The 69936-nt window shown below is 39.6% G+C and overlaps 8 protein-coding genes across 13 annotated transcripts; 1 reads left to right on the plus strand and 7 right to left on the minus strand.

Moving 5' to 3' along the window:
• Positions 1–1878: 1878 nt before the first annotated feature.
• LOC122034982 (MOB kinase activator-like 1A) lies at positions 1879–10347 on the minus strand. Of its 2 annotated transcripts, XM_042594336.1 has the most exons (11): positions 9865–10347; positions 9691–9793; positions 9548–9621; positions 9326–9457; positions 6167–6346; positions 5437–5485; positions 4206–4314; positions 3937–4030; positions 2580–2713; positions 2307–2470; positions 1879–2141 (listed from the first exon to the last, which is right to left on the minus strand). In XM_042594336.1, exons 5-11 carry the CDS (start codon positions 6187–6189, stop codon positions 2067–2069), a joined length of 648 nt encoding a protein of 215 aa, XP_042450270.1. In that variant the 5' UTR covers positions 6190–6346; positions 9326–9457; positions 9548–9621; positions 9691–9793; positions 9865–10347; the 3' UTR covers positions 1879–2066. The 2 variants fall into 2 exon arrangements, with proteins under 2 accessions (XP_042450270.1, XP_042450272.1); XM_042594338.1 differs by lacking the exons at positions 3937–4030; positions 4206–4314; positions 5437–5485; ... (3 more) ...; positions 9691–9793; positions 9865–10347 and adding an exon at positions 3005–3055 and having other exon boundaries at positions 2580–2727.
• An 828-nt stretch (positions 10348–11175) lies between these two features.
• LOC122034981 lies at positions 11176–13060 on the minus strand. Its single transcript, XM_042594335.1, has one exon. It carries the CDS (start codon positions 12748–12750, stop codon positions 11314–11316), a length of 1437 nt encoding a protein of 478 aa, XP_042450269.1. The 5' UTR covers positions 12751–13060; the 3' UTR covers positions 11176–11313.
• Positions 13061–14706: 1646 nt separating this feature from the next.
• On the minus strand, positions 14707–17971 carry LOC122035198. Of its 3 annotated transcripts, none has more exons than XM_042594606.1 (4): positions 17824–17967; positions 17620–17736; positions 15155–15255; positions 14707–15071 (listed from the first exon to the last, which is right to left on the minus strand). In XM_042594606.1, exons 3-4 carry the CDS (start codon positions 15246–15248, stop codon positions 14926–14928), a joined length of 240 nt encoding a protein of 79 aa, XP_042450540.1. In that variant the 5' UTR covers positions 15249–15255; positions 17620–17736; positions 17824–17967; the 3' UTR covers positions 14707–14925. The 3 variants fall into 3 exon arrangements, with proteins under 3 accessions (XP_042450540.1, XP_042450538.1, XP_042450539.1); XM_042594604.1 differs by having other exon boundaries at positions 17620–17648; positions 17824–17963; XM_042594605.1 differs by lacking the exon at positions 17620–17736 and having other exon boundaries at positions 17824–17971.
• Positions 17972–20562: 2591 nt separating this feature from the next.
• LOC122033736 lies at positions 20563–22234 on the minus strand. Its single transcript, XM_042592900.1, has one exon. The coding sequence runs from the start codon at positions 21922–21924 to the stop codon at positions 20563–20565; it is 1362 nt and encodes a 453-aa protein (XP_042448834.1). The 5' UTR covers positions 21925–22234.
• A 1647-nt stretch (positions 22235–23881) lies between these two features.
• On the minus strand, positions 23882–27146 carry LOC122035156. 3 transcript variants are annotated; one of them, XM_042594552.1, is made up of 4 exons: positions 26998–27141; positions 26794–26910; positions 24330–24430; positions 23882–24246 (listed from the first exon to the last, which is right to left on the minus strand). In XM_042594552.1, the coding sequence occupies exons 3-4, from the start codon at positions 24421–24423 to the stop codon at positions 24101–24103; spliced, it is 240 nt and encodes a 79-aa protein (XP_042450486.1). In that variant the 5' UTR covers positions 24424–24430; positions 26794–26910; positions 26998–27141; the 3' UTR covers positions 23882–24100. The 3 variants fall into 3 exon arrangements, with proteins under 3 accessions (XP_042450486.1, XP_042450484.1, XP_042450485.1); XM_042594550.1 differs by having other exon boundaries at positions 26794–26822; positions 26998–27137; XM_042594551.1 differs by lacking the exon at positions 26794–26910 and having other exon boundaries at positions 26998–27146.
• Positions 27147–30483: 3337 nt separating this feature from the next.
• Positions 30484–37082, minus strand: LOC122034552 (ADP-ribosylation factor-like). The gene is made up of 6 exons (XM_042593847.1): positions 36858–37082; positions 36085–36175; positions 32512–32627; positions 31728–31787; positions 31573–31638; positions 30484–30885 (listed from the first exon to the last, which is right to left on the minus strand). The coding sequence occupies exons 1-6, from the start codon at positions 36912–36914 to the stop codon at positions 30709–30711; spliced, it is 567 nt and encodes a 188-aa protein (XP_042449781.1). The 5' UTR covers positions 36915–37082; the 3' UTR covers positions 30484–30708.
• Positions 37083–38740: 1658 nt separating this feature from the next.
• LOC122033689 (ERAD-associated E3 ubiquitin-protein ligase HRD1-like) lies at positions 38741–46182 on the minus strand. The gene is made up of 8 exons (XM_042592808.1): positions 46011–46182; positions 44653–45195; positions 43297–43473; positions 43045–43194; positions 42753–42961; positions 40370–40520; positions 39379–39571; positions 38741–39187 (listed from the first exon to the last, which is right to left on the minus strand). The coding sequence occupies exons 2-8, from the start codon at positions 45183–45185 to the stop codon at positions 39047–39049; spliced, it is 1554 nt and encodes a 517-aa protein (XP_042448742.1). The 5' UTR covers positions 45186–45195; positions 46011–46182; the 3' UTR covers positions 38741–39046.
• A 386-nt stretch (positions 46183–46568) lies between these two features.
• On the plus strand, positions 46569–50222 carry LOC122034724 (dnaJ homolog subfamily B member 4-like). The gene is made up of 3 exons (XM_042594061.1): positions 46569–47080; positions 48657–49075; positions 49497–50222. Exons 1-3 carry the CDS (start codon positions 46916–46918, stop codon positions 49933–49935), a joined length of 1023 nt encoding a protein of 340 aa, XP_042449995.1. The 5' UTR covers positions 46569–46915; the 3' UTR covers positions 49936–50222.
• The last annotated feature ends 19714 nt before the right edge of the window (positions 50223–69936 follow it).

Below are 69936 nucleotides of genomic sequence, written 5' to 3' on the forward strand. Positions count from 1 at the left end.
TTTTAACCTAACTAAAGTCACAGTAATAAAAATTTACCTCTTCAGATGAGACTCGATCGAACAAATCCCTCACCTTATTAATATATGAAGGAATATTTCTCCACTTATTTATTCTTGCTCCTTATATTTTGTATGATTTTTGGATTGGAACGTGCTCCAAAATCATGCCTGATTCACCATCGCAAGTATTAAATATTCATACATATCCGCAAAGTATTGTTAAATTTAACATCATTTATAACCTTACTACCAAAAGACCAGCAAAACCCTTTAGGTAAGGGAGCTTGGTGTTAGAATGTAATATCCGATTTGATGAAAATATGTCCACAATCTTAGGTAATTATGGAGCCATAAATTCATGGATAGCTTCAACCCAATTGAATCTAGCAAGATTCTCAAAATCATCTACTATATCTATAAGACATAACGGGACTTTATATGTACTAGAAGAAAATAAGACACAAACAAATATATACAAAATATAGAATTTGCAAAATAATAAACATCATCTTCTCCTTCAACGCGATTGCCATAAAATTTAAGCAACTCCTCCATTCTTGATTTAGTAGCTTCTTTTTTATTTGAGAAGTATGTTAGAAAGAGTTCACCGGATGCTTTATTTGAATTGATCGGAATCGAAACTCCTCGGTCTGCAATACCAAGCAGCAATGAAACGTCTCTTCTTGTGAAGACAACTGGAACACCTGACCAAGTTAAATGATTAGTTGACATCTACGAGCATATACATAAGTATTGGGCACACCGTGGGCCTGATATGATATCATATCAGGCCTAACGTAAGCTTGATATGATATCGCATCAGGCCCTCGTTTTCCATAGGACCCCATTATCAGTGCCATTAGCTGACTAAATTATTCACCTTTGCAAAATATTTTATTTTACTATACAACTACTTCGTGATTAAATTACAAAATTATAAATTGTACCTGAGAATCTAAAGGTTTGAATACTTGAATCCCAATTTTGAAATATATTGGCCAATATACCACGGATATGCTGCATATCTTGTATGTCCAAAAATATACTAAAGGGTGGTTGTTTGATCAATGCTATGTGTTGGTTATGTAAAATAACAAATCCATGATGCTTCCTTTCTTTGTGGATGCTTGAAAAAAAACTTTTAAAGTGACCTAAAACACTGTTCCAATGCAATTTCTGTCCAACATCAACTGAACCTTACAATTTATAAAATTTAAAATTTTTTATTCATACTCGTTGAGCTTTTCAATATCACATAGTTTTAAAATCAAAGAGTTTAAGGTGATACTTTTACAGATATTTGAAGAGGATGATACATCCGATTCACTTCTTTGCGCCGTTATGAAAGAAGATTATTGACGGAAACCCTAAAATCCTTCATCGGAGCTTCACGAACGCTGTGGATTTTTAGGTCTATATGCTTGATGCCGCTAGAGAGAGACACGAAGACATTACGTAGGGTTTCACTACTGGGACGATTTTGCCACAAAATTAGATCTGCAATCGAAGAATTACGAAATGTACCCAGGCATACACGAGTTGATAAAGGGAAGGAGAAAAATGATCGCATATTTATTTTTAAATCAAATTACTTCAAAATGTGATTCAGATGTCTGAGAGATTACGACTAGAGAGAGGATGTTGACGGAAGGATTAAAATGAAAATTACACATCACTTAACTGCACCCTTTGATAAATACATAACTACGATACATCTTTTGATAAATTTCTTATTCTGTGTACGTCTTTTGATAAATTACCGTAGAATATTTGACTACTTTGTATACAAATTTACAAAAAAGATAAATAACTAAATAAATATTAATATTTCTTTTATAGTAGTTCTTTAAATAATTTCCCCATGGTAAATGTTGCTAAGAACATCAAAAATTCAGCTAAATTGAGGTTGTCTCAGCCAAATGTGTTACAAAATCATATTAGTGTTCATTAATGTTTGTAATAGGCTCACAATATACCATCAACAAACTTCACTTAAGGGAAACTTAGCAGGGAAATTAAGATTACAAGAAGATTTATTTATGTAGGTGTTTAAGATTAGCAGCAAATTAATATGGAACAATGATGGACTCAATTAGCTCCTGCAGCGGGGCGAGTTCCTTCTTGTCGATCAATCCAAACTCCTGGGTCACGGTAACACAAACACATCAGCCTGCGCAACCTTCTTTGCTTGCGCAAACAAAAAAGACAACCAACAAATTTTTCCGAAAACGGTGACACAACTTATTTATCACAAAAGTAAATGACGAGAAAATGCATGATGGAAATAGTGATGGACGCGAACTTACATAAGTGAAGAGAATGAAATGCTTGAAGCAGGTGTTGAGATGTGCCTCTTCCTTGAGGCTGACAATCTTCTGAAAATGTGAATGGTAAATGTGGGCATAAACACGGAACAACCGCTTGAATATTGTCTTGACAACGTCTTTAAAGTTTGGAGGGAAAGGTGTTCCTACGAAAAGACAGCAGACGATAAACAACAGCGGTCCCTTAGTTGCTGTTGTACATGAAAAATGATAGAGATAAAAAAAAAAGGAGCTGTTTGGATTGGCAGAATCTACCAAGCTTTTGAGGAAAAATAGATTCATCATCGAGCTGAACTTCAATCCATTCCATCAGGTACTCAACATACTTTGGGGCTGAGACTTCAATAGGTTTCTTTATTTGGACACCATCCGCCCATCGATATTCATACCTACAAATACAAATCTGCAAATAAACATATGATTTACACAAACACAACTAATTTCACGATCACAAAAGTAAATTATCAGCTTAAAAATAGAATACTGTATTTTAATTTGAGATGATGATATGGAACCAAATACTCAGTGCCGACATGGAGGTGCCAACACAATCTATTTGGTAAAAAAATAATCAGGAGATTGAATGTCATGGGAAGTTTCCTTGTCTAAGAAACAAAAAAACAAAATTTAAAAGAACTTGTTTCCTTAAGGAATGGTGCATTCAAAGAATAAAAACTCACACGCACGGTCGATGACCAGGAATAACAACTGCACATATGTATCAGTTTTCTCACTGCTAGTGCTAATTCCTAATGGAGGTCAAGTCTTAGCAGCTTTCAATCTCCTCGTGACAAAATGAAAGATTTATAATGTTAGACTTACTGAAACTTGTATCTTGCAGTAATTGGCCCATCAATGGAATATATTCAAAACATGAGAATATGCAACTGAAAACATATGAATCATGAAATTATGCAACCCATGGTTTATAAAGAGGTCTTACCTTTCATGGTTTAGTATGAAGGGAACCTCTTAATGTTAAAATAACCGTAAAAGAAATCTGGAACAATCAATAGTTAAGCAAAACTAGACCAACAAAGCATCATACAGACTGCCCGAGATCAACTGCACCCTAAATCTTATCCCATCATTGAGCACTACTTAATACCCTGTAGGTAATATAGTTAGTATATCACAAGCAATATATTTCTGTTGGGTTATCGAACAGATCTAACCAATGAACCATATGTAAGTTTACATAATTAGTATTACATAATACGCACCATGGATTGTCTAGGCCTTTGACACTCAGAAGGCCACCACCTTTACCCTTCCACTGAATACAAAACATGCAGCAAAGAATAACTCTTGTGACACTTTCCACAAGATGCATTTGGAAGGACAGGTACCGCAATATCTTTGAGAAATCAAATGTCTTTTCCAAGAAATCGTTTACTATTTTCATTTTATGTGGTTTTGTCTTTCCTCTGGGAGACTTCCCAGTCCTTATTGTTAAACACTAACCCTTAATTAAGTGATTCTTTTTGGGCTATTGAACAATCAACTTGGTCAAACGAATCAAACATTCAATACTTCATCTTAAACAAACCACTTGACCGTATTGCACAATGTAATATTCAAGAACGGGAATGAAGTTTTTTATCTAGCGTACTTTGGCCCTGCAGTCATTGTCGGACAATTCTCTGGTGTACAGAATTCTGTCAGTGTGCCATAAAGCAAATTCACTTGATTGAAGAAATCGACAGCTGAAACGACAAAAACAGAGCATTTAGTTTCACTTCCCACCAACTGAAGAAACTTTTTCTGAGATATATCGAAACAACTTTCTAGGATCATATGATGAATATGAACATACAATATCAGAGAATCACAAAAACAACTCGAGTAAAATATTAATTTGAAAAATATGAAGAATATTACTGTTGACAGCTAGCCACTCGTTTAAGTCTTCACCAGGTGGAAGCTTCACTGCTTCCCTTAGGTTCCCACTACCTAATGTTGCATCAATATGCTTCCTGAGTTGGGCCCCCTACAAATAAAAGGGACAGAAAATGACTTAGGAATGCTCATTCTTTAATTTATAGGTCTAATAACACACAGCATTAGTGAGAACTTATTCAAGATATCATAAGATAAAATTGCATATGTAACTAGGTGTATGTAACCAGGGGAGGAGTAAATATTAGCAAAGGAAATGGTCCCATGGATCCTCACTGATATATGACCATGGGCAACCATAATTATTAAGAAAAACAAACATCCAAGTGTAATCTCATATCCGGGGAAAGTTTAAACAACCATTTCCATCCTCTCTTGCCTATATAAATGGTTTTTATCTTGCATTGTGATGAAATTTCTTTCCATTAAGCAATATCACTTGGGTATGAATTTCACATTTAAACAATGGAAAATACAGCTGCCAAGTAAAAAAAGACAAAGTTCATGTTGCATAAAAAAGACAAAAGACATGTGAGCCAGCATTGAAATGAAATCTCTCTCCATCAGGCAATGTCACTTGGATATGAATTTGACATCTAAACAGGAAAAAACAAAACTACCAAGAAAAGAAAAAGGAGAAGGGACAAAACACATGTGAGCCAGACAAGAAACAACAATTGAAACAACAAAATGGAATCAATTGTCAATAAAAAGCAGGTTAGCATAAAGCACATGGACCACATCTCATTACATGTTGAGGAATAGCTAACTTTTGACCAAAACACGGATCAGATGAATCAGCACTCATTTTAAATATCTATTAGCCCCATTTCTTCTCCCACATAAACAAGGGCATTTTCAAAAGAAGATAATCCATGGCAATTGATACTGCCTCAAACATTTACTTAAAAAGGATTAAGTACTTCTGTCTTCAACAAGCAATATGAATTCTTATGGTTGAACCAAACACATAACCAGTATGATTTACAGAAATAATACCGAGTGAACTGGCTAGATAAATAAAAGGTTCATTTCTATAGAACTACTGATCTGTAGCATATGCTTTTCCTTCACTAATTGAAGTTAGAATAGAAAATTACTTTTAATGAAAAAATGTCATAAGAATAACCTAAACATCTTATCTACTCCTATAAAAAGTGTTGTTGGTAGTCACTAATTTATGCATGAATAAGAAAGCATATGGAGTCATTACCTTACTCCCAGAAGGGGCACTCTTCTTTGGTCGAAAAGTCCGCTGGTTCCTGGAAGAATATGTGCACGTAAGCAGAAGAACATTTGATGAATTCGTTGAAAAAGTTCCTTGTGCTTCGAATGGAGATAGCCCTCAATCTATGGAACTATACACGTCTAGATCACTGTTTAAGTTTGCTGCAGTAACTTGCGCAAACAAATACAGAGAAGATCACGTAGCCAATTGAACCAATTTTGAGTTGCATGAGAACTTTATGCCGAATTTTTACAAAATCCAAGAAGTTGATCCCTAGTTCTACCAACCAACCAGTCTAATTCGAAGCGGCATCTATGCGACTAAAATGTAATACCATGCACCTCAAACGGGAAAAAGTAGGAAATTTTCATTCTGCAACCTAAACATCAACGCGATCCCAGTACCAAATTGTGGACACACTTAACAAACAATGGATAGCTCTTGATAAGGGATCAACCGATAATTGCAACACATCCCATCCGTGAAAGACGAATCGCGTGGCTCCCAGACTGAAGAATTATCGAGATGGACCGAGGAAACGATGAAAACGAAAGAAGAAAACAAACCCTCAAAACGCAAAAGTCCCATCCGTGATTTCAATCAATTTGGGAATACATCAGCTCAGGAATCCACTTGCAGCCGCAAAATCGACGAGATTGGATCGATGAAAGCGAAACGATTCAAAGAACTAGATCGAAATCGAGGAAGAGGGTACCGTCCGAGACCGAAGAGACTCATGGTCGGTCGGATCTGATCGCGAGAGCTGGATCACGTTCCTCTTCGTTCCTCCCGGTCGTCGATGGCGCGGAGAGAGCTCGGAGCTTCTGCGGCCCGGAGAGATATAAAAAGGACGAGGAACTCGGCGTCTCGCGTCCTGCCGCTCGGTTTCTGGTCCCTGAAAATACGGAGGCAGGCAACAGCCTTGGTGTCGGCATAAGAAAACCAATAGTGATCTGACAGGTAATAAAACAAGATTATTAGTCGGAAAGCCTGTTCTGTGTTTGTTTGCATTGACGTCTTATTCAATCGCCTGGCTGGATCGCACCACCAGACACGAAATTCTTTTTATTCTCAATCATGAGAAGATGATTGGACAAAGTTAGAGGTGCCGAACCGAACCGAACCGCTCCGCCCCGCCAATGGTTTGATCTGATCGCCATACCTGATATAATTCGGTCTTTATTTTGGAGCATGCCAAGTGAGGCCTGACCTACTCTGGGTCGGGTTGGATCGGATCGGGAGATCGATACGACGACAAGACATTGTTGAATAAATATAATGCACATTTTTAGGATGCGTTTCATTTAAATTATCATAATTATATAATTTTAGTTATATAATACGAATTATTTGATTTAACCTAACAAAATTTACATGTTTTATATTTTTTTTACTTTTCTTTTTTACAGTTTTCTTTTTTTTTTAAATTTTTTACGTTTCTTTTTATTTTTTTTCCATTGTTTTTCTTTTTTTACAATTATTTACTTCATTTTACGTTTTTCTAATTTTTTTTTCCTTTTTTGTTTTACTATTTTTTACGTCTTTTTCTCTTTTTTATACATTTTTTAAAATTTTTTACGTTTTTGAAATTTTTTTATGCTTTTTTACTTTTTTTTTTTTAAGTTTTTTTATATTTTTTATTTACATTTTTCTCTCATCAGAAAATATTTTTGATAAAAAAAATTCATTAATCTCAAAATCAAGAAAAATCTCAATTTTTTAAAATCTTCGAATTCCATATTCCATGCCCTCTTTTACTGAAATATCAGGTGATACGGAGGCGTTAAGGGGGCCCAACTACCCAAGGTAATTAGGGAAAAGGGCATGGACATTTTTGTCATTCCACTATTTAGGACAAGAAAAAAAAAATTTCGAGATTTTTCGATTTTATATTCCATGTCCCTTTTACTAACATGTCAGGTGATACGGAGACATTAAGGGGGCCCAAGGTAATTAGGGAGAAGGGCATGAACATTTTTGTCATTCGACTATTTAGGACTTTAAATGCACACTGTTCAAGGAAAAAGGGAGCTTCTTGGTGTCTGCTCCACCGGCTCACACAAGGGGAGTTTGGGTTTTGTGTCCATCGTTGGCATCGCCTCCCTCTCCACGCCAGCAGCCCACGCACTGCCTCCCCATCTCTTTTCTAGCATCCGCCAACGCTCATCGGCGACCTCTCCACCATAGTGGATTGCCACCAGAGTTCTCCTGTCGCTTTCCTCCCCTCTTCCCTATCCGTGCCAACATCGCCTTCAACGCCTCCATCGCTCATCGGGCCGCCGCCCTTCAGGGGCCGCCGCCCTTCAGGGGCCGCCTCACGCGGTCGGACCCTCCTTCCTCTTTCTCTCACAAGGGGGTTCCTTCCTTCGTGTCTTCTCCGTCGCACAATCGGCCCAGGACACCTTCGACGTCACCTGTCGTGGCCTCCACTTGAGCTCACCAATATGCCGACAGCCCACTGCCCTCCTTGTCGCTCGCTCGACCATCTCTGTTGTCAGTAGTCCCTTTTCTTCTTCCTCTCCACTCCGACGCTACCGCGCCACGAGAGCCTCTCACGCATGCCACTCACCACGTCGCTGGCAGCCGGCAACGACATCTCCTCTTGTCTTTTCTCTCCTGCAAGCAACCTCCTTCGCTAGCCTTGCCTTCGCTGCCCCTTTCTTTTCCCCTTACAAAGACGTCGTTAGGCTCGACCTCACGCACGCTACCGCCCCTCGCACATGTTGCCATCTCCCAGGCACATTACCGCCTCCTTAGCACACCGCCTCCTCCTCCCTCGCTGCCCAGGCCGCCGCGCCGCTAATGCAGGCACCCGCTAGGTCAGATCCTACCAGTCAGCACCCCACCATTGAATCGACTTATCTACGCTCCTGCCTTCAGACTCGATATCTATTCGTGTTTTGCACAGCCCGATGTTTGATCCGACAATCCAGCATTCTGCTTGACATCGCCGATCGGACCCGTCTTCGGCTTCTGAGCCCCCGCAGCTATCGCCATTCGGCTCTATTGCCTTGCTATATTCCAACATTGTAGCCATCCGACTTGTGTGTCGTTCTTGTGTTTCGACCTTTGTGTCGTTGTTATATTCCGGCCTACGTGTTGATATCCTATCCCGGCTTGTGTGACGATGTCCAATCTCGGCCTGCGTGCCGAGTCATATCCCGGCCTGCGTGTCGAGGTCATATCCCGACCTACGTGCCGATGTCATATCCTGATCTACATGTTGCTGCTAGATCCCGGCCTGCATATCATCTTCCGAACTCAGATCGCGCTTGACTAGGTGTCGTCAGATCTAGCTCTTCATCTTGCTCGGAGTCATCTACTCTTCTGGGTCACGACAACTCGAGCAGCGCCCCAACCAGCTCACCGATCCATTGGAGAGTGCCCCCTTGGGCCAGAGTACCTTCTCCATTTTTATTCTATACGCATTTCATTACTCTACTATTGGTTTTGTTCCTTATATATTCGTTGGATCTGCCTCGAGCATCAGGGTACCAGGGTAACCTGATCATTGACTGCAGGTAGCATTGACAAGAGGACTTCTGACAACTTGGTCAACATAAAAAACAGCTCAGTATACCCTCCCCCCCTCCAGGCTATAGCGATTCGATCAACATTTTAGCCACATCACCCCTACGGTCCGTCTGACTCAGCTTCCGGACGGGATCATCAAGCATGGAACATTACTCGAGAATCATTGATTACCTAAACCAAACAGGATTTTCGTTGATATCCTTAGATGGATAACCAAAGTTATCAAGGATAATCCCCAACCAAACATACCCTTAGAGTACTCAATATATAGACCAGGTTACGAGCATCGAATTGGCAATTGAAAGTTAAGCATATGTTGTCGGCTAGATCTTTGAAGTACCTGATCTGGGTCAGGGGTCGGGGAGTCAGGTAGAGGTGGCTCGTCTTACAGGTTCTACAACAGCATCTCCATATGCATCGGTCAACTACTTGTTATCGGAATCGAATCCGAGTAACGCATTGCAAGTATACTCTAGTATATAGACAACGTTACAAGTTTAGAATTGGCAATTGAAGTATATGCTTTAGACTAGATCTTCGAAAGTGCCAAATATAAATGTACCTGGTCACAACTACTTATTGCTTGTTCGAGCCTTTCAGACCTTTGAAGCTTGGTAACCGTGCTTCGATAAATTTCTACAATCGAAAGAAGTCATCACAAAGCATGATCGATCCAAGAAATACTCATAAGAAATTCATGTGTACCTGAAAGAACAATACTGTTTTCAGCCAACAATTTGAGGTTTGGATACAGCTTGTTCGAGCCTTTTAGACCTTTGAAGCATGATAACTGTGCTATGATAAACTTCTACAATCGAAAGTAGTAATCACAAAGCACGATCGATCGAACAAATACTCTCATAAGAAATTCATGTGTACCTGAAAGAACAATACAGTTTCCGGCAACAATTTGAGGTTTGGATATAGCTTGTTTGGGGCTTTTCCGACCTTTGAAGCATGGTAACCATGCTACGATAAATTTCTACAATCACAAGTAATCATCACAAAGCATGATCCTTCAAAGAAATACTCTCGTACGAAATTCATCCGTCCCTGAAAGAACAAAACAGTTTCCGGCAAACAATTCGAGGTTTCGATATAGCTTGTTTGAGCCTTTCAAACCTTTGAAGCATGGTAACTGTGCTACGACAAATTTCTACAATCTAAGTAGTGATCACAAAGCATTCATAAGTGGCCATCACACTGAACAATCGATCAAGGAAAACTTCATGTACTAGTCAAACCGAAACTGTGTGCAAATAATAAACTGAAATTGTACACAAAAGAATGAACTTCTAAGCAGTCACAAATAGAAGGTTAGTTCAAAATCTGAGTTGTTTCAGTTTTTGAAGTTTTATCATTTCTTAGCCAACTTCAATTTCCATGACTCCAACTAATCGATGTTCAGAATCTCAATCTTGTGCCTACCTTGGTCCATCCTTGGACCTGTACATACTGTATATCATACCAATACTTGATAAAGTACAAATGCCAGTGAGTCATAGATCTAAACTCAATAGGATACGAATGGAACAATAAATACTTGCATGTTTTCCTTCCCTTAATCGCTTCATATCAACTAGACATCAACACAAGATATGAAACTAGCGGTTTCACCAAATAATATGCTTTCGCATTAACATGCTAGACTAGTGCAAGTGAAGCCAAAATTTTCAAATATCTCCCCTCCAACTGCTTGATAGTCAATAGTACATTCCTCGCATAGTTGGGCAAGTATTATCGAAAGATTTAGCTTAGGCAAACTCTTAGTAGGATATGGAGCTTAGCTCATGTGATTTCCATATGTCCTCGAAAGAAGTTGCAAATTTAACTGAACAATTCACAGTCGCACACATTTGAGTCTTGACTGTTTTTTATTGACTGTTTGGTTAAATATCAAGGGGTGTTTGGTTAAATGATAGGAATGACTATGGGTATGGGTTTGATAGTAGGGTGGAATGGGAATAGGAATGGAAATGAAACTCATCAAGTTATATGGGTTTGGTTGATTCCCATAAATCTGGTAATCATTCCCAAAATGTGATTCTCAAACTCACAATCCAAACACTATCTTTTACAATCATTTCATTCCCTCATTCCCAAACCCATCAACCAAACACCCCCTCAGTCTCTTACCGCCGATCTATCCCAAGCCTTTTGGTAATTTCACCTGTACATGAACAAATAAGATTTCGTTCTACCAAAACACATCTGTATTCATCATAATTCTGTGACTTAATTAAAACTTAGAATAAGACAAGCGATTTCAAAACAAAATAAGAGGGGAAAGGGTCACTGAAATTGTTCACCATATAATTTGAAGGTAATTTAGTGCATCCTTCTAGCACGGGTACGACGACTTCCACCTACATTGGAAAAAGCCAAGTCTGGGGGGTTCCCTCTCGAAGCCGATGCTTGGTCTGCAGCAACTACTGACCCAGCACTATCCCTATGTTGTAGTAGAGGCTCAAGACTATTAGACAACGATGATAGTCCAGCTTGTTGAAATGGAACAACTCCGCCATGGAAGACCAGAGGTGGAATAATTGGGTAGCTCAATGACTCATCCCCACGCAAGCCGATTCCAGTAGAGTTTGAACCCCTCCCCTCCTCCCGTTGCATTCTTCGAACCGGCCTTCTCCTCACCGCAGTTCGTGCAGCACTAGACCTTTCCTGTCTCCTAGATGAGCGAGGTCCTGTTCTGTGCTCATCATGTGTGTCTTCATTCATAGAATTCCTCCATGAGTTTGCTATTCCTTCTTCCAGTCTCTGCCGCAATTGTGGCCTCAAATTTTCAATTCTGTTAGCTGAGGGCCGGGGAGGAATCTTCAAACCTGATTCCTCATCGCCGTTGTCTTGCTTAAGATCTTTCGTTTCGTCTCCTCCGCGACCATAAATAGGAGTTACATTAACTTCAAGTACCTGCCCTTTGCAGACAGGGCATTCAGAATTGACAGAATGAGCATGAAGCCACTGATACAAACAAGACCAACAATAGAGATGACCACAAGGAGTAACCACTGGTGCCTTGGCGAGCTCATAACAAATGTTGCACTCGAAATTAGCTGCGGAACTATCATCTTTTTTGTTCTCCACATCTCCCGACTTCTCGCTTTCGGTGGCCTTCTTGGCATCCTCCATTGCCCTATGAGATTGCATAATGTCATGCATCAACCTTTCAGGGTTTGTCAAGGGATTGGGAACAGCATCGAGCCCCTGCACTTCGGTGGTGATCGACCTACGAATTCGCAGCAATTCTAGCAACCTCTGGAAACGGTACTCTGGGTGTTGGAGGAGCTGATGCTGAGCAGAGAGAGTGTTGCCACGAGCAGTGAGCTCGCTCAGGCGAACATGGGCATAGGCCGTCTCAACTCGATCATGCCCAGCTCTCAGGGAAGGCTGAGAAGGCGATGGAACGGCGATTTGGGCATCAACATCGCGGCGCACCAGGCGCAGCGGCTCTCGAGCTAACGGTTCATTCCCATCGACTCCCGGCGACTCTGAAGTAGAAGAAGTAACATCGTGCTCATCGTACAACAGAAGGAGCTCGGAGGAGGAAGGGTAAACGCTGTCAGCGGCGTGGGCGGGATCGGCAGGCAGCACATCCGGCGTCGACAGCACGTTGGACGGAGAGTAGGGCGCGTGGGCGGAGGGCGACCACGGCGATCCAAGATCGCGACTTTCCGGTGGAGGTAGGGAAGGAAGACTGTTATAAAGACACGGATCCATGAGGTAGCCGCTTACCTCACCTCGCTCCCCGGCCATACTATTCCCGGAGAATCTTTACCTGCGAGACAGCTCCCTCGATCTCCCACCGGCGAAGGACCAAAAACCCTAATCCCAAACTCTCCAAGATCGGATTTTTTTTTCGCCGTTGGCAGTCGAAAACTCCTCTCGCGGCGTCAATCCGACGACAAGGCGGCGGCTGCCGAAACCAGATCCGATTCCTATTCGCGACGATGCGAAAGGGAAGGATGGCCGGAAGGGATCGAAGGCGGAGAGGATCAACGACGAGTCAAGCGGAGCTTGTGACAAGGGAAGAAGAAATAGCAGGCAGGGCGACGGGGGAAGGGGAGGAGATTGAGAACGGGTCGAAGACGTTGGGCTAATGAACGAGTGCTCCGATCGATCCGACGGTGGAGATCGTCCAGATTGGGCAATGACGGCGGCCACGATCTATTGCTGGGCCGAAAATTTAGGACCTTTTTGGAAAGAAAGGAGAAAATAGATCCATGTATTAAAATTCGTCTTTTCTAATTAATTTTTGCCGACTCAAAATTTTATATTAAAAAATCGAATAATATTTTACCCTTTGAATTAATTCTAGTCAATTTCTATCTGTAGATAAATTTACCTTGAAGGCTTTCTTATTTTAACGTATTTAAATAGTCGGTAAATATTAGTTTATAATTTGCATTTTTTACAAGAAAGTATGACCTTTTCCTTCCATAATTCAATTCTTTCCCTTCTATTTTTGAAAATATACCGGCATTATTTGCCACCCTGATAATATAAGAATTATCTTTCCATATAATGATTAATGGCTAAGTTCTAATAAAGATCGAAGAATTATCCTTTCATATAATAGTTAATTTTGATTTCCTAATTTATTCTCATCTAATAATAGATCATAAGACCATCAAGATAATAAATGTTGTTAGAGCAAAATATTCCTTATAATTTTTCTATCTATATTTTATCATGAACCTAATGTAACGCCGTTTAATATAAATCATCACCTACCTTCTCTCCGATATAGTCATTATTTGAGTGGAAGTATAAATAATCAAATGATTTCTTAATACATTAAATAATCATTTTGGTATTGTAGTAAAAAAAAGATTGGAGGATTTTAAGCTAAAGCTAATGCGTGATAGTTCGAATTCGCATAAAACCATTGTCGAGGGAAAAAAATTAATTAAACATCCATTAGGAGGAAAATATAAATAATTATATTTGTAACTGAGAGACAATTGTTTTTCTTTCTAATTGAAAATGGTTGATATATTTTTTTTTAATAATGGACTCTATAAGAATAACACAAAAATTATCGAGAATAGATTTCTTGAATCGCAAAATACGATCCAGAAGATGATATCTTTACATGTATTGATGGAGATGAATAGTCCTCATCTATTTTATGAATAAGAATTATTCGTCCTACCAATACATGCAAAGGGGTCATCTTCTGAATTGCAAAAAATGATCCAAAGAATCCTACATCCACATAAAATTCTTTCGATGTCTAAATCATTATAATTTATTAAAGGAAAAGATAAAAAATATATATATAATTGATGAAAAAAATGAGCTTTTAAATAGACATCTTTAGTTTTTACCATTACCTATATTATTTATATAACCTTATACTACCCCTCGACATATGGTAAACGCATGATATTATTCGAATTGTGGGACACAGTAATTGGACAGCATATCAAATCCTATCAGAATCACTCAGCCTAGGGGACTGCTTGCCCGTTAAAAGTCATGTCGGGCAACAAAGTATGTGCTAACTCGTCACTTAAAACACCTGAACTAGATCAGTTTAAAACTACTTTAATGCATCTCCTTCCTTTTACTAGAAAGGAATCAGATTGTTAAGAACAGCAAAAGCTTTTAAGTGCGGTACGATAAGAAATCAACCAACTCGGCACAACCTGCATCAGCTTAGCATCCAAGCTTACCTTTGTTTCAGGCAGTCGAACAGACAGGTTGTCGTAATATGAGATCATCGGGAAAAAAAACTGAAATCATTCTGGAGTATTATTACAACCAAAGCACATCTCCAGCAATCCATGCAGTGTTAAAAGTAAACATCAACCAGGTTAAATTTGAAAAACTTCAAACCTAAAGTTCAGCACCACTTTAGAATTCAAACTTGCTACCCGAAGTTTAGCAAAACTTGGTGCGGGAAAAGTTGAGTGGCTACCATTTGCTTCACGATTCAGGTGATTTAACGATGAAGTTTTGCCGGCTAATTGGGTTCATGACGACGGGCGGTCCAGCGGTACGAGGCCAGGCCTGGAACTTTTTATCAGTTGCCTCCCACCATTCCTTGTCGGCGACTGTTTTTGGAGTCGTACCTGGTTTGAAACAAATGCAGCAGTTACCTCACTATGACAAATTGGAAGTAGTGATGCTCCAGATGCTGTGTAATATAACTGACCTCCAAATATCTTTTTGTCAGAAATTAAGGTATGGCATACGTATGAAATGGTTACAGATCCCGCGATAGCTCCGATAATTTTTGCTGCCGACATGCTTGAACTACAGCGCACCGATTCCAAGATTTTAACTTACAAGTACTTCAGCAAAACAATATAAAAAGCAAGAATACAGAAAGTGGAACTATAATTAGTAACAACACCTAAAACATGGATAACAACACCTAAAACGTATATAACATTAAGAATCTTTCTGAATAAATGGATAATATAGGCAATAAGTGTAATTAAGAAATGCCCAGAGGTATAATATTCTTCAAAGAAAAAATGTATGGAATAGCTTATCTTACCAGGGTCAACAATATTATTTTGGTGTACATTGTCAAACATAACTATTTTTTCTTTCATCGATTCATGTCTCATTTGTTTAAGAAAGTAATAAACATACTTTTTTATACTGCAACACCAGTGAGGTCTACAACTTTACTCAATAATGGACTATATAAATTTTTTCCCTTTATTGGGCAACCTGAAAGATTATATGATTACTAACACTATCCTTTTCATGAAGATCTTTGGTTCATTGGGCATTGACAAGATTATCACAGGAATTTTTGTGTCGAATGGCATATATTTATATAGACATGGGGGGAGAGTTCGATGGTCGACCCACAACGTTGTAGTGGTACCGCTCTTGTGACTGCTCACCCAGTTCAACAAGCTAGAACTATAGAAATTAACCTCAAATGGACTTTTAAAAATATATATATATTAGATAAATTTTTTTCAATCTATGAAGAGAAACATTTTACTAGTCAATAATATTTTAATAGCCTTAATAGTGTGATTCAATATAAACTAACTCATTTGCCTTGAATTTTCCTATGTGGGATTATTTCACCTTTCCATTGGAGCCAATTTTGGAAACCACTTAAATTTTCCATTGTGAGACTATTCCACTTTTAACTTTTTCAATTTGTTTCTCATTTAACTCTCTTATTAAGTCACTTTTTTATCTGATTAACCATCCAACACCTACTAATTTATTAAATTTATAAAGACTATTTGACTATATGATATGTTCAACAATAACTTGCCAAAGGATATGTTTAGTAATAGAAGTTCAAGGTCTTCTCTGACTCAGTTGATGCGTTCTAGAACATCAATTTACAGTCAACACTTAATTACAGAATATAGAGATGTAAAAAGGGAAGTCTTACAATATTTCATCAAATGTAAATCCACAATAGAACATTGCACAAGTTGATATGCAAAAACCATCCTAATCGTCAAATTGTGCAGTCACGGGCTTTAAGAACCCTAAATGCCCAATTGTCCAGTAAAAGAGGAAGAAAGTGTTGACAAAAGAACCCTACCCTCTTAATTGTAAAATTGAGTCCTTATGGGCTTTAAGAACCCTAAATGCCCACTTTCTTCCTTTTTTACTGGAGGATTGGGCATTTAGAGTTCTTAAAGCCCATGACTGCTCAATTTGACGATTAAGATGGTTTTCTCATATCAACTTGTGTTGTTCTCTATATTATGTAATTTTTAAAGTGTCGACCGTAAATTGATATTCTAGAGTGCATCAACTGAGTCAGAGAAGACCTTGAACTTCTATTACTAAACATATCCTTTGGCAAGTTATTGTTGAACATATCATATAGTCAAATAGTCTTTATAAACTTAATAAATTAGGTGTTGGATGGTTAAAACAAATTGAAAAAGTTAGAAGTGGAATAGTCTCACAATGGAAAATTTAAGAGGTTTCCAAAATTGGCTCCAATGGAAAGGAGAAATAATACCACATAGGAAAATTCAAGGCAAATGAGTTGGTTTATATTGAATCATACTATTAAGGCTATTAAAATATTATGAATATTATTGACTATTAAAATGTTTCTCTCTTCATAGATTGAAAAAAAAAAAATATCTAATGTTTTTGAAAAGAAAAAATTCATTTGAGGTTAATTTCTATAGTTCTAGCCTGTTGAACTGGGTGAGCAGTTAATTGATCCTTGCCCCTGTTCTCTATTTTGATACTTGTTGTTGGCACCTCAATTGTTTGATCTAGGATTTGGGTTCCATTAGCTTCCCGATCTGTTATTATTGGTACAGAATTCATTTCTAACGCTTTATTCCTTTTTTTACTGGACAATTGGACATTTAGGGTTCTTAAAGCCCATAGGGACTCAATTTAATGGCACCCAAATCATAGATCAAACAGTATCAAAATAGGAGGGGAAAAAAAACTAAGACAAAATACCCTATCAGCCTAATTGTAAAATTGAGTCCCTATGGATTTTAAGAACCCTAAATGCCAAATTGTCAGTAAAAAAAAAAGAAAGAAATCATTAGAAATGAATCCTGTACCGACACAACAGATCGGGAAGTTAATCGAAGTGCCAAAAACAAGTATCAAAATAGAAAAATAAATACTGAGACAAAATCGGATCGCGAGGTTTACCTCTCTGCTGCGCCTTCGAGATCGCTCCTCTATGCGGTGCCGAAACGTCCACGAAGGGATAAGAATGGGAATAAATAAGAAGTCACAACAGATCGGGAAACTAATGGAACACTAACCCTAGATCGAACAGTCAAAGTGCCAAAAAGAAGTATCAAAATTGAAGGAAAAAAAAATACTGAGACAAAGTCGGATCGCGAGGTTTACCTCTCTACTGCGCCTTCGAGATTGCTCCCTGATGCGGTGCCGAAACTTCCACGAAGGATAAGAATAAATAAGAAGGGGAATAAATAGGAAGGGTTTGGGCCGCGAATCTTGAAGCTTCAGCGAGAAGCAGCCCAATTAATTTTCAAAATAGAATTAATTTAGATCATTGCAGATTTTAGTATGCATTTATTTTGTTTGTTTAATAAATACAAAATGAGTTTTCAAGATTGATATGAATCTGAATGAATTTAGAGGAAGGAGATTTTGATTATTAATTGAAAATTTATTTAGATTCCAAAATTGTGAAAAAAATAAACAAATAAATAGCATACAAGGAATTTAGCAAAATTTTAAATAGTTAATTTAATTAGAATGGAGTGTAAGGGACAGAAAATTGGCTATTTAATATTTGTTATAATAAATAAATCAATTAAAATAAATGAACTATAAATAAAATAAAAATACTATATGTTACTATTGGTTGATTTGGCTTTCAATAATATCAATTACAGACAGGACAAAGTGCCCCGTATAATTAGTTGGTACTGGTAAATAAAAACATAAAAGTTGTTAAACTAAATAAATTGATGGAATTGATTAAATTTGAAATTCAATTTAATTATTTTAACATTTCATTTTAAAAAAGTTATTTTTTTTATTTATTTGATTCTATTTAGATTTTTAAATTTTTTATTCGATTAAACTAAATAAATTAAAATAAAATAAAAACTGAATCACAACAGCATCTCCATATGCATCGGTCAACTACTTGTTATCGGAATCGAATCCGAGTAACGCATTGCAAGTATACTCTAGTATATAGACAACGTTACAAGTTTAGAATTGGCAATTGAAGTATATGCTTTAGACTAGATCTTCGAAAGTGCCAAATATAAATGTACCTGGTCACAACTACTTATTGCTTGTTCGAGCCTTTCAGACCTTTGAAGCTTGGTAACCGTGCTTCGATAAATTTCTACAATCGAAAGAAGTCATCACAAAGCATGATCGATCCAAGAAATACTCATAAGAAATTCATGTGTACCTGAAAGAACAATACTGTTTTCAGCCAACAATTTGAGGTTTGGATACAGCTTGTTCGAGCCTTTTAGACCTTTGAAGCATGATAACTGTGCTATGATAAACTTCTACAATCGAAAGTAGTAATCACAAAGCACGATCGATCGAACAAATACTCTCATAAGAAATTCATGTGTACCTGAAAGAACAATACAGTTTCCGGCAACAATTTGAGGTTTGGATATAGCTTGTTTGGGGCTTTTCCGACCTTTGAAGCATGGTAACCATGCTACGATAAATTTCTACAATCACAAGTAATCATCACAAAGCATGATCCTTCAAAGAAATACTCATCGAAATTCATCCGTCCCTGAAAGAACAAAACAGTTTCCGGCAAACAATTCGAGGTTTCGATATAGCTTGTTTGAGCCTTTCAAACCTTTGAAGCATGGTAACTGTGCTACGACAAATTTCTACAATCTAAGTAGTGATCACAAAGCATTCATAAGTGGCCATCACACTGAACAATCGATCAAGGAAAACTTCATGTACTAGTCAAACCGAAACTGTGTGCAAATAATAAACTGAAATTGTACACAAAAGAATGAACTTCTAAGCAGTCACAAATAGAAGGTTAGTTCAAAATCTGAGTTGTTTCAGTTTTTGAAGTTTTATCATTTCTTAGCCAACTTCAATTTCCATGACTCCAACTAATCGATGTTCAGAATCTCAATCTTGTGCCTACCTTGGTCCATCCTTGGACCTGTACATACTGTATATCATACCAATACTTGATAAAGTACAAATGCCAGTGAGTCATAGATCTAAACTCAATAGGATACGAATGGAACAATAAATACTTGCATGTTTTCCTTCCCTTAATCGCTTCATATCAACTAGACATCAACACAAGATATGAAACTAGCGGTTTCACCAAATAATATGCTTTCGCATTAACATGCTAGACTAGTGCAAGTGAAGCCAAAATTTTCAAATATCTCCCCTCCAACTGCTTGATAGTCAATAGTACATTCCTCGCATAGTTGGGCAAGTATTATCGAAAGATTTAGCTTAGGCAAACTCTTAGTAGGATATGGAGCTTAGCTCATGTGATTTCCATATGTCCTCGAAAGAAGTTGCAAATTTAACTGAACAATTCACAGTCGCACACATTTGAGTCTTGACTGTTTTTTATTGACTGTTTGGTTAAATATCAAGGGGTGTTTGGTTAAATGATAGGAATGACTATGGGTATGGGTTTGATAGTAGGGTGGAATGGGAATAGGAATGGAAATGAAACTCATCAAGTTATATGGGTTTGGTTGATTCCCATAAATCTGGTAATCATTCCCAAAATGTGATTCTCAAACTCACAATCCAAACACTATCTTTTACAATCATTTCATTCCCTCATTCCCAAACCCATCAACCAAACACCCCCTCAGTCTCTTACCGCCGATCTATCCCAAGCCTTTTGGTAATTTCACCTGTACATGAACAAATAAGATTTCGTTCTACCAAAACACATCTGTATTCATCATAATTCTGTGACTTAATTAAAACTTAGAATAAGACAAGCGATTTCAAAACAAAATAAGAGGGGAAAGGGTCACTGAAATTGTTCACCATATAATTTGAAGGTAATTTAGTGCATCCTTCTAGCACGGGTACGACGACTTCCACCTACATTGGAAAAAGCCAAGTCTGGGGGGTTCCCTCTCAAGCCGATGCTTGGTCTGCAGCAACTACTGACCCAGCACTATCCCTATGTTGTAGTAAAGGCTCAAGACTATTAGACAACGATGATAGTCCAGCTTGTTGAAATGGAACAACTCCGCCATGGAAGACCAGAGGTGGAATAATTGGGTAGCTCAATGACTCATCCCCATGCAAGCCGATTCCAGTAGAGTTTGAACCCCTCCCCTCCTCCCGTTGCATTCTTCGAACCGGCCTTCTCCTCACCGCAGTTCGTGCAGCACTAGACCTTTCCTGCCTCCTAGACGAGCGAGGTCCTGTTCTGTGCTCATCATGTGTGTCTTCATTCATAGAATTCCTCCATGAGTTTGCTATTCCTTCTTCCAGTCTCTGCCGCAATTGTGGCCTCAAATTTTCAATTCTGTTAGCTGAGGGCCGAGGAGGAATCTTCAAACCTGATTCCTCATCGCCGTTGTCTTGCTTAAGATCTTTCGTTTCGTCCCCTCCGCGACCATAAATAGGAGTTACATTAACTTCAAGTACCTGCCCTTTGCAGACAGGGCATTCAGAATTGACAGAATGAGCATGAAGCCACTGATACAAACAAGACCAACAATAGAGATGACCACAAGGAGTAACCACTGGTGCCTTGGCGAGCTCATAACAAATGTTGCACTCGAAATTAGCTGCGGAACTATCATCTTTTTTGTTCTCCACATCTCCTGACTTCTCGCTTTCGGTGGCCTTCTTGGCATCCTCCATTGCCCTATGAGATTGCATAATGTCATGCATCAACCTTTCAGGGTTTGTCAAGGGATTGGGAACAGCATCGAGCCCCTGCGCTTCGGTGGTGATCGACCTACGAATTCGCAGCAATTCTAGCAACCTCTGGAAACGGTACTCTGGGTGTTGGAGGAGCTGATGCTGAGCAGAGAGCGTGTTGCCACGAGCAGTGAGCTCGCTCAGGCGAACATGGGCGTAGGCCGTCTCAACTCGATCATGCCCAGCTCTCAGGGAAGGCTGAGAAGGCGATGGAACGGCGATTTGGGCATCAACATCGCGGCGCACCAGGCGCAGCGGCTCTCGAGCTAACGGTTCATTCCCATCGACTCCCGGCGACTCTGAAGTAGAAGAAGTAACATCGTGCTCATCGTACAACAGAAGGAGCTCGGAGGAGGAAGGGTAAACGCTGTCAGCGGCGTGGGCGGGATCGGCAGGCAGCACATCCGGCGTCGACAGCACGTTGGACGGAGAGTAGGGCGCGTGGGCGGAGGGCGACCACGGCGATCCAAGATCGCGACTTTCCGGTGGAGGTAGGGAAGGAAGACTGTTATAAAGACACGGATCCATGAGGTAGCCGCTTACCTCACCTCGCTCCCCGGCCATACTATTCCCGGAGAATCTTTACCTGCGAGACAGCTCCCTCGATCTCCCACCGGCGAAGGACCAAAAACCCTAATCCCAAACTCTCCAAGATCGGATTTTTTTTTCGCCGTTGGCAGTCGAAAACTCCTCTCGCGGCGTCAATCCGACGACAAGGCGGCGGCTGCCGAAACCAGATCCGATTCCTATTCGCGACGATGCGAAAGGGAAGGATGGCCGGAAGGGATCGAAGGCGGAGAGGATCAACGACGAGTCAAGCGGAGCTTGTGACAAGGGAAGAAGAAATAGCAGGCAGGGCGACGGGGGAAGGGGAGGAGATTGAGAACGGGTCGAAGACGTTGGGCTAATGAACGAGTGCTCCGATCGATCCGACGGTGGAGATCGTCCAGATTGGGCAATGACGGCGGCCACGATCTATTGCTGGGCCGAAAATTTAGGACCTTTTTGGAAAGAAAGGAGAAAATAGATCCATGTATTAAAATTCGTCTTTTCTAATTAATTTTTGCCGACTCAAAATTTTATATTAAAAAAATCGAATAATATTTTACCCTTTGAATTAATTCTAGTCAATTTCTATCTGTAGATAAATTTACCTTGAAGGCTTTCTTATTTTAACGTATTTAAATAGTCGGTAAATATTAGTTTATAATTTGCATTTTTTACAAGAAAGTATGACCTTTTCCTTCCATAATTCAATTCTTTCCCTTCTATTTTTGAAAATATACCGGCATTATTTGCCACCCTGATAATATAAGAATTATCTTTCCATATAATGATTAATGGCTAAGTTCTAATAAAGATCGAAGAATTATCCTTTCATATAATAGTTAATTTTGATTTCCTAATTTATTCTCATCTAATAATAGATCATAAGACCATCAAGATAATAAATGTTGTTAGAGCAAAATATTCCTTATAATTTTTCTATCTATATTTTATCATGAACCTAATGTAACGCCGTTTAATATAAATCATCACCTACCTTCTCTCCGATATAGTCATTATTTGAGTGGAAGTATAAATAATCAAATGATTTCTTAATACATTAAATAATCATTTTGGTATTGTAGTAAAAAAAAGATTGGAGGATTTTAAGCTAAAGCTAATGCGTGATAGTTCGAATTCGCATAAAACCATTGTCGAGGGAAAAAAATTAATTAAACATCCATTAGGAGGAAAATATAAATAATTATATTTGTAACTGAGAGACAATTGTTTTTCTTTCTAATTGAAAATGGTTGATATATTTTTTTTTAATAATGGACTCTATAAGAATAACACAAAAATTATCGAGAATAGATTTCTTGAATCGCAAAATACGATCCAGAAGATGATATCTTTACATGTATTGATGGAGATGAATAGTCCTCATCTATTTTATGAATAAGAATTATTCGTCCTACCAATACATGCAAAGGGGTCATCTTCTGAATTGCAAAAAATGATCCAAAGAATCCTACATCCACATAAAATTCTTTCGATGTCTAAATCATTATAATTTATTAAAGGAAAAGATAAAAAATATATATATAATTGATGAAAAAAATGAGCTTTTAAATAGACATCTTTAGTTTTTACCATTACCTATATTATTTATATAACCTTATACTACCCCTCGACATATGGTAAACGCATGATATTATTCGAATTGTGGGACACAGTAATTGGACAGCATATCAAATCCTATCAGAATCACTCAGCCTAGGGGACTGCTTGCCCGTTAAAAGTCATGTCGGGCAACAAAGTATGTGCTAACTCGTCACTTAAAACACCTGAACTAGATCAGTTTAAAACTACTTTAATGCATCTCCTTCCTTTTACTAGAAAGGAATCAGATTGTTAAGAACAGCAAAAGCTTTTAAGTGCGGTACGATAAGAAATCAACCAACTCGGCACAACCTGCATCAGCTTAGCATCCAAGCTTACCTTTGTTTCAGGCAGTCGAACAGACAGGTTGTCGTAATATGAGATCATCGGGAAAAAAAACTGAAATCATTCTGGAGTATTATTACAACCAAAGCACATCTCCAGCAATCCATGCAGTGTTAAAAGTAAACATCAACCAGGTTAAATTTGAAAAACTTCAAACCTAAAGTTCAGCACCACTTTAGAATTCAAACTTGCTACCCGAAGTTTAGCAAAACTTGGTGCGGGAAAAGTTGAGTGGCTACCATTTGCTTCACGATTCAGGTGATTTAACGATGAAGTTTTGCCGGCTAATTGGGTTCATGACGACGGGCGGTCCAGCGGTACGAGGCCAGGCCTGGAACTTTTTATCAGTTGCCTCCCACCATTCCTTGTCGGCGACTGTTTTTGGAGTCGTACCTGGTTTGAAACAAATGCAGCAGTTACCTCACTATGACAAATTGGAAGTAGTGATGCTCCAGATGCTGTGTAATATAACTGACCTCCAAATATCTTTTTGTCAGAAATTAAGGTATGGCATACGTATGAAATGGTTACAGATCCCGCGATAGCTCCGATAATTTTTGCTGCCGACATGCTTGAACTACAGCGCACCGATTCCAAGATTTTAACTTACAAGTACTTCAGCAAAACAATATAAAAAGCAAGAATACAGAAAGTGGAACTATAATTAGTAACAACACCTAAAACATGGATAACAACACCTAAAACGTATATAACATTAAGAATCTTTCTGAATAAATGGATAATATAGGCAATAAGTGTAATTAAGAAATGCCCAGAGGTATAATATTCTTCAAAGAAAAAATGTATGGAATAGCTTATCTTACCAGGGTCAACAATATTATTTTGGTGTACATTGTCAAACATAACTATTTTTTCTTTCATCGATTCATGTCTCATTTGTTTAAGAAAGTAATAAACATACTTTTTTATACTGCAACACCAGTGAGGTCTACAACTTTACTCAATAATGGACTATATAAATTTTTTCCCTTTATTGGGCAACCTGAAAGATTATATGATTACTAACACTATCCTTTTCATGAAGATCTTTGGTTCATTGGGCATTGACAAGATTATCACAGGAATTTTTGTGTCGAATGGCATATATTTATATAGACATGGGGGGAGAGTTCGATGGTCGACCCACAACGTTGTAGTGGTACCGCTCTTGTGACTGCTCACCCAGTTCAACAAGCTAGAACTATAGAAATTAACCTCAAATGGACTTTTAAAAATATATATATATTAGATAAATTTTTTTCAATCTATGAAGAGAAACATTTTACTAGTCAATAATATTTTAATAGCCTTAATAGTGTGATTCAATATAAACTAACTCATTTGCCTTGAATTTTCGTATGTGGGATTATTTCACCTTTCCATTGGAGCCAATTTTGGAAACCACTTAAATTTTCCATTGTGAGACTATTCCACTTTTAACTTTTTCAATTTGTTTCTCATTTAACTCTCTTATTAAGTCACTTTTTTATCTGATTAACCATCCAACACCTACTAATTTATTAAATTTATAAAGACTATTTGACTATATGATATGTTCAACAATAACTTGCCAAAGGATATGTTTAGTAATAGAAGTTCAAGGTCTTCTCTGACTCAGTTGATGCGTTCTAGAACATCAATTTACAGTCAACACTTAATTACAGAATATAGAGATGTAAAAAGGGAAGTCTTACAATATTTCATCAAATGTAAATCCACAATAGAACATTGCACAAGTTGATATGCAAAAACCATCCTAATCGTCAAATTGTGCAGTCACGGGCTTTAAGAACCCTAAATGCCCAATTGTCCAGTAAAAGAGGAAGAAAGTGTTGACAAAAGAACCCTACCCTCTTAATTGTAAAATTGAGTCCTTATGGGCTTTAAGAACCCTAAATGCCCTCTTCCTTTTTTACTGGAGGATTGGGCATTTAGAGTTCTTAAAGCCCATGACTGCTCAATTTGACGATTAAGATGGTTTTCTCATATCAACTTGTGTTGTTCTCTATATTATGTAATTTTTAAAGTGTCGACCGTAAATTGATATTCTAGAGTGCATCAACTGAGTCAGAGAAGACCTTGAACTTCTATTACTAAACATATCCTTTGGCAAGTTATTGTTGAACATATCATATAGTCAAATAGTCTTTATAAACTTAATAAATTAGGTGTTGGATGGTTAAAACAAATTGAAAAAGTTAGAAGTGGAATAGTCTCACAATGGAAAATTTAAGAGGTTTCCAAAATTGGCTCCAATGGAAAGGAGAAATAATACCACATAGGAAAATTCAAGGCAAATGAGTTGGTTTATATTGAATCATACTATTAAGGCTATTAAAATATTATGAATATTATTGACTATTAAAATGTTTCTCTCTTCATAGATTGAAAAAAAAAAAATATCTAATGTTTTTTTTGAAAAGAAAAAATTCATTTGAGGTTAATTTCTATAGTTCTAGCCTGTTGAACTGGGTGAGCAGTTAATTGATCCTTGCCCCTGTTCTCTATTTTGATACTTGTTTTTGGCACCTCAATTGTTTGATCTAGGATTTGGGTTCCATTAGCTTCCCGATCTGCTATTATTGGTACAGAATTCATTTCTAACGCTTTATTCCTTTTTTTACTGGACAATTGGACATTTAGGGTTCTTAAAGCCCATAGGGACTCAATTTAATGGCACCCAAATCATAGATCAAACAGTATCAAAATAGGAGGGGAAAAAAAACTAAGACAAAATACCCTATCAGCCTAATTGTAAAATTGAGTCCCTATGGATTTTAAGAACCCTAAATGCCAAATTGTCAGTAAAAAAAAAAGAAAGAAATCATTAGAAATGAATCCTGTACCGACACAACAGATCGGGAAGTTAATCGAAGTGCCAAAAACAAGTATCAAAATAGAAAAATAAATACTGAGACAAAATCGGATCGCGAGGTTTACCTCTCTGCTGCGCCTTCGAGATCGCTCCTCTATGCGGTGCCGAAACGTCCACGAAGGGATAAGAATGGGAATAAATAAGAAGTCACAACAGATCGGGAAACTAATGGAACACTAACCCTAGATCGAACAGTCAAAGTGCCAAAAAGAAGTATCAAAATTGAAGGAAAAAAAAATACTGAGACAAAGTCGGATCGCGAGGTTTACCTCTCTACTGCGCCTTCGAGATTGCTCCCTGATGCGGTGCCGAAACTTCCACGAAGGATAAGAATAAATAAGAAGGGGAATAAATAGGAAGGGTTTGGGCCGCGAATCTTGAAGCTTCAGCGAGAAGCAGCCCAATTAATTTTCAAAATAGAATTAATTTAGATCATTGCAGATTTTAGTATGCATTTATTTTGTTTGTTTAATAAATACAAAATGAGTTTTCAAGATTGATATGAATCTGAATGAATTTAGAGGAAGGAGATTTTGATTATTAATTGAAAATTTATTTAGATTCCAAAATTGTGAAAAAAATAAACAAATAAATAGCATACAAGGAATTTAGCAAAATTTTAAATAGTTAATTTAATTAGAATGGAGTGTAAGGGACAGAAAATTGGCTATTTAATATTTGTTATAATAAATAAATCAATTAAAATAAATGAACTATAAATAAAATAAAAATACTATATGTTACTATTGGTTGATTTGGCTTTCAATAATATCAATTACAGACAGGACAAAGTGCCCCGTATAATTAGTTGGTACTGGTAAATAAAAACATAAAAGTTGTTAAACTAAATAAATTGATGGAATTGATTAAATTTGAAATTCAATTTAATTATTTTAACATTTCATTTTAAAAAAGTTATTTTTTTTATTTATTTGATTCTATTTAGATTTTTAAATTTTTTATTCGATTAAACTAAATAAATTAAAATAAAATAAAAACTGAATCAGTAAATCTTTACTCATTCAATTATTATTAAAAAAACAATTTCATTTTCAATTAAATCTATCATTATTTAAAAAATTGATTAATTTAATTTTTATCAAATTAATTGATATTTTATGAGTTTGATTTATTTAATTTTTATTAAAAAAATTTGATCAATTCAGTCATATGTAATCTAAATCCTAGATAATCTAAACAGTAGGTGAAAGTGTAAAAACAAGTATTAAAATAGAAAAAAAAAAATTATTGAGAAAAAGCATATCATGATGTTTACTCTCTCGAGATCACTCGCCGGTCGATGTGGTGCCGAAACCTCTACCACGGAGGGATAAGAAAGAAGGACTTGACTACAAATTTGTGATAAAAAGTGGCTATATTCATCTCTAGCATTCATCAGCTTGCTCCATGATTCATGATGAATATGAAGGAGATAAATCATAATGACTGAGAAGGCAAGTGATAGATAGGATGAGCTTGGATTACAAATTTGTTAGAGCAAAAGGGATGATATCGGCCAACTGAATTTAGAATCGACGATCATAAAAAGATATAAATAAGTAAATTATAAGAGCATTTTGCCCGACTACAAATACAAAAAATGATAAACCTAGCTAGATCTAGATAAAAATGATAAACTCAAATAGCCCTGGGTGATCAATCTAACATAAAACAAAATTTCCACTAATCATCTGGGAAAATCGAGAAGCGCTTGTGATAGGTGGTCCAGAAACCTAACATCCTTTAATTGTACATCTCATTTGGAGAAAAAAAATGATAAACTCAGCTAGCCCTAGGTGATTGACTCGGTCCCATGAAATTTTTCCATCGACCATCAGTTCCAAAGTTTAACATCCTTTGGTTGCATGTCCCGTTTAGAGAATAAATTCATATACCTAAGGATCAAACTACGAGTATCTAAATGATAATTTAAATATCCTATAATTACATTATAGCTCTGGAAGCGTTTGACTACGAATCAAAAGGCTTCACCAAGGAGCCTAATTAATTTATAAAAAAGAATTAATTTAGATGGATTGATAAATATAAAATTAATTGCAAATTTTAGTACGAATTTATTTTGTGTATTTAATAAATACAAAATGAATTTTCAAAATTGATATGAAATCTGAAAAAATTTAAAAGCAATAGATTTTGGTTATTAGTTAAAAATTTATTTAGATTCAATAATTGTGAGAAAAAAATAACAAGGAATTTAGTAAAATTTTAAAATAACAAACTAAATAATTATGATAACTCATATATAAATATATATATTGGATAAGTAAATACCACGTTTGATAAATATAGATTTGTGTCCCTCCATAAATTCTTTCGCTATTGCACCCTGACCCACTTTTTTATTTTTTAATCAAGAATTGCCCGTAATATAATTATGATATGATCGTTGTCATAATCCTATCATAATTAGTTAGCATCTTTTTTAATTTATCTTTCTATTTAAATTATAATTTAAATTAAGATAGATAGTCAGAGACCATCCTTTACTCGGAGCCTGGCAACTCGGCCACTCAGCCATTTATCCATTTTCGACAACCTCCGATCACCTACCTTGATATAATCTAAATGAGAAGGTAAACCCAGTAAAAATTTATAACTAATTGCAACTGAATTATAATGGTAACCTCACCATAATTATACTATAAACCATATAAAAAACACGTAAACTAGAGGATCCTCTCTCATCTATCTATCCCTCATCAAATATTCAAGCTCTCTATATAAGATATATCAAAATTGATGTTACAAAATGTCTTTAGATTCTAGCTGAATGGTGTCACAGTATAATATCCTATCTATGACGTATTTGTAGAAATTTTTCCTTCAAATGAAAGACGTAATCAAAAAATACTGGATTTCTGGGCTGACCACAACGTGTACTTCCCAATCTATCCTAGTGACCGGTGAAAAATTTTTATAGAGCCGAGTCGATCATCACCTCAGAAATAATTAATAAGACTAACTGAGATTAAATTTTTTTTTCTCAAAATTTGTTTTCAGTCTCTCATACAGTTAATATATTTTATAAATAATCAAGTGATATTTATATTTTCTTCCTGCCGTAGTAAAAAAAACTATATATGTGAATTAGGAATACAATTAAGTCAAGCCACTGGTAAGCCACGGCTCAATCAAAACTCAACTGAAACTTAAAGATAACTGAACTCGAATTGATTTAATTAGAAATCGAATCCAACTTAAACCTAATTATTATTATTTCAATGGCTCGCCAAGTTAAATGAACTAATAATAATATATATTTTTATAATATATAATATATTAATTTATTTATTAAAAAACTAAAAAATTTCAATCTGACTCGTAATTAAACATCAAACTCAAGTTTATCTACGTGCTCGAGCGAATTCAAGTTGAGCCCATATAAATTGAGTTGAACCTAGGCTGGCTTAACTCGTTTACAGCCTAAAATGAATAATATTAATAAAAATAAGTGGCAAATTTTTTTTTTTTTTAATTTTACCATTGAAAATATTAATATTTAAAGATCATAGTTGATTTAATTGGAATGTCCATAGATAGAAAATTGACTATTTAATATTTGTTATAATAAATAAATCAATTAAAATAAAAATACTATAAATAAAATAAAACATACATATTGATTGATTATATTTTCAATAATATCAATTACATAATGGACAAACAATAAATGTTCTAAAGATTTATCTTTCAAGTAATCTAACAAAATCTTCCATAAGATTTTGCACAAAACATCATCAAGAAATAAAATGGATTATGATTAATTCTTTTAACATGTAAAAAAAAAGGAAAATAAAATCACAACTTATAGCATCACATGAATCCATGACTTGTGAATCAGTCTACATTTCCTACAATCCAAAAAGACATTTATGGGGGAAAAGAGAGGAGAAAATATACAGTCATCTTCGAATGAGTCAATCTTAAGATTCTTAAGGTAGCTGAGGAGTCGAGATGGATCAAGTTAAATGTCGCCCTGGGACTTGTAACTCCTTCAAAGCTGTGACTAACCAGTCGAGTCCTTCGTAGAGACCATCCCCGGCGAGGGCACAGGTTCCCTGTATGTGCCATGTTCGGTTCCGCAGATCGTAAAGACCCAACCCTTCAGATACCTCCATTGGCGTCATTGCACCTTTCTGAATGAGATAAGACAGTTATAAGCATTGTGAATCTATCAAGATAGATGGTTTGTTTCTCAAATACGCGAATAACTTGAAAATCTTAAAGCCACAATTGTATAGTCATGATTCAACATACATAATAATAAAAGACATACGAAATGAAAAATACCACTTGTTAGGAGCTCGCCAATCTACATAATATGAAGCATTTGGTATTTGAACATTCTAACGCATAGACAATAACCTCCTAAAGGGGCAGAATAATGCATATGCGATGTGGAATGTGGTCTCTTGTTTAAAATACATAGTGCAACTGTGTAGACTGCTTTCTAGAACATTAGATGACGGATAAAGAAATTACAAAAGAATAACTTAAGAAAAGTAAATTTTGGCACAGACACGAGGTTGATCCAAAGAGCAACTGACATACAAGGGAAGAATTGGCCAGAGAATTTCAACAATTATCGTGAGATTTGCATGAAGCATTTACAAAATAGTACAGTTGAGACTTGAAAACAAACTGTCAGGATAACCTTAATATCTATGAGGTATGTTTTTACTAAACAGGTAGAATTCACCTCTCTGTTCCCCTTTAAAAAATAGATAAACAGCAAAAGATAACCAAACTAAAAGCTTATGCTTGCAATATAAATAATCTATTAAATTAAGAATGACATCATGAAAATTAGGATACAAACATACCAAGTCCTGCTTATTGGCAAATACTAATATGACACTGTTCAACATGAATGGATCGCGGATAATAGTCTGAAAGAAGTATTATGAAGTAATTATTAGAATTTTGTGAAGAAAAAGAGCCAAATTACAACTACATTCTAAATCATCATACTCTATACCTGAAATTCTTCTCTAGCTTTTCCGATCCTTTCCCTATCCAACGAATCCACAACATAGATCTAAAAGCAATGCATCAAAAAAACAACATTGAAAATAATTAATGATTAGTCTAATGTGGAGCGAGTCTGTGACAATGTAAACTAAAATTATGTTAACCAATAAATAAATGAAACTAAAGGGAACATAGTTATAATTACTTGAAATTGGAGAGAACCTTGATGTCCTGTAAGATTGATTATTAGTACCCAGGACATCAATCACTAATAGCCAAGCTACTTCCAAGGGCAAGAATGCATATCAAGAACCTTCTCTCTTGCACCAAATGTGGGAATCTAATCTACTGCAGCTTTACTATTGTGATAATTTATGATCACATGTATCTTTCTCAAAGATATTGATGGTCATGGTATAAGCAGAGCCACATAGGAGGCCTCGAATGCCCTAATTTCTATTGTGTTTCATTCATCATATCATTTTTTCTACAGTTCATAAATTTCCAACATACAAGTTTGATCCCAACAGAAGTCCAGCTGAGAGTACCAGCAACTTAACAACTGACTGAAGGATCTCTAAATAGTAAGCAACAAAATATGGGCAATCATAGGATGGTTAGTCATCCAGAAATCATTGATAAAAACAAGTAAAAATTAAACCAATTTCAACACCGAACCATAATAGACAAAAACACATTCAATATTATGTTGCCGTAAAAAAATTTCGAATTGAAAAGAAGCAATATTTAGGGCTTAAAATGACCACGTTGCTTAAGTAATGACATATTACCAGTGCATCAGTGTTGCTAAAGTAATGCCTCCATAAAGGCCTTAATTTTTCTTGTCCACCAACATCCCAGACTGTAAATACCACATTTTTATACTGGACCTTCTCCACATTGAAGCCTAAAGAATAGATAAAAGGCATTATATTGCCAATAATGCACTAGATGTTGGATATTCTCTCAAACTTTATGTTCTAAATAACAAAACAATAATCATATCAGATATCATCAGTATGCATTGAATAAAAAAAATACTCATAAGACTCGAATATCAATTAATTAATTAAATGAAAAGAGGCCTAGGCATAATATTTTTATATCAAGAGCCAAAGACATAGCAAAGATGCAAGATGCAAACTTATTTACTTTAGTTACCAGTATAATGTTGATATCAACCTAACAAAAGTTATACAACAAAATGTAAATGGCAAGATATAAAATTCATGTAGCTGGCCCCAAAATAGTTGAGACTAAATGCTGGATGTTGTGGTGAAATGTCATGTTACTCAGAAGATTCAATAGAGATCATCAAGTATCTAAAATGTTCAAGCCAAAATATAAGGCCAAAAATATTTAAAAAATAAAAATAAGACCAAAAGGAAAGAAAAAAAAAATAGAATCAACTTATGAAAATAATAACAAACATGAGTTAGTGGTAATTTGAATAGAAATATGTGAACTTTCACTAGTATACTTTGCAGATACCAGCTGGTCTTGATATTTGTATGTATGCAAATGTGAGTGTCTTAAACTAAAAAATCAATTTGTTCACCTCCAACGCATTCTAGATTATTAATTATTAATATTTTCATTAAAAAATTGATAACAAAATAAAGAGATTTTAGTTATGTTGGTTGACCTTCCTATAAATCACAACATGAATTATTGAAGGAATTGGATAATCAAAGCCATTTAATAATTCAAAGCCTTCATTAATTTGAGATAAGATCAAGTTAACATTCGATATTTATCTTTCATAATATTCATTGGATAGCATGGTTGAAAGGAAATTTTGATTAAAGAAAAATATCTCGCTTCTCTCTGCTTTGTGTTTTCCATAATTTTGTAATTTATTTCTTTGGGGAAAAGGACAGTTGATAAGTGAATCTTCTTTCAAAATAGAGTAAATTAAAGAAGCACAAATTAGAATGTATTTTAGAAGCATTACTGCAGACCAGGCATGCGGGTCTTACTTTTGGCTTGTGTTTTCTAATAGGGAAGGAAGAAACAAGGGAAATAAAGAGGGCAGGGTGAAAATTTATAGCAGAAACATTAAAAAAAAAATCCATACTTTGTATTACTTTGGAGGGAAGGCATGAAGTAGACTTCTTGCCATTTCCTTGGACAGAAGGAAATAGAAAGGGAAACTTAAACTTCAAAATATTACTGACAGTGCATGCGAATATTGCTTCCTGGGCCAAATGGAGCAATAACAGTTTTTGTTCAAATTGGGAAAAGGTTCCCAAATCCTTTCCTCCCACCCATCATTTTCATCAAAGGAAACAGCAATATATGGCGGCTGGGAGATCATACTGGTTTATACCATGTTACTTCCTTATGTGTTTGCTTCCTTCATAGGAAATACGAACTTAGATTTGTGTCATAGCATACGCCTCCATGTAAATTTGATTTTTTGTGTAATATAATTAGATTTTGTTGTCATTTGATGAATCTTAGTATATTATGGTAATATTCAAAAACAATCTATGAGTAAGAGAGCCTAGCGATGTACTAAGATCTAGGTTAGAGTAAGTTAAATTATTAAATAGATCGAGTTGTAATCGTGGATTAAAATCTCGAGTCATTTCTCTCAATACGGGTGAAACATCTTGCTCCGCCTGTGGACCAGCACCAGCACATGGTATCAGCCCACCGGACGTGTCGCGTGGGCCGACAATCCGTCCGAACGCGTCACATAAGCTCAATGACGTGTTCGGATGCGTCGCATGAGTACAACTGTGTCGCACAAACATGACAACGTCGCGGAGCTTGGAGATTAGCCCGGACGTGTCGCACGAGCCCGACTACATCGCATGAGCCCAACCGCGTCGTGAAAGCACGCAGCGTCGCGGAGCTTGGCGACGAGTCCAAATGCAATGCATCCGGATGAGTCACGAAAGCCCGGCAACGCATTCGGACTCGTCGCGGATGAGGAGCTTTTAACTTAGGATTTGATTAAATACCTTGGCTAATAGATTTAATTAACTCCTAGTTATGATTGAGATAATTTAAAAAGACTTAATTAAAATCTAATAGAATTATACCATTAATTTAATATATATATATATATATATATATATATATATATATTAAATATTTAGATTAAATTTTTTATTTTTAGTTAATATATTTTATATTTAAAAAATACCGAAACTATATCAACACAGTACGATACAGTACCGAAATTGTATCGTTCTGATCCAAACTGAAACATCAGCACGACTTGAGATTTTAAGCATGGTTGTAATAACATCACAAATTTTTCGGATGTTGATATCACTATCATGTTATAGAACTGTTAAATTCTACTATCCTTATATCGCATGAGATTAAGAATCTTTATCTGGTTATTTAATCATACTTACTGATTAATGTTTTATTAAAAGATTCATTTTTGATTAATTTCCATGTTCAGTTTACAGGTTGAGACAAGACAATGATATTATCAAATTGTTTTTCCCCTGTAAATAGCTTCTAACATATGAATTTTTTCTTTATCTGTTTTTAAGATGCCTCATTAACGTGAAAGAAAATATATTGGTGGTTGCTAATGATGCTTATGTGAAATAGTATTTAGATCTAAATCTTGAAACAATTCTTATGGTGACTATCAAGTTCTAATCATAAGTTGTTTCACTTATTATTTACTTACAAAGATTATTGAGAGTTATGGTTTAGGGTTATACAACTACCATCAGATACTTGATCTACTTCAATTGCAACTAGCTGCAAGAACAAACTAAAAAAAAAAATCTCATTCTGGGCAATTGTTATCATTATTCTTATTATAAATAAATAGAAAAAAAAGGGCAGTCCGTTGCACCAAGCTCCCGCTATGCGGGGTCCCAAGAAAGGATCCATTGTACGTAGTCTTATCCTGCTTTTTGCAAGAGGCTGTTTTTCGGATTCAAACCCGTAGCCTTTTGGTCACAAAGCAACAACTTTACCGTTGCGGCAAGACTCCCCTTCATTATAAATAAATAGAGAGATAAAAAATAATAATGTTGGATGAGTTTCCTATAATCATGGCATGAATTCTTCAAGGCATTCTTCCAGACATATAAAAACAGATCAGTAAGCATCATTGAATAAGTTGTATTCCCTGATTTAATCATGTAATAATAATGATCTCCAAGAGAGAAACAGGCATGCAAAAAACCAGTGCACTATGTGCTTATATGAGGTATTGAAGCTGAAACCAACAACCTCAACAGAGGTTATACCAACCAAGGCAATACTAGTCATACGTAAGTTCCATGAAAGCAATATAGATCTTTTATTGATCCATTCCAAGTTAATAATGATAAACCAAAGTCTCTGCAGGATACCTATCATATGTAGCGGTATAGATAACTTACCAATAGTTGGAACTGTCGACAAAACTTCTCCAATGTGCAATTTGTACAAAATAGTTGTCTTACCAGCTGCGTCTAGTCCAAGCATTGCAACCTAAAACAGTTCAAATATTAGGACTAGTTCATCAAAATGAATAGTTTCAGACGAAAAGCAACGTGTAAGATTCCAGATTCTTTATGCAAACAGAACTCACAACACAAACCTATACAAAATGGTCAAAAAAGAAAATGCAATTTTTATTACTCATCTAGTTGTGGAAGTTCGATCAAGTTCCAACTCCTAATGTTTCAAAAGCATTGGGCAAAAAAAGAAGAAGAAGAAGAAGAAGAAGAAGAAGAAGAAGAAGAAGAAGCGATTTATTGGCAACCCTGTCATCGAACTGTTCGATCTATGTATTAGTACATATCAGGACAACATTTTCTCTTGATGGATGGGAATTATTGATTAGACTAATCTATGCTACTTTTTGTTTCCTCTTAAACTAGATTCAAAGCCAACGTACGTCAACAATGTTTACATGATACCAAAAGTTCCAAACACGCTACCCAAAATTCACTCGTAGAACCTATGTGCAATTCTATACATGGCCTTCGTGTTCTTATATCAATATCTTTTTTCAGCGTTCCTCAATCGCAGCTTGTAGTTACCTAACTAAACGACAGATCTTAGCTCCTTTTCCGATCAAAAAGCGCCAAAATCTCATACTCTGTACCATGCAAAATCCGATCTTTATAAGGGGAAAATAAAATTAAATAAGAGGGTGAGGGACATCGACCCTCATTTCGACGGGACCGAAGAATCTGTCGAAGAGCTTGCGGAAGGCTTGTCCCATGGCACCACTCGCAGCTCGTCTCCTCGCCTTCTTCTCCTTGCGTATCCAGGAACGTCTCGATCGGGCACGGATCGGGCGAGAGTGGGGATGCAAAACGGAGACGAAATAGAGAAAGCCCTGGAATCGCCGGAAGAAGCGAGGAGAAGAGGAAATGGAGAGAGACGATGGGATTTGTATTCTATGGGTGACGGCTAGTTAGCTGAGCGGAACTACCTGCGTTCGCAAGTATTGTTCATCCAACGGCTGGCTCGGGTCCATCTTCTGGAAAATGACGGCTATGATTCAGAAAAGCCACCAAAAATCTTGTCCGCTGCTCAAGTCTGACCGTGTACAAATTTTAATAAAAAAGAGGAAAATGGCATGACAATAATTATTCGTAAAAACAAATACTCTTATTTGAGTTATTTTCAAGTGACAAAGATGAATACGTTCGTTTCAATATTTTTATCAATTTGTCTTAGGATTAATACGAAAAAGGTAAATCATGGATGACTATTAACTTTTGAAATAATGACTAGCACATAAGGGAGATATTTACCTCGACTTTATTGAGATTTGAATCACAGATTTTATGAGGATAACATCTCATGTGTTAACTACTAGATCGTCCCGAAAGAACTTATTTGAGTTATCTTCGACTTTATTAAGATTCGAATTATAGACTTCATGATGATAACGTCTCATGTGTTAACTATTAAATCTACGAAAGAGGTAAATCATGGATGACTATTAACTTTTGAAATAATGACTAGCACATAAGGGAGATATTTACCTCGACTTTATTGAGATTTGAATCACAGATTTTATGAGGATAACATCTCATGTGTTAACTACTAGATCGTCCCGAAAGAACTTATTTGAGTTATCTTCGACTTTATTAAGATTCGAATTAAAGACTTCATGATGATAACGTCTCATGTGTTAACTATTAAATCGTCCCAAAGGAACTTATTTGAGTTATCTTTGATTTTATCAAGATTTAAATCACAGACTTTATGATGATAATATCTCATGTCTTAACTACTAGATTCTCTTATTTGAGTTATCTTCAAGAACATACCTTTTATGTCAGTGCAAGTGACAAGCAATAATGAAACTAATAAAAACATCTAAATCAATTCTATATTTGTCCAGCGTGCGTGAGTAATTTTTTAAAGTCCCGTTTTGCACTTGGCACTTTTAAAATTTACTTTAGTTATTTTTTAAAAAATCATCATCTTAAAAATTAATTAAATTCAAAAAACTAAAAATCTGGATTAAAAAAAGCATACCTTTTTTTTGGAATAAATAAGTACTCATTATCCAGAATAATCAATTTTCTTAGGTTTATTGTCCAATAATATCTCACTGCTGCATCAAAATCTGAGAGATATTTTTTTTAATTTTTTTTGCATTCTTAGCATTTAATCAAAAGTAGTACAATGTGTAATAATTTGAAATTATTAGTCAGAATTATTACAAGTAATTTGGTCAAACTATTTAACATTCTAATATTTTTAATTAAATTAAAAAAAAAAATTAATATAATATTATTCTACCTAAAAAATATAAAGATAAAAAAGGACACTGTAATTTTTATTAAATTTAAAGGTTAAGGGTGGATTTTGATATAAATAAATTTTTAAGATAAAAAAAATATACAATCAAATACGCAACTAAAGCCAAGTTCAATCTCAAAGAATAATTTGCTAGAGACTTAAAGCATTAGTAAAAATTTAAATTGGATACATTTAGGAATAAGGAACTTTAGGTAATTTATGAAAAGAGATGCAAAGAATTCTCTAAGAACCATTCTCTGTTTCTATTCTACAAATTGCTGTAGTTGATGATATTCTAAAATCATTTTAATCATTCCAAATAAATCTAAAATCAGAGCTACAACTTCTATCTCAAATCAAGAACACAAGAACTCATTACAAAATATTCTGGACGAGTGACAATAGGGTTTTGAGGCCCTTGAAATTTGAGGATTATAATAGTCAGAGTGAAATAACAGATAGTCAAGCATCATCTTATCAAGATGTATTTCCTTATCATATGGAGAAAGTTAAACCTCGCATACGAGTGAATGGGTATCGGAACTTGGAAAGATCCCAGCTTCTCCCCCTCCTGTAAAGTTAGCAACAACTATTTCAACTATCTTGTTGGTGAGCACCATCTGGTTTGGATGCAGTAAGATCGAATGTGATGATAGATTTTCCTTTGGGATCGGGATTATCAGGTTTGGATTGATGGGCTTGTTGTTGCAGAGCTTGCAATTGTGTCTGTAGAAGCTGTCAACGAGGAAATGAGGTTTGAGCAAATAGAAAAAGAACTGTAGAAGAGAATAAAAACATGTTGCACATTGCAATATTATGTTGTTGTTCTTCATGGACGACAATCTAAAAGGCCATTTTGAAAGCGCGCAAGGTTTTTATAATGAGCAAGACTAGTATTTCAGACTGCCGTGAATTCCAGGATCTACCTGAATCTGACTTCGGAGAACATCTTGTTGCGCCCTCAATAATGACCCCTGAAGATTTAGATTGCCGAGGGATGATCTCTCGCAGCAGATGGATTGTTCAGAAGCAGCTGCTTCTCCAGTTGGCGGCATTGTCCTTCCGCTGAATGCCTCTGAATGTGCATTGTCATTGTAATTTGATCCATAGCCCGGTGGCCTGAACAAATACATGAATTTCTAGTGACGCGAATTTCTGAAACAAAATATGGCACTATATGCTTCACAAATATCATGGAAATTTATCACCAGTATTCGTTATGAACTTTATAGCGGGTTTCCTATCAGAGAGGACAAGGGTTGGGGATTCTAATAAATAACAGAAAAGAATATATAGATGGGGATTTTTGAATAAGCTTGACTCAATTAGAGATTGCTTATGTTTGGTTAGTCTAAACAAACATGTTAATTAGACACACTTGAAAACTAGTGAACTTCTAACAACAAAGATCTTGAATAGTGCATGAATAAACTTATATGCAAACTTATCTAAGGCCAATTATGATCTTGTATCTTAAATTTTTTATTCAAATATATGAAACATATATTACATATATACAATATATTTATGATACTATTTGTGTCTAATATCTTTGTCATACAAACTTTATAGCTCTAAATTATCCATAATATGTACAATTGAAAAAAAAAATCAGGCTTTATTTATTAAACGAATATTTTAACTAAACTATAAGGGAAATGTTTTCTGTAGTGGAGCTAGGTAAGAAACTGGATTCACAAGATGAGCACTATATTGGTTCAGGATGTTGATTTGTAATAGACACAAGTAGTACAATCTATTCTACAAGAAGAAAACAAGAAAGTTTTAGAACATATTCGATATAAATGCAAATCTATGCTTCTGGATCGTTAGTATAATTAATATCATTGCACATATTATATAAAAGGCAAACCCATTGCCCATTATTTCACTTGCTTTAAGTTGGTTGATGCATACCAGAAGGAACTTGGTGGGCAGTAAGTGAATGAAGTTTCATATAAGGATGCAGCCATTGCAGCTGCTTGAAGCACGGCATGATGGCGACTTAATTTAGCAGTTTCTGTACCACCACTGGGACTCTGTGAAGATGAAGTGGTCACTGATCCAACTACACAAAGGAAATGATATATGTTAAGTAAGAGCTACCAAAGTAAAGAAGTGGCATACATATGAACAAATAATTAGAAAATCATCAAAGGAAGGACTTCAATGGATAGAACAGTGACATATCTCAACGAATATAGAGAAGACACAAACACCACTGTATTTGTAAATACAACCCAGGTTTGAGAATTTCTGCACTTTCAATATGGTAGGACATGATGATTTGCAACAAACTCAAAGCAGAATTGCAACTATAATGGAACATTACTGAGACTCGGTTGGTTGGATGAATAACAAGGAGATGGAATGTCACGACCTAATTGGACACTTTCCAATCTATGTCTGAATTTGTTTACTGTCACGGCAACCCCATTGGTAGTCACTGTGCCAGTCATTTGATTATGTAGCATGTGTATTTAGGTGACACATGCAATATGTCAGCATATAACACTGATTTCCAGCATAGAGTACAATGAAGTGAATGACACAACTTTTTTAAGTTGACATGATAAATATAAAATTGTCTTCCAGTATAAACTAAGTAGACAAGTAAGAAACTAAGAGTAAAGATAATGAAAAAAACTAGAAAGGCTCACAAAGTGTTAAATATGTTAGTACTAACAAAAACAGTAAAATAAAATAAGAAGAAGAAACTCCATAATTCCGAAAAGTGCCAAAAGCCTTGCAGTAGAGACACCTAAGAGAAGCATCTGGTGACTCAGCCTAGCACTCGCATCGAGAGAATCCCAAGGTAAGGGAAATCGGGGTTTAATTGGTAAAGTTGAGTGAGAATATGCTATGTTACATCAAATCACCTAAGTATGATCCAAGTTAACACTTCTAGCTTTTAGCCATATCTATGTCACATTCTATTACAAAGTTTGAGCATGCGGCCTATAGGTTTCCCCATTCACTCCAACTCTTCACCATGAAGAGGTAAACTGTGTACACTCAACACATGTATGGCTATCATATAATTAGAAGCCGAAATATGTGAGCCCACCAACGATCGAAAAAAGTTCGTTAACAATATCATGTCAACAAGCTAATAAGTCCATAAAAAATATTATCATGCAATTCTAAACTGTTATTGTGTTCACAACTATTACAAAACACAATTGAATTATCAATTGACCTTTTTGCCACAAAAGCCTTAACTCATATAACATGTTTAACGTATCCACAAAAAGTAAAGTTACAAACATGCACATAAATGAAAATCTAATGGAAGCGTTAACATAATTAATACACTTAACTTTTCCAAATTGATGCCTTTTTTTCCTTTGCTCTAAGATGTCTTTGTTGATATGGCTTTCTGAATTTTTCATATTTATCAGGTTTCTACTTTGCTCATTCTATTTATTACTTTTATTTATGCATTTTGCACCTTTTGAGGCATTTATGTTAATAAATCATGCATGCTGAGCAAGAGACAAGCAGATTCCACTCAAGCCATGCTTGGTCATTGTATGAGGTAGGCCTAAATTTTGTAACAAAATAATATAAACTAATAAAAATAACATTAATAAAAAAATATTACATTAAACTTTGTTATAGATTTTTAAATTGTTTCAGGGAAAAGTTGTAATATTTATTTTAAAAAAAAACATATAGGCCATGTTATGATCGCAAGGGAGGCTCCAGTGTAGCACGAACCTACACCCCTTTCAAGGTCAAGCATGGCACGACCTGATTCATGTGGGATCATGTTGAGCATTGCCCAAGTCATGCTGCTTTGTATGTACTCAACGACAGTTTTTATAAATCACTTTAACTTTAGAAAGTTATCATGTCTTTTCTTTACCTTTATTTCTATGCTGGAAATTGGTCTTTATGTTGTGATATGTGGCACGTATTACTTAACTCATAAGCTACATAGCCACTATAGCAGCCCTCGATGGGGTTGTTACAATGAAAATTGCTAAGTGAATTCAGTCCCATCCATTGGAAAAGGTCTATTTGGAACATGGTAGAGAATAGATAGGGAAGAAAAGGAGCACAAAAATATACATAATTGGGTCATGAATCATGCATAAAATTGCATCTCTTTTCTTTTCCCTTCTCCTTCCTAGTTTTCCATCCATGTTTACCAAGGTTAAATCTCAACAACATTCATTTTTCCAGATGACTTGATGCCTTCTAAGAGATTGGCATATTTAAGTGAAAGACCATAGCTTAGGATGTACAAAAAGAAAGGAAAAGGAACATTTGGTGCAAGCATTAATAGAAACTGTACCAGGTTGACTTGGAACTTGTGGAACTCCATGTTGCCTAGACGGTCCTGCTTGCCCATTTTCAGGAGGTGCAACCAAAGCCCTACAGGTGGGGCAAGTATGCTGTCTCTCTAACCATGACCTTAGGCAATGAACATGAAAAAGGTGTCCGCATATCAATTTCTTAGCTGTAATCATCTCTTCTCGACATATAATGCATATAGCATCAGTCCTGCATTTAAGAATAGCTAGTGACTAAAATAGCAGATAACAAGAGAGTAAGAACTATAATAGTATTTGGAGTAAATTGCTTACGCATTAAGTTCATCTTGTGTTGCATCAGGGAAACGCTCATTCATATTTGAGGTAATTTTGCGGTATCGAACATAATCTGCTATACGCATTTTAAAACTGCGGAATGTCTCATATAGCTCACGTATCAGATGCAGTGGGATACCATAACTCCTGTTAGTAAAGATAAGCTTTATTTGGTAACTTAGACATTGTGATTGAGCATAAAGGATCAAGGAAAAAGTTAGCAAAGTAAGATCAAATTTAAGTACTTACACAAAGATGATTAGGAAAAATATTATGTACAAAGACAGGTGAAGAAGGTCCCGAACAAGCTCAAGGTAAAATGTATAAACAGCCTTCCTCTCCCACTGTCCTTCCATAAGCATGTCACTTACATAGAATACATACTTCACAAATGTTGACACAGTTGTAGTTGCTAAGATCGTATATCTGAGGCACCATAAGAAGAATCACAAGTACATACAAGACCAACATTATGCAAAATCTTGCAGTTACAACAACTCAATTACTGTTAGTTTCAAGTCACCAACAAAGAAAGGCAATCATTGGATTACGACAAAGACAGTAGATGCTTCACATGAAACATACAAAATCTTAATTAGGAACAGTTTATGCAAAAGTTACCAGATAGTAATTCATGGAGCAATTTGGAAATGCAGTGATGGATTGATATTATGGAAAGACCATATTGAACACAAGGGTGGGTGCATGTAGTCAGAAAAAGATCAAACTTGAGGGAATAAAGAATCAAATGCCAATAACTTTCATTACATATTATCAGATTCTAAAAGCTCTTTGCCTATTAGAGAATATTAGAGCAAAGGTTGATCTTCCTAAAGTGTTCCATTAGATGAAACTCTCATCAGTAGTTTTTTTTGTGCAATCACTCAGCATATGCAACCAGAAAGATACACACCAAACCAGGTTGATGTAAGCCCATAACTGCAAATGGATGAGCCTATGGATTTTTTAGATCAGCAAGATAGTAAAAACACTGCATGCACATAGAAGTTGAAGTAAAGGGTAACATCTGACTGATATCCAAGTTTAAAACAAACTTTTATATGACTTAGTTTTGAATTCCCTTGTGGATTTCATGAATAAATACACCCTTATACAGGCACATAAAATGATATTGATGAAGCCATCCCAGACATAGCTGAGTTTAGGACACCCTTGAGGTCAAAAAAGGAGAGTATACTCTAAAAAATTCTTCTCCTCAGATGTTCACAAGTTCAGAGTTCGGACTCCACTAGCACTTATGAGTGGCAAGGGAGAACCTAAATATATGACTTATTATACTCCATGAGTCAAGCTTCTAGCAAAAAAAATAAGAAGTGAAGAATATGACAACTTCTAGAGACAAAAATACATTTATTTGCTAATGTTGTATGGTACATTCAATTAACACAGAATACAAGTATTCAATCAACTGGCTATGATAAAACTTGCCCCAACAAAACAGTAGGAGGTTGTTCTCGTTGATTAGTATTTTAGACCCATCAGGGCATCCTAAGGGGGGGAAATCATTAAATTAATGCACAAAATATACCTAAGAAAACATAAGATGAAGATACTTGTGCAAATTGTAGTATTCAATTAACTTACTCAAATGTAAAAAACAGTGCAACTGATGCTTGCCGAGTTTGTATCAAAGACCTCAAAGAATTGTGCAAGAAAAGACAGTCAATGAAGAGGAGGAAAAACATAAATGAAATTATCCGTATGTGTGACAGCATAGAAACGGACGGAGTGGTCTCTATATATTCAACTCTCTTTTGGGCCAACCAATGCAATGCTTTGATCAACAGAAGAGCTGTAACCATAGCTAGAAAAGTAACTGAGAAGTCTTGCCGAAATATGGTAATCGCAAAAAGAATATCCATGACCTCCCTCCATGATTGTTCATTAAGCCTTTCAACTTCTGCTTCTCTGAGTGAACCCAGAAATAATCGCTTCACTAACTGCCACATTATACACATGATGACTAGACCCATGTTCAAGAGGAGAACAAAACATATCTTGGATGTAGAAAGGTACACCATGGCAGGATAGAACTGCCCTCTGCTGCTAAATGCATAGTAGATAGCACTCATGGTTGCTAAGAAACTAAATCCAGCATATGTTTGGAGCCTCATCATTTTTCAGAAACTGCAACAATAATAACAATAATAAGACAACGTTTCACCAAAATGATGGGAAAGGGAAGCAAAAAATGATTGACAGTGAGAAATTCAAACACCAGTCTTGATAAAGAACTTAAAAAAAAACATAATCACTTGCAATACCAACAAGATTTTGGGATAGGCAATTTTTACAGTTCACAAATAGAAAGATAAGACAACAATAAGCATAACAGCAAATGGAATAAAGACGGAGATTTAACTCCTGGTTGACCTTAACCTATGGTTTGGCCAAAGTTCACACGCCAAATTCTAAAACATTTGGAGAGAAAAAATCGAACTCGAACAGTGAGTCCTAGGTGGATGATCAAAACAAGCTCCCAAATGGATGATTCCACAAATCGCAACAGATCACCAAACCCAAGGTTGCAACACGCATCACTCTACCGTGTGAAATTGCTGTCAAATAAAGAACCCTAAAATCGGCTTCACTAGAATACATGGTTAAATTTAACCAAAAATAACAAAGTAATTGATAATTGCATAAATATGACAAAGACACGGTCTTCCATAATTTTGCAATATGATTTGAAATCGATCCGGCCAGATTCGGCAGTTCGCGTCCAGGGAGATGTTTGTTCGGAGCTCCGGTTTGCAATAGCAGGCGACGAGGGAGGTCGTGGGCTGCGTCTGTTGCAGGCAAGGGCGGGGACGGAGGCGCGGTGAAGGAAAGGGTCGTGCGTCTTCTAGGCACGAGGAAGAAGACGAACTTCACAATGATCTCATCAATCTGCAGCAACATGATCGCAAACATAAATCGGGCATTTCGTGAAGGCGACGAACCTACTAGTTCTCCGTTCCTCCTCGCTCCTCGGCCGCCGTAGTCGGAAAAACCGCTCCTCCGGATCGCTACAGGCAGCTCCGCCGATCGTCGCGGTGATCTGCGAGCAACAGACGTCGCATAATTGGTACGGCACCGACGTCGACGTCGCAGCAGATAAACTTGCCTTTTCCCTTTCATGTATAATTCTATTACGCGTGTCCCCACGAATCACCACCCGACGCGTGCGTCGTTATGCGCTAAATCCATGTTTCCTTTTCTAATTGGTGGGTATTCCCGAGCTGGTTGCTGACTCGGTACTTTTTCTACATTGCTTAATTTCGACTCTTCTCGTTCGTGGTTCGCACAATAATTTCTTATGCGTAAACTTCTCTTTTTCTGCATAACGTGAGGGCATTCGGACCGCATAAAGAGCATATGCGATTCAGTCTCTGATTGTTGGATCTATCCACGATCAGCAAATCAGGCACCATTATGCGATCGGACGGTGAAGATTCCACGACCGCAGAAAAATAAAAAAAGGTGTTTGTTCGATTCGTTTCGTTTCATATGATACAAAACTCGCGACCGGTGTGACTTCGTTCCATCATGCCGAGCTCAAGCCTCTTTCTCTCGTTGTTTCGTGATTTCGTCTTCCCCGCGGTGCCCTCAAATCTCCCCCTTTTGGAATTGACATCTGCAATGCGATTCCAATTCTCCAGCAAGTAGTGGCGTTGAAAGATGCGTTGTTTGTTCTGGGATTTTCTTTTTTTTCCCGGGATTTTCTGTGGCTGATTTTGTACGAGATTTTGGGGATCGTTGATGTTAGCGCGCTTTCCGTGGTCAATGGAGAGCATGGTGGCGTTTTGTTTGATCTAGTGAAGATCTGTGTTCTTGGTGTGCGAGCTTGTTTGGTGCTTGTGCCGACATGGGAGTCGACTACTACAGCATCTTGGAGGTAACTAAGGGTGCCACGGATGAGGAACTCAGGAAGTCTTACCGGAAGCTGGCGATTCGGTGGCACCCGGACAAGAACCCTAACAACGAGGAGGAGGCCGAAGCCAAGTTCAAAGAGATCGCTGAAGCATATTATGTAAGGTTATCTATTCTTATATGTTGACTTCAGGTTTTTCGGTTTTTTGTTCGTCAGTTGAATTAGGAAAGATTTAATTTGTAGTGTTTATCTTTTGTTCTCGATGATGAATCTTTCAGAATCTTCCACATTTGAATCGTGAATGAGATATCACGATTGGATTTGGTTTAAAGTCACTAATTTCGAATTTGTTTGACCTGCATATCTTAAAAGAACCCCATCCCGCATCCTAGAAAGATGCCACTTTCATGATCTTATTTACGGTATTGAGACAAATACACCAAAGGAGGCATCCAAATGGTCTAGTGTGCATATCATGCCCTTCTCTCCTACCATGATAATAAAGACCGAGATCACCAATCGAAAGGTAGTTCTTGTTCAGCTTTATGTAGCCTTGTGTCTAAAGATTGACTTTTCCGAGTGTAACATCATTGCCGTAGTGTCAAGAACAATGGAATTTCACTGTACCACTGAAAAAAATTTCACAAACTACCTAGGCCTTCCATTTTCAACCCAAAAAACCTCCTGCCCCATAGTGGTTGAAGATAAACAAGGTGAATGATTAGTTTGTGATGGAAAGCTAGATTCTGGAATAGTCACACTAGTCAATTGTGTTATTCTTGGATGGTTGTAGATAATAAACAAAGTTGAATGACCGGTTTGTAGCACAGAAAGAGGCACGAGCTAAATTGTTTTGCCCTTGCTGACGACTGACAATAGTAAAGAATGTTTTATCTTCCATCCTGAAAACAAAAGAAGGCAAGTTGTTGGAATTGTATTAGATCTCACAACATGGCTTTAGTGATATATAATGGTGACCTGGTCTAATCTGCAGCCTGCTTATATCAACAACCTTGTCAAAACAATCATCACCTGGAGACAGAGAATTGGCAACAAGATAAAATTTAGATAGGCAGGTGGAAATGGAGAAATTGAAGAGATGCTAACTGGAGATAATGGATATAATGGTGGCCTTTAGGAAATTGGAGATCATCAACCTTCCACTAATGAACACATGCTAGCTGGTCGACCTTAACTCAGTCTTGGCTGATGCAATAGTCCTTATATTCTTAAAGAAATTGAAGAGCGTCAACCTTCTTCTGATGAAAACTTGCTAACCTGGTCAATCATAACTTCAACAAATTTTCATTTAGTAGCACCTAAAATGAGCAAATTGACAATCTTAGTGTAGAACTAGAGACCCTTGTATGTAACTAACACTGATTCATGTAGGTTCCAACTTGATATATATATATATATAGGTAGTTCATTGGCCCTTGGAAGGCATTCTTTAAGAATTAAGATTTTCATCATTAGTCTTAAGGATGTGTTTTTTTTTTTATATCACTTGATTCCCCTGGTGTTTTTTACTTTTGGCCGTGTGCATGAAGAATTTTCTTGAATGATTGGCTCTAAAAATATATCATTGGATTGTAATAAATAGCATTTAGTAGACAAATTGTCAATATCAACTTAAAATTGAATTTTTAACATCATTACCTGCAAATTGAAGTGGTATTTAGGCAAGTAGTGATCATCTGGTGAATGTTCTTACCTCTCAGAATTGTTTCTCCAGGTACTGAGTGATTCTCAAAAACGGGCAATATATGATCAATATGGAGAAGAGGGCTTGAAGGCCACTCCTGACTCGCAAAATGGAGCCTCTAATGGGCCAAGTGGTTCTAATGCAGAGGACATTTTCGCTGATTTCTTTGGGAGCAATAGTCCTTTTGATTTTGAGTACACTAATCATGCAAAGTCTACAAGGTTTCAGACAGGTGGTGGCGGCGGCGGCACTTTTAGTGGCTTTGGTGGTTCCGGAAACACGTTCAAGTCCAAGACTGATAGAGCTACTCCTAGTACTCGTTCACATAAAACACCTAAGGTACATAAAGCACCTGCAGTGGAGCGAAAGCTAGCATGCACCCTTGAGGAGCTCTATACTGGGACAAAGAGGAAGATGAAGATCTTAAGAAATGTCAGACAACCTAACGGGTATAAAACTTCTCCATTTTCAACTTCTAGTTTCTTTGATAAATTGGCATAAACTGAATACTTCTATAGGTTATTTGCTCATGTTAGATAACATAGGAAACTTAGCCGAAGTCATACATAGTCTTGTGCCTATATTAAGATACAATTGGTTATTTAGATACTAATTTTATGCAACAATAAGATACAATATTTCCTTCCCGTTATCAATTTTCTTATCATCTTTTCTGCAACATTTTCTCCTGCAAATAGGTTTTTATGTGAACAATGTAGCGCATATTCATGTCGATTTTATGCAGTGTTTGCACTAGAATCGTGCAGTGTTGTTATGGCAAACACTATATATATCGCAATCATACTTTTGACTGCTCGATGTACAATTTTGCTTTACTAATCCTTTTCCTTTCCTATTGGTACAACAAAGAGAAACAATGGCAGACAATGAAATCTTGACGATCGAAGTGAAGCCAGGGTGGAAAAAGGGTACAAAAATAACATTTCCTGAGAAAGGGAACGAACAGTTGAACCAAATTCCTGCAGACCTAGTGTTTGTCATCGACGAGAAGCCTCATGAAGTTTACAAGAGGGACAGCAATGATCTTGTTGTGCGTCAAAAAATCTCCTTGGTTGATGCACTTGCAGGGACAACAATAAACCTCACAACTCTTGATGGACGCGACTTGGTGATTGATATTACAGATGTAGTTAAGCCTAGCTATGAATTGTTAATCCAAAATGAAGGAATGCCAATCGCAAGGGAGCCGGGCAAGAAGGGTAACTTAATCATCAAATTTGATGTTAAGTTTCCTTCAAAGTTGACGGCTGACCAGCGTGCAGGTATCAAACGCATCTTCGGAGGATGATCACCAAATAGGGGCTTTAGGACTTCCACATATCTTATCTAAATGAGAAGACATTCTTTGGAGGGTGATCAAGTTTAAATGGATTTTATCTCAGCAAGTAATCTCTCCCTCCATTCTGTTACATTTCCATGCTCATTTTCGATCTCGATCTCGGTTATTAAGTCTATTTCATGAATATCTTTTGTGGATGTATTTCTTATAAACCCAATCATTGTAACTCTTACTCCATTGAAACTCTAGAAACTCAACTAGTTATAATGAATACAAGCACAATTGTTTATTTCTTTCTTACATGTGTTATATATGTTCATAAATTGTTGGGGTAATTATTGAATATGGCTGCTAATTGCTTTGACAGATATTTAAATATAAAATCTAGTCCATGAAATATTTATGAAAATATTATATCGTGTTAACACTATAAAAATTGTGCTTGTAATTAAAACTTAAATACCTAATTATTAGTAATGAAGAACAATTAGTGTATAGAGAAACTCAACAACTAAAATTTATCATTTACTTCATATACAATTTTAAAAATAATATGTATTAGTTTAACTATGAAATATCGCAAATTATATTTTAATTTTCAGTTCAATTTTTTTTGAAAAAAAAAAGAAATCTAAACCAGACCAAATTAACAAAAAAAAATAATTAGATTTAGTTTAATTTTTAGATTGAATCAAATAATGAATAAAGAACATACCCCAATGTCTTCAAAACACATCTACAAAGATACAAACAATTATCGGGGGAAAAATGGAGTAAAATTAAAAAGAAGGTCCAAATTATGCAAATTATTAAAAAGATTTTTTTTCTGGAAAAAAAATATAAAGACATTCCATCATGTCTTATTAGCTGTTATATCATTGCAGATTAGTTGTCACACGCAGAGTGTCGATTTGAATTAGATCTGTTAAATTGATCTATCCTATCCAAAAAAAAAAATTAAGTGGATTAAATTGAAATTATTTTAAGAAATAATTTAAGTTAATTGAATTGAAACTATTTTAAGATGGGTCAATCTTTTTAGGCATATGATCTATACATGTTGGCCCGTGATTTCATAGAATCGTGATTCTATGTAAAATTGATTTGGGTCAGAATTGAATTGAGCGAGATCGAATAGTAGAAACGTATGATTCGTCAAAAATTTTAAAAAATTTAATTTAATATTTGAGAAGATGATGAAATATTAAATTAATTTATATTTGATTAAAATTATCTTTAAATAAATTAAATTAAATTAATAATAATATTATTAATGGGATGAATATATAGAATAAATAAATATAATTTGCCTATAATTTTTAAAATTTATAATAAATTTATATATATTTTAATGGGATAATTTGAATAGAAGTTGAGAAACTCTATTTAAACTATCTCATTTAAATTAAGTTAGGTGTTGATTAAATCAATTAACAAAAATTTTAATTAGAAATCTAAACTTTATAAGATTTACTATGCCATCACTTTGCCCTTTCTCTCCTCATCCAATCGCCCTGATCCCTTTGCTCCTTCACACCCCACTGTTGCTAGTCATTGTCGGCGCCTTTCCCTCTTCCCCATCCAAGCTGTTTGCGTCTTCCCCTCTTCCCCATCGCAAGCCATTAGTGGTCGGCACCTTCTCCATCTCAAGTCGTCGACACCTTCCCCTCTCTTCCCATTGCAAGATGTAGTCCACCTCCGCACCGTCGGCGTCATTCCACTGACGAGGACGCCTCCATTGTCACTGCTCGCCAACGAGGATCTCTCTGCTGTCGTCGCTGGCCCCCTGTCGACGAGGATGTTGTCTCTTATTCAAGTTGGGTGTGAAATCGTTTGTAACATGAGATCGATATGATTTCATTGATTTTATACGATTTCAACGAGTTTGTTTTAATTCTACTGCAAACTTCGATCTCAATCGATCCCGGATCAATTCACTGCTTTCCGATAATAGATTTTGCAAACAATGCCCGTGATGGACTTGAATTGATCCACAGATTGAGAAAAAAAATTTTAAAAAAATAAAATTAAAATAGAAAAATACTCACGGGCTTGACTTAATTCGTAATTCAAACTTAAATTTTTTAATTTATTTACACAGACGATGAACTGATGAACTGATTGACCTATCTTGAATTGAATTGAATTAGATTATAAAAAAAATAATTCAATCCGTCGGATGGCAGCCCGGCTCACCCTGCCCGTCATATGTCATGCCATAGATTTTTAATTGGTTACCTGTCTCAACCCAGGTTAATCCGTTTGCAGCACTCAAGCCTCAGCCTAGGCCAATAAGGCCTATGCCTAGGACCTCCATATAATTGGGATCCATTAATATTATATTTTTTAAAAATATATTTAATAATTAAAATTTAATTTTAATAATAACAGACATTTCATTTCAAAAAACGCTACTTCGACGTTTCAATTTCCGTGCAGGCGTGCACCGCCCGCTCCGATTTTTTACTGTGCACAAAAGCTGCCGTTTCGTTTTGACGTTTTCCATTTTCCATGTACAGTACTACACTGTACAGATAGTGCATTACTGTACAGCCAGTGATGAAGGCTGCCGCTTCGTTTTTCATTTTATATGTACAGTAATATACTGTATAGTCACCTATTCCAGCCACCTATTCCAACGAAAAATATAACTTCAATTAATTATATAAAATAATTCCCCTAAAATTCTATATAAAACCATTATAGTGTACAGAATTGAATTTACTCATATTTTCATCAGTCTCATTCATCCTGCTCATATTTTCATTCTCTAAGTCTCATTCATCCTGCTCATATTTTCATCCTCTAAGTTTCATCCACTGTAATTTATATTTTTTGTTCCTCATCATCTCGACGGTGATTCTTTCAATCTCAGAATACTGAATACAACAAAACGCCCATCTCATTCCTTAATCGTCAGGTAATATTTTTTTAATTTTTTCTTCATTCTTGAAATGTTCTTGACGACGGTGATTCTTTCAATCTCAAAGTACTGAATACGACAAAACGTCCTTCGCATTCCTTAATCGTCAGGTAATATTTTTTTAATTTTTTCTTCATTCTTGAAATGTTCTTTATTTATTATTCTGTATAAATAATAAATTATTGATGAAATGGACCAAAATATGAAATATGATTGGAAAAATAGATTATTAACAGTTGTATGAAAAAAAAATTTCTCATTTTTCCTCTCTCGCAAAGATATTACTACCATCCCAAACTTGATTTATGCACTTATCTCGGTTATTATATATTTATTAAGTATAGTTTATTATAAAATATAAACGGCTTAAATTAACCAATTCAAATCAAATTTAATATTTTTTATTTTTTATTATATTTGTGCAGGTAATACTCAGTAATCAGTTTGAAATATCATCAAATTAAAACTACACTGCGTAAATAAGGTTTTATTGTTCATTTAATTCTAAGTAATTTTATTTTGATAAAATAATAGAGACTTATATTTTGATTATTTTCTTTTCTAATATTATTTTAATATAAATATGTCTATGAAAAAATATGAGTCTAGATATATGAAACGTATGAAAAAAAATAGAAGAATTAATTCAATCTCAAAAAGGCGCACTCGATAGATTTATTATTAATAATCAAAATCAAAACTCAGAAAATAATATAATTGAAAATTTAAATGAAAAACTAATTGAATTTTCACCAGAAGATAATACTATAGGACAAAAAGAAATCTATCAAGAACTTTCTAATGATCACAAAACAAATTCATCAAATATTAATATTAATGAAGAAAATAATTATAATTTAGAAGAAGAAAAAGACAACTTAATAAATCATGAAAATATTTTTTTAATAATATTGATGAAACTATTATTCAAAATATATATGATCCAGCACAATGGAAAAATATAAATACAAATTTAATAGATTTATTAGTTGAAAAGGGAAATCAATATTTCTTTTCCTAATGATGAAAATTCTAGACATTTTTCTATGATTCATTACATTCGAAAATTACCAAATGGAGAAAAACGTAATAGAAAATTGTTAATATATTCAAAAGAATTAGATAAAGTATTTTGTTTTTGTTGTAAATTATTTAGTTAAAAATCAATTACAATTCAATTAGCAAACGAAGGGTGTCGTGATTGGAAAAATCTTAGTGTCAAGCTTAAAAGTCATGAAACAAGCGGTGAACATATTATAAATATGAATATTTGGTTTGATATTGAAATGAGATTGCTTAAAAATAAAACCATTGATCAAAATTTACAAGAAAAAATAAATAAGGAAAAAGAACATTAGAAGAATGTATTAATAAGAATTATTGCTATAGTTAAAAATCTTGCAAAAAATAATTTGGCATTCCGTGGCACAAATGAGAAAATTTATCAAGATAACAATGGAATTTTTTTAGGTTTAATTGAAATGATAGCAGAATTTGATCCTATAATACAAGAACACCTTAAACGTATTCAAAATGGTAAAATTCATAATCATTATTGATCCGGCGGTAAGAATGGGGGATCCACTTCCTGAAGGGTCTCAGCTTGAGGGCAGATGGAGGGCTGACTAAGCGGTTAATGGCCGCGCTGAGCAGCTGAGTAGGTCCGAGCGGAACCAAAGATAACCCAGTCATGGGTTGGGGTTTCCGACGCCAAGGCGGGAGAACCGAATGGCCGAGCGGGGCGTCTGCCCGGCTGGGACCGAAGGGCCGAGCGGGTTGTCCGTTCAGCCAGTATAAGGGCGAGGGTACGAAGGTTAGCCGAGCGGCCTATTCGTCTGGCTCAGGATATGGGATGTCAATAACGGCATGTCTGATGATTACACCATACACAAGGGTGCACGATGGAGGATCTTGCCGTCACATCATGGAGAGGTTGATACAGTAGCAGTATGGCCTCATGGACGTCTTTCTGACAGACCCATATCTAGGCATGGTCCTTCTGACAGACTCATACCTGGGCATGGTCAAAAGCAGGTGGTTGCTTTGATTGGCGCGCCCAGGCTTCTTCGAGAGGTCTATATAAGGACTCCATTTCTTCACCGGAGGTATGCAAGTCTTCATCTTGAGGCCACCCTTTTTGTTATTCCTCGCCTGACTTGAGCGTCGGAGGGCCGTCGCCGGGACACCCCTCCCGGCTCGGTTTTGCTGCAGGTTCGCCGGAGCACTCGAGGATCCAGCAGGGAGCGCCACGTGCCCAGTGTCCGTTGACTCCTGGTTCGGACAGGATCAAATTGGCGCCGTCTGTGGGAACGCTCCTGCATCCGACTGGAAACAATGGATGAGGCTGGACGACAACACACGGTGGCGCTTTCGACGGAAGAACTCGAAGCTCTGGTCGAGATAAGGGCCGCCAAACTTGTGGAGCAAAAACAGAAAGCAGCCGCCGAGCGGCCGGAGCAACAAGCAACATCTGCGTCGGGTGGCCGAGCAGAAGCACCTCAAGCCACCGTCGCATTCCATCGGGCCTTATTTCGCACCCCTGAAGCCGCACCAGCTCGAAGAGATAGAGGATCTTCTTCAGACGAAATGCCAAGGCGGGATGACAGAAAAGGGAAAGCTCCCCGGGCAGACTCATCTCCCGAGCGGATCAATCGCCAATTCTCGGAGGCTATTCTACGAGACCCTCTACCCAAGCACTACGTGCCTCCGACGATCGGCGAGTACAATGGAACAACGGACCCGGATGATCATCTAGGTAAGTTTGATAACACAGCCACGCTCCATCAATACACCGATGGAGTAAAGTGCCGAGTCTTTCTTACCACTCTCTCAGGATCGGCTCAACGGTGGTTTCGGAGGCTGCCGGACGGATCCATCACGAGCTTCAAGAACTTCCGAACGGCCTTCCTCCACCACTTCGCTAGCAGTCGATGTTATCAGAAGACAAGTGTCAGCTTGTTCGCCATCAAGCAAGAGCCAAGAGAATCACTTCGAGCTTACATCCAGCGATTCAACCAAGTGGCGATGGATATCCCAACGGCCACATCGGAGACGATGATGAATGCCTTCACGCAGGGCCTTGTGGATGGGGACTTCTTCCGGTCGCTCATCCGAAAGCCGCGCCCGAGATTATGATCATATGCTACATCGGGCCAACGAATACATAAACGTGGAAGAAGCGCAAGCCGCCCGGAAAAAGGAAACTCCCACCGAGCGGGCACCTATTCATGCCGAGCGGAAACAGCACGCCGCTCAGCAGCCACCTAGAGGACCGAGGGCCGAAGCAATCCGATCCCCCCACGCCAGATCGCACGTACAAGAAGTGGCTGCCGCTCGGCCCAAGCCAAAGAAGAGATGGACCCCTATGTTCTGCTCCTTCCACCGGATGGATACGCACAACACGAAGGATTGTCGAAGTCTTCCCTTCGTGGCCAATCCCGTTCCCAGGAATGCCGAATGACGGTCACCTCCCATCGACAGGAGACAAAGGACTCATGAAGCTGACCGGACCCGCACCGAGAGGCGACATCAACAGACACTCGATCGGCACCGATCTCCAAGACAGGAGAATCGCCGGGCGTCCAGAGAACGGTCCCGACCGTCCACTCGGGAAGAGGAAAACAGGAGCAATACTTCCCGGGGCGAGATCAACGTTATTGCTGGCGGGCCGACCGGGGGAGACTCCAACCGAGCTAGAAAGGCGGGCGTCCGGCAGCTGCAGATCCACGCAGTCGGCTGTAGCCAAGAGCGGGCAAGTGGACCGGAAATCACTTTCGGGCCCGGAGACTTAGAAGGAGTAGAAGTGCCCCACGACGACGCTCTGCTCATTAAAGCGGTAATAGCAAATTACACTATTCACCGCATATTTGTTGACACAGGGAGCTCGGTCAACATCATATTCAAGAAGGCGTTCGATCAGCTGCAAATTGATCGAGCCGAGCTGCTGCCCATGACGACCCCGCTTTACGGGTTTACGGGCAACGAAGTTCAGCCGGTCGGACAGATCCGGCTGGCTACCTCACTGGGAGAAGAGCCGCTCAGGAGGACCAGGACAATAAACTTCGTGGTGGTCGACTCTCCTTCGTCCTACAACGTCATTTTGGGACGACCGGCGCTCAGTGAATTCCGAGCAGTCGTCTCAACCTTCCATCAGAAGGTTAAGTTCCCCGTGGAGGACAAAGTAGGAGAAGTACGTGGAGATCAGCTAGCAGCCCGACGGTGCTATATAGAGATGATCCGAGCAGAAGCCTGTTCCGCTCGGAAGGCGCCCCGAATCGAGGTACATGCCATAACCGAGAAACCTCCTGCTTTAATTTATGATGAAAAGGAGGAGGTTCAAATCCATCCGACCCGATCGGAGGCCACGACTTTTATCGCCTCTGATCTGGAGGAGGAGCAGATGGAGGAGCTGATCCAATGCCTCCAATGAAATCACGATGTCTTCGTCTGGTCGACACATGAGTTGCCCGGAATTTCGCCGAGCCTAGCGCAGCATGAGTTGCATGTCCAACCGGACGCACGGCCAGTGGAGCAGAGAAAAAGAGATTTCAGTGCTGAGCAGAACTCCATCATCCGGGCGGAAGTCGAGAAGCTTCTGGAGGCCGTCCACATACGAGAAGTGCAGTTCCCGAGTTGGCTGGCTAATGTAGTATTAGTCTCCAAGCCGGGCGGCAAGTGGAGAGTCTGCATCGACTTTCGGGACTTAAACAAAGCATGCCCCAAAGATTTTTATCCCCTGCCCCGGATAGATCAGCTGGTGGACTCTACGGTCGGCTGCGAATTAATTTGCATGCTTGACGCCTATCAAGGATATCATCAAGTGCCGCTCGCCCGGGAAGATCAAGAAAAGGTGACGGCACATATTGCTATAATGTGATGCCGTTCGGATTGAAGAATGTCGGGGCCACCTATCAACGCTTGATGAACAAAGTGTTCAAGGAGCAGATCGGGCGTAATCTGGAAGTCTATGTGGACGACATTCTTATCAAATCCGTCCGAGCGGCCGATCTTGTCAAGGACATGGAAGAAACCTTCCGAACGCTGCGCAAATATGGAGTCAAGCTAAATCCCCAGAAGTGCCTGTTCGGAGCAAAAGGAGGGCGTTTCTTGGGGTATATAGTGACTGAGCGGGGAATCGAAGCAAATCCCAGCAAGGTGAAAGCTCTGCAAGACATGCCGCCCCCAAGAAATATAAGAGAAGTGCAGAGGTTGACCAGTCGGATAACTGCTTTGTCCAGATTCATCTCAAAAACCGCCGACTGGAGCCTTCCATTCTTCAAGATCCTGCGCAAGGCTACTAAGTTCCAGTGGGATGAAGAATGTGACCGAGCGTTCGGAGAATTGAAGACATATCTTAATTCTCTGCCAGTGCTAGCCAAGCCGATCGGGGGTGAGTCACTTTATATTTATTTGTCGTCAACCGAGCATGCTGTAGGCTCAGCACTTGTGAGGGCAAGCGGCGAAGAGCAGCCGGTGTATTTTCTAAGCCACATTTTAAAAGATGCTGAATCTCGTTACACCGGGCTCGAGAAGTTGGCCTTTGCTTTGGTTCTAGCCGCTCGGCGCCTTCGACCGTATTTCTTGGCTCACACCATCATTGTCCGGACGAACAGTCCACTAGGAAGAGTACTGTTGAATCCAGAAGCATCCGGACGGCTCATCAAGTGGACGATAGAATTAAGTGAATTTGACATCCAATACCAGCCCCGCTCGGCGATCAAAGCACAATCCTTGGCTGACTTTGTGACCGAAGTGCAAAGGCCAGAGCCGGAAGCTATGTGGAGAATATATGTGGATGGGTCCTCCACTCGGCTCGGAAGTGAGATTGGAATATTGCTGCTCTCACCTCAAGAAGAGAAGATGCACCTATCCGTCCGGCTGGATTACAAAGCTACCAACAACGAAGCAGAGTATGAGGCCCTCATAGACGGATTGCAGGCAGCCCGGCATGTGGGTGCCGGTCGGGTAACTCTCTATTCGGATTCACAGTTGGCCGCTCAACAACTTTCTGGCACCTTTGAAATCAACAGTGTTCGGATTAAACTCTACGTTGAGGCCTTTGAAAAACTCAAAGCTACTTTCCGAGAGGTTCTTATACAGAAGATCCCCCGAACGGAGAACCAGGCAGCAGACGAGTTAGCCAAACTCGCGAGTTCAATAACGCCAGTTGCCATTCAGCAACCAATTGAAAAAGTACTGCTGGTGGCGCACGTCGATCGGATGCAAGGCCTCACGTTTCCAAGCGACTGGAGGACACCTATTATAGAATTTCTCCGTTCGGGCACCACACCCTCCGATGAATATGCAGCCCGGCTCCTCAGAAGAAGAGCCGGTCGGTTTACACTCATCGGAGATCAGCTCTACAAGAAAGCTTTCTCGCGCCCGTTGCTGAAATGTGTAAGCTCGGAGGACTCAGCTTACATCCTCCAGGAAGTACATCAAGGATCATGCGGGGGTCATCCGGGCGGGCGCTCGTTGGCCAAGAAGATCCTCTTGGCCGGATACTTTTGGCCAACTTTACAAACAGATGCCGCTCGGACAGTATCTACCTGCCTTTCATGCCAGAAGTATCACAACTTCTCCCACCGACCGGCCGAAGAAATGAAGGCGTCAAGCGTTTCATGCCCGTTCGACCAATGGGGAATGGATATTGTCGGTCCATTTCCGATGGCGGCCGGGCAGAGGAAATTCTTACTAGTGGCGGTAGACTATTTCTCCAAGTGGGTGGAGGCCGAGCCGCTAGCAAAGATCACTGAACAAATGGTTAAAAAATTCATCTGGCAACACATCATTTGTCGGTTCGGCATCCCTCGCCGACTAGTGTCCGACAACGGGCGGCAGTTCACAGGGAGGATGTTAGAGGATTGGTGCAAAAGCTACGGCATTGAGCAACATTTCACGTCCGTGGCCTATCCTCAGAGCAACGGTCAAGCTGAAGTGGCCAACCGGGAAATTCTCCGTATTCTGCGCGCTCGGCTCGACCATTTGGGAGGAAGTTGGCCGGATGAAGTGCCGAGCGTCTTGTGGGCCATCCGAACGACGCCAAAAGAAGGGACAGGAGTCACACCGTTCCATTTGGTATATGGCGGCGAGGCCGTCATTCCGGTTGAAGTCGGCGTTGAGTCCGCCCGGATCCAGAGCTACGATGGATGACAACGCCGAACGGAGAAACATGGAGCTGGATTTGGTAGAAGAGGAGAGGGCAAAGGCGTCCGTTCGGCTGATGGCATACCGTCAGCGGATGAAGCAAAACTACAACCGGCGCGTCATTCCCAGGTCATTCCAGGTTGGCGATCTTGTCTGGAAGAAAGTCAAGCCGGTCGGCGAAGTCGGCAAGCTTGAAGCTCCGTGGGCAGGTCCCTTCAAAATCATCGAGAAGCTCCGCTCGGGAGCGTATTATTTGGAGGATGAGGAAGGTTGGCAGCTAGATAGGCCGTGGAGCGCGAACCACCTCCAGCCTTACCGGGCAGGGTGAAAGGTGTGCTTATGTAAATCCTCTTGTGTACTTTTTTCGACTGAATACTTGAAATGCAGAAACGAAAAATCAAGAGAACAAATAAGGCATCGCCAACAAAAGAACGAAGGCCCCGAGCCGCTCGGCTGGAGGTAAATGGGTCGGGCCAAGCGCTCTAAAACCGAAGGCCCCGTACCGTTCGGACGGAGGTAAATTATCCGAGCCAAAATGTTCGACGAAGCAGACCCTGAGCCGTTCGGCCAGGAGTACGTTCTCCACGCGGAGTGAAAGGGGCATATGGATTATCCGAGCCATGCGCCCGAATAGCGAAGGCCCCTGAGCCGATCGGCCAGGAGGGGCATGCATTTAGATGCGCAAGCAAATGACCCGTGCCGTTCAGCCGGGCATAAAACCTGTTCAAGCACGAGATAAGCTGTGAAGGCCAAGGTCGCTCGACCTGGTAAGGAGTTAGCCTCGAAGGCCGTCTAGCCCAGACGTTAAACCGTAGAGCCGCGCCGATCGACTATAAATATCCGCGCCGACGAGCCCCGTCGTTAAAGATCGAGAGCCGCGCCGATCGGCTATAAATATCCGCGCCGACGAGCCCCGTCGTTAAAGATCGAGAGCCGCGCCGATCGGCTATAAATATCCGCGTCGACGAGCCCCGTCGTTAAAGATCAAGAGCCGCGCCGATCGGCTATAAATATCCGCGCCGACGAGCCCCGTCGTTAAAGATCGAGAGCCGCGCCGATCGGCTATAAATATCCGCGCCGACGAGCCCCGGCGTTAAAGATCGAGAGCCGCGCCGATCGGCTATAAATATCCGCGCCGACGAGCCCCGTCGTTAAAGATCGAGAGCCGCGCCGATCGGCTATAAATATCCGCGCCGACGAGCCCCGTCGTTAAAGATCGAGAGCCGCGCCGATCGGCTATAAATATCCGCGCCGACGAGCACCGTCGTTAAAAATCGAGAGCCGCGCCGATCGGCTATAAATATCCGCGCCGACGAGCACCGTCGTTAAAGATCGTGAGCCGCGCCGATCGGCTATAAATATCCGCGGCGACGAGCACCGTCGTTAAAAATCGAGAGCTGCGCCGATCGGCTATAAATATCCGCGCCGACGAGCACCGTCGTTAAAGATTGAGAGCCGCGCCGATCGGCTATAAATATCCGTGCCGTCGAGCTCCGACGTTAAAGATCGAGAGACGAGCCGGCGTCTATAAATGTCCGGGCGGAAGGTCGACGCGCCCCGTCGTTAAAGATCGAGAGTCGTGCCGATCGGCTATAAATATCCGCGCCGTCGAGCTCCGACGTTAAAGATCGAGAGACGAGCCGGCGTCTATAAACGTCCGAGCGGAAGGCCGACGAGCCCCGTCGTTAAAGATCGAGAGCCGCGCCGATCGGCTATAAATATCCGCGCCGACGAGCCCCGTCGTTAAAGATCGAGAGACGAGCCGGCGTCTATAAATGTCCGGGCGGAAGGTCGACGAGCCCCGTCGTTAAAGATCGAGAGCCGCGCCGATCGGCTATAAATATCCGCGCCGTCGAGCTCCGACGTTAAAGATCGAGAGACGAGCCGGCGTCTATAAATGTCCGGGCGGAAGGCCGACGAGCCCCGTCGTTAAAGATCAAGAGCCGCGCCGATCGGCTATAAATATCCGCGCCGACGAGCCCCGTCGTTAAAGATCGAGAGCCGCGCCGATCGGCTATAAATATCCGCGCCGACGAGCCCCGTCGTTAAAGATCGAGAGCCGCGCCGATCGGCTATAAATATCCGCGCCGACAAGCCCCGTCGTTAAAGATCGAGAGTCGCGCCGATCGGCTATAAATATCCGCACCGACGAGCCCCGTCGTTAAAGATCGAGAGCCGCGCCGATCGGCTATAAATATCCACGCCGTCGAGCTCCGACGTTAAAGATCGAGAGACGAGCCGACGTCTATAAACGTCCGAGCGGAAGGCCGACGAGCCCCGTCGTTAAAGATCGAGAGCTGCGCCGATCGGCTATAAATATCCGCGCCGACGAGCACCGTCGTTAAAAAGCGAGAGCCGCGCCGATCGGCTATAAATATCCGTGCTGTCGAGCTCCGACGTTAAAGATCGAGAGACGAGCCGACGTCTATAAATGTCCGGGCGAAAGCTCGACGAGCCCCGTCGTTAAAGATCGAGAGCCGCGCCGATCGGCTATAAATATCCGCGCCGTCGAGCTCCGACGTTAAAGATCGAGAGACGAGCCGGCGTCTATAAACGTCCGAGCGGAAGGCCGACGAGCTCCGTCAAAGATCGAGTGCCGAACTCGCGACTGTGAACTTGGACGGAACTAAGGACGCCAAATAACGAGCGTTCGTAAGTACTAAATTAATTAGGTCCGATCGGCCATCGGTTTGCCAATACTTCGCATTCACTGAATGCAAACAGTACAGCCAATCGCTAAACGATTTTGAGGAAAATGAGCCAATTGATTAACCTGGTCGGTCGTCTAGTGAGAAACACGTGGAGCCTAATTGATTCTACGAATGAGCATCAAACAGAATAAAAGGAGACAATGAAGGGCAAACAAATACAAGCAAAGGAACATAAGGAGGCCGAACGGCACGTACAAAAAATTTTGCATCCGCCGAGCGGATGAAATACAGAAAGCACTTGAAAGAACTCGCCTCACTCCGGGTCTTCAAAATTAAAGAAGGCGTCCGGGATATCATCAATCATGGCCGCCAGGTCGGAGGCGGGAATATGCATTCCCTCAGGAAGGTGGCCACCCTTCTTCAAGTACTTCATGGTGACCTTGACCGCTTCGGCGAAAGTAGAAGAGACGTTGCCACCGAATTTTACGCCGAACCTCTCCGAGAGGAGGTATTCTTGGCGCGCTGCTGCCAAGCGACTCGGCTCTCCCTCTTTATATTTTTTAAGCACCGCCCGGGAGGCGATTAAGGAATCTTGGAGGGCCTTCAAGTCCACCTCAGCCTTTGTGCGTTCAGCTGAACGGACCTCCCGCTCGGCGTTCAGCTGGGCCTCCAGATCCTTGGATCGCTGATCTAGCGCACGGACATCTACTTTCATCTTGTCCAAATCAGCTACCGCTCGCTTCTTCCGGGCAGTAGCGCGTTTAGCATCCGCTTCGTGCTTCTTGACTTGGCCCTCTAGCCGAACCACTTCTGTAGCCAGGTCGGCGGCCTTCTTCTGTTCGGCCTCGAGGGCTTGTTTCTCCCGCTCGGCCGTGGGACCTCCCGACACTTGGAGTTTTTTTAGGAGCTCCTCCAGCTCGGCTAGCCGATGGCTAGTGGCGATTTGCTCAGCCCAACGCTGTAAAGGAAATAATGAAATCAGGAACCAAACAGTAGCATGGCACGGGAAGAAAAATGAATTTACCTGAGTAGCCTGCTGCATGTTGTTGTCGCCGAGCTGCTTGGGCGTCATGAGGGCCACCTGAATCTGGGCGTCCTCGAAGAGCTTGGCAAGCGGACCCGTCAGGGTTACTTCGTGAACGGGGCTCGATGGCCGATCGGCGGACAATAGATATTCCTCCGATGGGAATCGGAGGGTGGTCTTGATGGTCGGGTGGCCGGCCAGCGCTTCTTCAGCCGCGGTCGCCTGACACGAAGACTCCCCTATGGTGGGAGTTTCGCCCAACCGTCGTAAGCGACGACGAGTCCGTGGAGGAGAGCCAGAGGGCTGTGCGGTAGGCGAGGTCACTGGGGTCCCGATCCGCGACGGCGTGTGACCCGGCGAAGCAACCTCGATCGGTGCCTGTGGCTCGCCCTCCTGGGTCGGCGGAAGGCTCCAGTGGTGGATCCCCGACCAGGGACTCCCAGCTCGGCGGGGGCCGAGGAACAGATCCGCCTCAACCTCCGTTGAAGCGGATGGGGTAACCGTCTCGAGGCTGCGCCCCCCCTCTCCTGCATCTGCCGGGCGGCTGGGTATGAGACCCCGCTCGACGAGCTCTTTTTTGGTGGCCGCCTCAATTTCCACGACCTTCAATTTCAGATGGTCGGTAGCCTTGGAGCGCCACATGACTTCAGCTGCAGCAGAAGAAATTAAAATCAGTTAGACAAAAAAGGTGAAAGAAGTAAAGAGTCCTTACCCATGCGGTAGGGGAGGTTGGCCCGAACGGGAGATAATCCAAAAATATACAACACTCCCTTGAGAAGCAACTGGTCGATTTTGTACCGTTGACCGGACAACCAGTTTGCCGCATGAAGGTAGGCTGGACTGCTTCTGAATTTGCCGAGCTCTGGCTGGGTCGGCACAGCGGTCTGCCATTTGGTTCTAAACGCTGGCCGCTCGGGAAGTCGTATGTAGAAGAAGAACTCCTTCCAGTGTTTGTTGGAGGTCGCCATATTATCAAAAACTTTGAAGCCTATTCTACTTTGGAAAATAAAAGTGCCCAACTCGGATTGTTTGGGATAGAAGAAATAGTGGAATATCTTGGGGTCGAGTGGGATACTGTGCAGCTTAAAGAGGACGACCACCCCGCTCAGCAGCCTAAAGGAATTCGGCACAAGTTGGGCGAGCGGGATGCGAAAATAATTACAAACCTCTAAAATAAAGGGATGGGTAGGAAATCTAAGGCCGCCCTGGAATTGGTCTAGAAAAAAACAAATGGTGCCGATCGGGGGGTTATGGGGCCGGTCAGTCGGGTCGGCTATAACTATTTCATGGTTATCAGGAATCCCATACGTCCGAACAAGGCGCCGAGCACCCTCCTCATCAAATCGACTCTCCATGGTCAGGTACCAAGGGCCATGAACACCAACAGCGGGTTCGGAGGAGCTTGCCATCTCGAAGAAGCAAAAAGATAGCAAGAAACCGAAGGAATGGGAACAAAAGAGGCAAAACAAGTTGGGATGACCTTGTAAACGAAGGGAGAAGACTCACTGAGAAGGAAACGGACGGAAAGGATCACCGGTGAGATGGTAGCCGCCGAAAAACAGCAACTGGATCGTCGGAGGTCACGGCAGAGGAAGAGGCAGAAGGACAATGCGCAAGCGAATATGCGGCGAAGGAAGGAGACGGAGGCTTTATACGGCTGAGGTCGGTCGGCCTCCGCCGTCGGATGCAGGTCACGGGAGACAAGGTCATCATCTAACCGTCCATTTCAAAGCAATCGGCGTCCCATCGTACGGATCATCACCGCCACGCAAGAGGAGCCACGTGGCGCTCTGTCACCAAGTGCAATTAAGGCGCCCATACCGCGCATGCTTCGGCTTAATGGAGAGGATTTGCGTGATTTTCGAGAAGATTTAGACAAGCAAACATCCACGTTGAGCGACAAGACAACCAAAATGAAGAGCCGAGCGGCTGAATTTGGCAGAAGGGCCGAACGGCCCCAGGGATATTATAAGCTACGGAAAGGCGGCGACCGCCCGCTCGGACACATAGTCCAGTCAGTCGGACTCACTGCCTCCTTCGACTAGACTTGAAGGGAAGGCAAGTGATCCGGCGGTAAGAATGGGGGATCCACTTCCTGAAGGGTCTCAGCTTGAGGACAGATGGAGGGCTAAGCGGTTAATGGCCGCGCCGAGCAGCTGAGTAGGTCCGAGCGGAACCAAAGATAACCCAGTCATGGGCTGGGGTTTCCGACGCCAAGGCGGGAGAACCGAATGGCCGAGCGGGGCGTCTGCCCGGCTGGGACCGAAGGGCCGAGCGGGTTGTCCGTTCGGCCAGGATAAGGGCGAGGGTACGAAGGTTAGCCGAGCGGCCTATTCGTCTGGCTCAGGATATGGGATGTCAATAACGGCATGTCTGATGATTACACCATACACAAGGGTGCACGATGGAGGATCTTGTCGTCACATCATGGAGAGGTTGATACAGTAGCAGTATGGCCTCATGGACGTCTTTCTGACAGACCCATATCTGGGCATGGTCCTTCTGACAGACCCATACCTGGGCATGGTCAAAAGCAGGTGGTTGCTTTGATTGGCGCGCCCAGGGCTTCTTCGAGAGGTCTATATAAGGACTCCATTTCTTCACCGGAGGTATGCAAGTCTTCATCTTGAGGCTACCCTTTTTGTTATTCCTCGCCTGACTTGAGCGTCGGAGGGCCGTTGCCGGGACACCCCTCCCGGCTCGGTTTTGCTGCAGGTTCGCCGGAGCACTCGAGGATCCAGCAGGGAGCGCCACGTGCCCAGTGTCTGTTGACTCCTGGTTCGGACAGGATCAATTATCTTGGTCATAATATACAAAATGAGTTAATAAATATATTAGGAAAAGAAGTAAATAATATTATAATTAAAAAAATAAAAGAAGCAAAATACTTTTCAGTTATACTTGATTGTACTCCTGATGTAAGTCATCAAGAACAAATGTCTCTTATATTAAGATGTGTAGATATTTCAACAAGTCCAATCAAAATAGAAGAATATTTTATAGAATTTTTAAAAGTAGATGATACATCAGGAAAAGGTCTTTTTGATACACTTATTAATATACTAAAGAAAATTGAACTGGATGTGAATGACATAAGAGGACAAGGATATGATAATAGAGCTAATATGAAAGGTAAACAACAAGGTGTGCAAAAGAGATTGTTAGATATAAATTCTAGGGTTTTTTATACACCATGTGGTTGTCATAGTCTTAATTTAGTACTATGTGATATGACTAATTCTTGTCCTAGTGCTATAACATTTTTTGGTGTGGTACAAGAAGATGGAAAATTTTACAAGACCATGTTTCTAATTTAACTCTTAAACCATTATCACAAACACGTTGGGAAAGTCATCTTGAAAGCGTTAAAGCAATAAAATATCAAGCTCCACAGATAAAAGAAGCTTTATATAAACTCGCAGAAATTAGTGATGATCCTAAAACAAAAAGTGAAGCAAATTCTTTAGCAACATATGAGTTTGAAAATTTTGAATTTTTATTAGGTATGGTTATTTGGTATGATATATTATTTGCAGTTAACACTGTGAGTAAATTTTTACAATATAAAGATATGAACATTGCTATTGCATTAGATCAGTTAAAATGTCTTGTTTCTTTTTTTAATGATTATAGATGATCCTGTCCGAAAGCTGAATCAACGGACGCTGGGCACGTGGCGCTCTTCAAGCGGCTAACGTAGATCTGCTGACTATCCGCCCGGACCTTCGGTGAACCTGCACAGAAGTCGGGCCGGGAAGGGGTTCCCGGCGACGACCCTCCGACGCTCAAGTCAGGCAAAGCTCAACAAGCAAGTGGCTCCAAGAATCGTAGAATGCATACCTCCGGCGAAATGTGAGGGCCTTTATATAGGGCTGTGGAGGAGCGAGTGCACACATACCGAGGTGTACACGTGTCCTTTCCCATACCGTAGTGTGGGCTTGTCAGAGGAGCTTACCTGACACTATACTGCTACAGTTTGAGCACGTCTCTGATGGGACAGCAGATCCTTCTGTCGTAAGATTTGGAGTATGGCCAGATTATAGAGCATGCCCGCTGTCAGATGTCCTTTTCTACTTACTCCCTGCCGGGCGTCCGGTCGGCCAGCACACGCCTTGCGTCCGGCCGGTCACATAGCGTGGTCTACTTGGGAGATTTCCGGTAAGGTGCTATGTGGAGACCGTTAGCAGTATGCCACCTTATGTCTTCGGCTTAACGTGTCATCCGCTCGGCCTTACAATCCTATTCAATGAACGCCGGAACCCCGACTCTGGCCGGGGCGCCTTTTGTCATCTGTTAGTCACCGGTCGGCCGGCCGGACGGTCAGCCCATCCTTCTCCGGTCGGCCCATCCTTCTTCTATCGACCACCTGATCCTTTGACTTCCTCGTGGAGTTGACTCCCCAGAACGGGGGTCCCTTGTTATTACCGCCGGATCACTTGCCTCCCCTTCAAGTCTAGTCGAAGGAGGCACTTGGTCCGACTGACTGGATTGCAAATCTAGACGGGCGGCGCTTTCGTGAAATTATCCTCCGCTCGGTTTTCCGCGGGGATGGCCGTAAGGTTAGTCAACAGCAACATTCCTCGGATCTTCTCGTTTCACCTGCGTCAATCCTCGACATTAAGGCTGAGCATGCGCTCATTAAATGCCTCGAATGGCTGAATGCCACGTGGTGCACTGTCGTCATCGTACGGCGGCGGCGTGGTGCTTTGATGGGATCGAGGCGGTTCGAAATGGACGGTGCGATGCGCGCTTTGATTCCCGTGACCTGGATCCAACGATGGAGGTCGCCCGACCCCCGCCTTATAAAAACTTCGCTTCCTCCTCCGTCGTTTCACTTCTTCTCTCACGTGCCTCCGGTTACTCCTCGCGCTCCAAAGTTCAGGCGGTCGTATTCTTCTGCTTTCGGCGATCCCCGGTGTTCCTCCTTCGGTCCCCCTTTTTCTTGTAAGGTTCTCCTCTTTTCTTTCTGCTCCTTGTGCTTTCTCCGCATTTCTTTCCCCAGTTTTCGCTCCCAGGGTACTCTTTTGGCTTGCTGTCGTCTTTCTTCTGCCTTTTTGCCTTTTCGATTTCTTCCGATCGGATCATGGCTAGTTCTTCTCATCCTGAACACTAGTCCCTCGGCCCTTGGTATACCACCATGCAGTCACGATTCGATCAGCGTGACTTTGATATTCTGACCGATAATTTTGAAATCCCTGGTGATTTTGAACTTCTTTTAGCCGGTCCATCCGCTCGGCCACACAGGTCGCCGCGTGGAGCTTTCTGTGTCTTCCGTGACCATTTTACTGCCGATCTGCATTTCCCTATACATCCCTTCATTATAGATGTTTGTAACTTTTTTGGTGTTCCGCTCGGCATTCTAATACCCAACACCTTTCGCCTTCTCTGTGGCGTTGTCATTTTGTTCAAAATCCACAACATCCCCCTCCGACCGGAGGTCTTTAATTATTTCTATTACCCCAAGCAGTCCGAGCCGGGCACCTTCATGTTCCAAGCTCGGCCCGGCTTAGTCTTCTTTAATAAACTGCCTTCTTCCAATAAACACTGGAAGGAGTATTTTTTCTATATTCGTATGCCCGATCAGGCCAATTTCCGGACCAAGTGGCAGGTCGACTTGCCCCCCACTCCTGAGCTAAAGAAGTTCAAGACCCGACCGGACTACCTTCATGCTGCAAATATGCTAGCCGGTCTGCGGCTTGACATCAATAAGCTTCTTCACGAAGGAGTGATGTACATCTTCGGCCTGAGTCCCATGCGGACTCCCCTTCCGAGCAGCTTCGGTAAGAATTTAACTTGGGCATATACTTTGATTGCTAACTGATTTCTCTTCTTTCCTTTGCAGCGAACATCGTCATGGAGTCGGTAATGGCCGACATTTTGAAGAGAAAAGCGGCGGCGCTTGAAGCCATGGCAGCCAAAGAAATGGAAACGCTCGGCATCCAACCAGTTGGCTCGCACGAAGGGGAAAGCGGGACTCAGGAAGAGTCGGTCGCTCAGGCTTCTCAAAAGAACGTGGCAAGCGGAGCCACTCCCAGCGGCGGACCAATTGTCCCAGAGGAAGGTTCCGCTCGGGAGGAGGAGCAACCTCGACAAAAGAGGCGCCGAGTGGAGATTCCCCTACGATCGGCTACCTCCGCAGTCCAACCATCCGAGCGGATCACTGCTATTGCTCGAGGCAAGGCTCCAGAGGTCGAGGCCATTTCGTCCGACCGGACGCCTTCTGAATGGGACGAGCCATCATCCCCTATTGAGGCTATTCCGGTCAG

The sequence above is a fragment of the Zingiber officinale genome, chromosome 11B, assembly GCF_018446385.1.
Source record: "Zingiber officinale cultivar Zhangliang chromosome 11B, Zo_v1.1, whole genome shotgun sequence".
In the NCBI taxonomy this organism is placed as follows: domain Eukaryota; kingdom Viridiplantae; phylum Streptophyta; class Magnoliopsida; order Zingiberales; family Zingiberaceae; genus Zingiber; species Zingiber officinale.

Excerpts from the sequence above, each read along its gene's own strand:
- LOC122033736 (XM_042592900.1), bottom strand. The coding sequence starts at position 21,924 with ATGGCCGGGGAGCGAGGTGAGGTAAGCGGCTACCTCATGGATCCGTGT.
- LOC122035198 (XM_042594605.1), bottom strand. The coding sequence starts at position 15,248 with ATGTCGGCAGCAAAAATTATCGGAGCTATCGCGGGATCTGTAACCATT. Across the intron at positions 15,072-15,154 it reads TGACAAAAAGATATTTGGAG|GTACGACTCCAAAAACAGTC; the intron begins GTCAGTTATATT and ends GTTTCAAACCAG.
- LOC122034981 (XM_042594335.1), bottom strand. The coding sequence starts at position 12,750 with ATGGCCGGGGAGCGAGGTGAGGTAAGCGGCTACCTCATGGATCCGTGT.
- LOC122035156 (XM_042594551.1), bottom strand. The coding sequence starts at position 24,423 with ATGTCGGCAGCAAAAATTATCGGAGCTATCGCGGGATCTGTAACCATT. Across the intron at positions 24,247-24,329 it reads TGACAAAAAGATATTTGGAG|GTACGACTCCAAAAACAGTC; the intron begins GTCAGTTATATT and ends GTTTCAAACCAG.
- LOC122034552 (XM_042593847.1), bottom strand. The coding sequence starts at position 36,914 with ATGGGACAAGCCTTCCGCAAGCTCTTCGACAGATTCTTCGGTCCCGTC. Across the intron at positions 32,628-36,084 it reads GTCGACAGTTCCAACTATTG|GCTTCAATGTGGAGAAGGTC; the intron begins GTAAGTTATCTA and ends TCTATTCTTTAG. Across the intron at positions 30,886-31,572 it reads TTGCCAATAAGCAGGACTTG|AAAGGTGCAATGACGCCAAT; the intron begins GTATGTTTGTAT and ends TATCTCATTCAG.
- LOC122033689 (XM_042592808.1), bottom strand. The coding sequence starts at position 45,185 with ATGATGAGGCTCCAAACATATGCTGGATTTAGTTTCTTAGCAACCATG. Across the intron at positions 43,195-43,296 it reads TTTTTCCTAATCATCTTTGT|GAGTTATGGTATCCCACTGC; the intron begins GTAAGTACTTAA and ends CTTTACTAACAG. Across the intron at positions 40,521-42,752 it reads ACAAGTTCCAAGTCAACCTG|TTGGATCAGTGACCACTTCA; the intron begins GTACAGTTTCTA and ends TCCTTTGTGTAG.
- LOC122034724 (XM_042594061.1), top strand. The coding sequence starts at position 46,916 with ATGGGAGTCGACTACTACAGCATCTTGGAGGTAACTAAGGGTGCCACG. Across the intron at positions 47,081-48,656 it reads AGATCGCTGAAGCATATTAT|GTACTGAGTGATTCTCAAAA; the intron begins GTAAGGTTATCT and ends TTGTTTCTCCAG. Across the intron at positions 49,076-49,496 it reads AATGTCAGACAACCTAACGG|AGAAACAATGGCAGACAATG; the intron begins GTATAAAACTTC and ends GGTACAACAAAG.
- LOC122034982 (XM_042594336.1), bottom strand. The coding sequence starts at position 6,189 with ATGAGTCTCTTCGGTCTCGGACG. Across the intron at positions 4,315-5,436 it reads GTGCCCCTTCTGGGAGTAAG|GGGGCCCAACTCAGGAAGCA; the intron begins GTAATGACTCCA and ends TTTTATTTGTAG. Across the intron at positions 2,714-3,936 it reads ACAATGACTGCAGGGCCAAA|GTATGAATATCGATGGGCGG; the intron begins GTACGCTAGATA and ends TTGTATTTGTAG.